The sequence below is a fragment of the Heteronotia binoei genome, chromosome 7 (genome assembly GCF_032191835.1).
Source record: "Heteronotia binoei isolate CCM8104 ecotype False Entrance Well chromosome 7, APGP_CSIRO_Hbin_v1, whole genome shotgun sequence".
Lineage (NCBI taxonomy): Eukaryota > Metazoa > Chordata > Lepidosauria > Squamata > Gekkonidae > Heteronotia > Heteronotia binoei.
Window position 1 is genome coordinate 48,540,748 of NC_083229.1, and position 71,505 is coordinate 48,612,252.

Genomic DNA, 71,505 nt, shown 5'->3' on the forward strand with positions numbered 1-71,505 from the left:
TTAACAAACAATTTTATTGAAAAAATAATAAATATACAAAAACCAAGGTAAAATGGGAGTACAAAATATGTGCAATAACCCAGTAATAATGAGTTTTAATTACTCATAACCAAACCAGACAAGGCAGTCCTAAATAACCTTGGATTAAATGTTGCAGACCTCATGCTGATTTCTTTAGTGCAAGAAGCCCTCACTGATGCAAGATACTCTTCTTGCGCTGTGGAAGGCTCTTTATACCAGAGGACATGGAAATGCGATAATTTAGGTAGATGGGGTTGGATCCCCTGCTACTATTACTGGGTTGGATCTATGGGAACCAACCCCATATATTTAAATATTTTCAGTGGTAGCTCTGTCTTACATGTGATACCAGTAAAACAGGATAGAGTGAAATGCAACTAAAACAGATCCATCCAAAGGAAACTGTATATCTTTTCTAGTATTTTTATTTCTTTGACAATGATATGCTGATGGTGAAAGAGAAATATCCTGTAGATATATTTTGCTGGCGTGCTATTCATATGAACACTTTTTAATGCATATTCTTGTATTAATTTATTTACTTTTTTTTTCTTTTTGGTCTCTTATCACTAAAAACAACACATAACACGATTCCTTGAGTGTACAATCTCATTAATCCAAAAGGTATGTGCAAAACTTCTGGATAATATGACTTTCAGATGAATGGGATTCCCACCCATCCCCCAAATTGGATTGCATTGACATAGAACTTAATGGAAGGCATTTGGGTACATTTGAAAATGGGACAACAAAGGTTTTGACTTTGGGGATTCTGCTGAATTTAAAATGAAGGTCCCATGAGCTGTCTTCAAAATACAGCCTGCCCTAAAGAAAGATACTATACAGAGCTAAAGAACCACATGCTAACATTTGGTGTTCTGGTTCAAAACAAAGCTTCACTTCCCCCTACAAAAAATATTCAAAATTATTGTAAGGAATCCTAAGCATCTCACTATACATGCAATAGCAGATTCAGGGTCATCTTTGATACTTTCTGACAGAAAAGGTTGCTTACCCAGTTCTTTCATATATTCATCAAAATTTTCACTGGAGATGAGTTTCCAGGTTCCTAAGAACTGCTCAGACATTATGTAAGAATGATAAGTAGAAATCCTTAAAGAAAGAAACATGAAAATTGAATTTACTAATGAAATATAGGCCGGGGGGGGGGGGGGCTGCCTCCAAGTTTGAACATGTCAGAAAAGTGCCATACAAACTCATATATCCTGGCTGGAAGTTGTCCCTCCTCTTTGCTGCTTCCTTTCTGAGCCCAATGTGGTGTTGGCAAAAGCAAAAGCAGAGGCTGTTACTGCTACCATTCACCCACTCTTTCTGGGCCCAATGGGATGGCAGCAGATGGTGGCAGCAAGAAGAAGAAGCAAGTTGCTGCTGTCATTCCTACCCCAACCAAATGAGTAAGCAGTGCTGACCATTCATCCTCTATCCCACACCCTTGACAATCCAAGGGCATCATATCCTACAACTCCCCCAGGTACTGACATCACATCTTCCATGACGCTCTAGGAACTTTCCTAGGCTGTCTGGTCTTCACGTACAAGTGTCAGAAGTGACATCATGTCACCTGAAAATCCACCCTCCCCAGACACCACCTCCAAAATCTCCTAACATTTGTTTGTGCAGAGTTGGCAACCCTAATGGCCATTGGGCCACTGTGAACTGGAACACTAGAGCTATATGGTTTTTAGGCTCACACACACTGAGTGTATCCATTATCTGAAAAAGATGCACACACAGATATAACCAAAGGACCCATTCTAAACAGAGTAGGAGGTGGCTAGCACTGGCAAAGAAACCTTCAGTTAGACTACACCAAAGTCCTGTTATGTGTTTCAGTGAACACAAGTACATCCTGTGTGTAAATGTATGCATCTGTTTGTAAGAAACAGCCAACACACTCACATTGCAATTGAAAACAGGGACCAATACCTAGATGAATGTGGGGTTTGTATCAAATATGCAGCTGTATATGCATTGTGTAAGCAAGAAGATTATTTAACACATTTTTTAAAAAATCAAGTATGTAGTGTATACTAGGGTTGCCAATCCCCAGGTGGGGGCAGGGGATCCCCCGGTTTGGAGGCCCTCCCCCCGCTTCAGGGTCGTCAGAAAGCGGGGGGAGGGGAGGGAAAAGTCTGCTGGGAACTGTGTTATTCCCTATGGAGATTTATTCCCATAGAAAATCATGGAGAATTGATCCGCAGGTATCTGGGGCTTTGGAGGGGCTGTTTTTTGGGGTAGAAGCACCAAATTTTCAGTAGAGCATCTAGTGCCTCTCCCCAAAATACCCTCCAAGTTTCAAAAAGATTGGACCAGGGGGTCCAATTCTATGAGCCCCAAAAGAAGGTGCCCCTATCCTTCATGATTTCCTATGGAAGGAAGGAATTGAAAAGGTGTGCCGTCCCTTTAAATGTGATGGCCACTCCCTTGGAGTTCAATTATGCTTGTCACAGCCTTGATCTTGGCTCCACCCCTAATGTCTCCTGGCTCCACCCCCAAAGTCTCCTGGCTCCACCCCAAAGTTCCCAGATATTTCTTGAATTGGACTTGGCAACCCTAGTGTATACTGAACATGGACTAAACATACTGCACATTCAATGTAACTTGTAAACCGTGCTGGTGTCGTACAAGAAACCCACATCACAACATATGACCTTCCTTGGACTCGGCATGGTAAATAATCATTTAATTGGCCCACAGAAATCAGTAGAATTTATAGTAGTTGAGTGAGGTAGGGTTGCCAACCTCTAGGTGAGGCCTGGGGATCTTCCTGCATTGCAACTTGCATCCAGTCTACAGAAACCAGTTACCCAGAAAAAAATGGCTGCTTTGAAGGGTGGATTGTAGGGCATTATGCCCCGCACAGGTCCCTTCCCTCCTCTCTCCAAACCTGCCCCCCCCCCCAAGCTCCAGTTCCAAAATCTCCAGGAATTTCCTAATGTGGAGTTGACAGCCCTTGGAGGGATTACCCAACCTGTATAAAAGGAGTTAATGGGTACTCCGCAGTTCCCATATTAGCAGTGCCCAGTTTGGATCTGGCCTATGGTGCATATGGAGAATTCAGCAATCCCCTCTGCATTATTTTCCCAACTTGAAATAGTTCAGAATAAGGTTGCCAGTCTCCAGGTGGGGCCTGAAGTCCTCACAGAATTATATGTAATCTTCAGATGACTGTGATCAGTTTCCCTGAAGAAAATGGCTGCTTTGGAGGGTAGACTCTATGGCATTGTTGTACCCCAGTGTGTTTCCACCCCCGTCCCTGGCTCCACCTCCAAAATCTCCAGGAATTGGCAACACTAGGGATTGCCTCCATTTTTCAACCAGATATCAATAGGGTCACCAATGAGTCTAAGGAAATATGTCCTAGCCTTTTAATACAGGTTTCATGTATGGAAATGGGCAACAAGTTTTTTATGGCATGCAGATAAATAACATCCTATTAAGCCAGTATTAAAAAGGCAGGAAACCACCAGGTAAATAACATCCCATTCATTAAGCTTCTAATAAAAGGACAGGTCATTTTCCCTCAAGTCAGTTGGCAACCATACAAGAGCTCCCTTGCTTCTAGGTGTTGCATGATGGGCAGTTCTTCAGCAGGTCAGGATTTCCCAACTGCCACATCCTCATAGGAAAAGCACACAGCTTCTTAATTGCTACCTAGCTGTTTAGACAAGCCCAAAGGCATAATTCAGGAAATCATATTCAGGATGTGGATGGAAGCCATTACAATAAAAGCACTAATTTACTGTTCATTTTTGTCTCTTGCATTTCAAAAGGCTAGCTTTTCTTCAATAAGTTGCTCTAAATATCTACCAACTTACCAGCACAGATATTTTACCCTTGGATAAAACCACACAGAAAAGTGTTTCCTGTGTCAAAGGGCAAAAAGGATTTGTGTGTGCTTCCTGGACAGGGTGAACTACCCCCAAGAACTTTATATTAACAGAATAGGGCAAACATGACTACATCTGCAGAAATATAAAAAAGCAGAAATGCACGGGAACACAATTCCTGCTGGCTTGGTGTCAGGGGGTGTGGTCATATGCAAATGACTTCCTGCTGGGCTTTTTCTACAAAAAAAAAAAAGCCCTGAATAAAAGTGTGTGGGATATTCTCATCTCTTATAGAGATGAGATCTCACATTGAGATTTAAATCTGTCTTCAAGGTTTCATTGTTCCATCCACTCCCATGATGATGATACACTCCTTCAACAGAAAGAGTATCTTATGATTTCTTAATTCCTATCATAAATGGGAAGTTCAGCATTTGTCCCACCATATTGTCCCACCTGTGCATCACTATAGACTAGTTCAAATCAGCACGCTCTAAAAATGTGGAGGTCTAATATGGACGATTTATAACAAACCATTCCCATCACTCCTCATGGGGGCATCTTACAACGTCTGTCACTTTTTTATTTAGCCTAGGTTGACAACCACCAGGTGGGGCCTGGGGGTCTCAGAATCACCACTGATCTTCAAACTACAGGAATCAGTTCCCCTGGACACTGTGGCAGATAGGGCTGCCATAGGGGGGGGGGGAATAAAAAATTTCCCAATCCTGTGTTGGTGACCCTAATTTAGCACTATCCATGTCAAAGTAGAATGTGTAAACAAGACCAGATCTACATGTTTTTTGAGGGAGGGGGGATTAAGAAATGATGCCCCCTTACAGGCCCATTCTATCTTATGGGCCCAATTTGGCGCCCCCCCCCCTCTGCCGGCACCTAGGGCAAGCACCTCCTCTGCCCCCCTAGAGATGGCCCTGCATGTAGAACAGGGTTATCAATCAGCAGCTCACAAACAATGGGAATTTTCAGGGGTGGGGACATAGGGGGTGTTATCACATGATGGCATGTCATTTCTGGAAAAATCTGGAAGTAATGCCACTCTAGGAACTGCAGGAATGTCTGTTGTAAAACTGCAGAATTTCTGGTAATTCTTCAAGCAGAGTGACATCAATTCTTAGTTTCCGTTGGCAGTGATGTACTGCATTTCACTGATTTTTTTTTCTTACTCCTGTCGAGGGCTTTTTTTGAGCAGGAATGCATAGGAATGCAGTTCCAGCTGACTTGGCATCAGGGAGTGTGTGGTCTAATATGCAAATAAGTCCTGCTGGACTTTTTCTACAAAAAAGCTCTGTGTGAAAAACCAGTGGTGATAAAGAGTGTGACCTAATATGCAAATGAGCTCCTGCTGGGCTTTTTGCACAAATCAACAATGTTGTTAGGGGTGTGGCCTGATATGCAAATGAGTTCCTGCTGAGCTTTTCCTACAAAATAAGTCCTGCTCCTGTCAGTGGGTAACAGGAGCTGGGAATGGGAGAAAAGCTGTTTGTCATTAAGTTGTTAAAGGAACACAGGGAAACCCAACATACACAGGTGCAGGAAGAAAGTGGAAACCACTTCATGGGTGCGGTCACACTCACCATTAAATCCATCTACAACGCGCCTGTATTATAATCCGCACAACCAATTTTCCAATCAGACAACAGCCAGGCTCCCGTTCTATCCCATGTGGGTCCCGTCGCTGGTTGATCAGATTGCTCTACCGGACCTCGTTTCATGAGACGTCAATCTGCATTAGCGTAGGTGCAGTGATGCCCGCTATCTGCAGCACGTCGCTTTTAAATGGGTCAGATCACTAAAGTTTTGCTAGTCCGTTGGCACTACTTTTCCAGCACGAGCGCTACGCATGCAGAAAAGAACCCAGGAATTCAAATCAGTTCACATCTAGTTCACATCTACTTTCAAAAGTGATTTTTGTTTCCAGACATAAGGGTGGGTAAACAATTTATCGAGCCAACATTCACTCACTCACTGGCGCAGTGATATCACTTGCAGGGGCTTTGGGAGGGAAGCGGTGGTGCGCTTCCAATGAGTCGCCAACGATGGAGCGTTCAAACAGAGAAACTCTGCTCAGGAACCGTCAGAAGGATTTTGTTCCTGATTTAAAGCAGTATCAAATTAGTCCACGCCCCAGTCGTCTCAACACGGGACTCGAACGAGCTAACCACCATTCACAGATGCTGCTCCACTCATGCTCGTAGTGGGATTTTATGAACGTCTGACCTCACCCCATCACATATTTGTATCAACACACATCTCACAAAGGTCTGAGAGGAGCAGAACAGAGCAGAGCAGCTCTCATAGCTGAGACAGCTGGAGAAGTTGCTGAGAATTTCTGAGTTTTGAAAGACTTCATTCTGAGGTTTGTGGGGCTGCCTAAAATTCTGAGGTGTGATAGCTGGGGAACTGCTGTTTGTTTGGTCTTTGTTTGCTCTTTGTTTGGTTGAGTGGGCTAAAGGAGAAAGAGATTGAGAGTGATTGCTGCTGATTGCTGAGGAGTGCCTCTGCTCCACCCTCTTTGCATTGTAAGCTGCGCCTTGCCAAAGGGCGAGAGCTAAAGGGCTCTTGGCCTGTGGTTCTTCGCCTGGGGGCTCCCTAAGGACCAGGAACCCAGATCCCTGATTTCCTTGTTCTACCAATAAGGTAAGTTGACCCTCCAGAAGGGGAGCCACTTAAACAAACAGCATTTAAAGAGGACTGTATATATATATATATATATATATATATATATATATATATATATATATATATATATATATATATATATATATATATATATGTATGTATATGTGTGTGTATATATATATGTATATGTGTGTATATATATATATGTATATATATATATATATATATATATATATGTATGTATGTATATGTGTGTGTATATATATATGTATATGTGTGTATATATATATATGTATATATATATATATATATATATATATATATATGTGTGTGTGTGTATATATATATATATATATATATATATATATATATATATATATATATATATTTTGAAGATAAAATGCCAGCAGGAGGTTGGGGGCTTTGCCCTCCCCCCAAGTCAGAATAAAGAGGCGGACACAATTAAATTGGTGAAACTATGGGCCACTTTATTGAATAACACTGCAATGGCAAGGGCAACCGAACTGCGGCGAGGTCAGGGCCAGGGGTCTCCTCAAACCGCTCCCCTGCCTTTTTCAGCGGGTGAGAGACCCGGCCCCCCGGCTGGAGCTGTGTGTCACAGCTCCCGTCAGGCAGGCCCAGCAGGGAGGCTCGCACCGGAAGGCCCAGACACCAGACGCGAGTCTCAGAGAAAGGCACCCATCCAATCGAGTCTCCAGGACAGTCTGCATTCACACACCTCGGGCCACACCCAAAGGTTGATCCTGCCAGACCCCTAACTCCCCAAACGGGGGAGGCTAACCGGTTCTCCCCAGGCTGCATGGTGCCATAAATCCCGTAAAACCTGCCACAACTAGGACCAAGTCTCTACTTAAGGCTTAGCACCCACCAAAAGGCCCAAAGCCAACATAAACCCTTGCCGCAAATCCCTCAGGAAAAGCATATTACCCTTTTCTGAGAGATGTACCCCATCCCCTCTGTAGAGGTCAGGACATTCCTTAGAAATATCCGGATGGGGCGAATAGTGGCCCAAACCACCCTCCAAAACCTTGCGAATCTCCTTATTCGTTCTGTAACGAGCCCTTTCTAACCCAAGCACTGCGCCACACCAAGCGCGGAATCATGGCCGACCAAACTATAATGGTACTGGGCCATCTGTTCCTTATGTGCTTGAAATCATCTCAGGCCTGCCTTTAATCAGCCCGAGATCATTCCCTCCCAGATGAACAATTAATACCTGCGGAAGAGGGCCCACACACCCATGAAACAAAAGGGGGAGCAAGCCAGGCCACTGAAGACCCCTGCGCCCCCACCATTCTATCGTAACATGTTTGCTGAGCCCCAGCTGAGAGCCAAATAGCCGGGGAGTAAAAAATTCCTACCTGGCTCCTCCTAAAAGAGGCAACCAGCAATAGCCTATTTAACAAACAGGGCGGGCGGGAGGGCCAAGCACCCGACGAGGACTGAGTTCCACAGAGCGGAGGCTTCCAAGCAAGCGTGGAAGCCCCGCCCCCCCAGACGCGCCTGAAAGCGTGCCGAAAAGTCCACTCTCCCTCTGGGGGGGGGCAAAATCTCCCCGGCAGCCGCGCCGCGATGCGGCGAGCTGCTGGAGGCTCCGTTCCAGTGTTTTGCACTGAGTGTCACATGTACGACTATCTGCCCAAAGGACAGAAGTCTTGGGTGTGTGCTTGATGCAAGGAGCTCCTGGTACTCAGGGGACGAGTTTGTACCCTTGAGGCCAAGGTGACTGCCCTGGAGAAGCAGAGACGGTCAGTTAGGCACTTGGGGAAGACTCGCGGGGGCGTATTAGATGAGCCCCACTCTGAACGTAGCAGCCCCGTTGCTGCCAGAGAGCGTGAGGGTTGAGAGGGAACAGGGCACCGTGCTGAGGATAAGGGGAATGCGCCCTCAGAAGGGACTTCTTCTTCGGTTGGTGAGCGGGAATCCTTTCGCACCAAGGAACCATCCCTGGGCAGGGGGAGAGGGGGGGTTGGTAGTTGGTGATTCGATCCTTAGGCAAGTAGACAGCTGGGTGGCGAAACCGTGTACTGACCGTATGGTGACTTGCTTGCCTGGTGCGAAGGTAGCGGACATTACGCGTGTAGTAGATAGGCTGATAGACAGTGCTGGGGAGGAGCCTGTGGTCGTGGTGCATGTTGGCACCAACAATGTGGGGAAATGCAGTCGTGAGGTCCTGAAGGAAAAATTTAGGCTGCTAGGGGGGAGACTTAAGGCCAGGACCTCCAAGGTAGCCTTCTCAGAAGTGCTACCTGTTCCGCGTGCAGGGCAGGAGAGACAGGCACAAATTAGAAGTCTCAATGTGTGGATGAGACAATGGGGTAAGAAGGAAGGATTTAAGTTTGTTAGGCACTGGGATGCTTTCTGGAACAAGGGGGAGCTGTACAAAAGAGACGGTCTCCACTTGTCCCCGAATGGAACCAGGCTGCTGGCGCTTAAAATCAAAAAGGTGGCAGAGCAGTTTTTAAACTAAATCTTGGGGGAAAGCCGACAGGAGATGAAATGTCTCTGATTCGGGAGGACTCATCTCAAAGAGATGAAGGGTTGGCTGCTATTTTTCTACTGGGTAACAGACCAGAGTTGTCCACTGTGATGGTGACAAACAATATGGACTGTCTGCCAGAGTCTCGAGGCGGCAGGAGGAAGGTGGCGGGCCTAGCTTGCCTGGGGAATTGTAGATGTTTGTATGCAAATGCTAGAAGTGTTCGAAGTAAAATTGGTGAATTGGAATGTTTAGTGTTGGGAGAAAACATAGACATTGTGGGAATTTCAGAAACTTGGTGGAATGAGGAGAATCAGTGGGACACGGTGATTCCTGGATATAAGTTACATCGGAAGGATAGGGAGGGAAGGGTTGGAGGTGGGGTAGCTCTGTATGTCAGAGAGGATATACGGTCCAGTAAGACTGAGGTCAGAGAATTAGATTCACTTTTAGAAATGCTTTGGGTTGAAATAGAGGGCCCAAAAGGAAATTTAACTATGGGAGTTTGTTATCGCCCACCAAATTAAAAGAGAGAGGACGATTATAATACGATGGAAGGCTTAAAGATAGCAGCTAAACGTAAAAACTGTGTCGTAATAGGTGATTTTAACTACCCGCAGATTGATTGGGTCAATATATGTTCTGGTCGAGAGAAAGAGATTGAGTTTCTTGACGCTCTCAATGACTGTGCTATGGAGCAGATGGTCTCAGACCCTACCAGGCGTGGGGCGATCCTGGATTTGGTCCTAAGTAATGCCCAAGACTTGGTGAGAGATGTAAAAGTGATTGCACCGCTTGGGAGCAGTGACCATAATGTTATTGATTTCACCGTTTGTATAAATAGGGAGTTGCCCAAAAAGACCGCCACAACCACGTTTAACTTTAAAAGGGGTAAATACACTGAGATGAGGAGGCATGTGAGGAGGAAACTGAAAGGAAAGGTAAATACGGTCAAAACCCTTGGGGAAGCTTGGAGACTATTTAAAACTATAATCCTAGAAGCTCAGATAAAATACATACCACAAGTTAGGAAAGGCACAAACAGGCATAAGAAAAGGCCTGCATGGTTAACAAACAAAGTAATGGAAGCTGTAAAATTTTTTGCCACAGTGTGACACAGAGTGTTGGACTGGATGGGCCATTGGCCTGATCTAACATGGCTTCTCTCATGTTCTTATGTTCTAACAACAACTCAAATCTTCCTTGACCAGAGCCAGTGCAGCAAAGTGTTGAAGAGTTACCAACCTCCAGGTGAAGCCTGGTGTTCTCCAGAAATAACTGATTTTTAGACTATGGAGAGCAATTCTCCTGGAAGAGGGTGCCACCTCCCTGGTAAGCTCCTTCCCCTCTTCAGAAGTCCCTCTTCCAGAAGTACTTTCCTCAAATCTCCAGGACATTCCCAAGCCACAATTGGTGGCTCTATATCAGAACTGAACCAGGGTCTCCAAAGTTCCATTCACCCACTTGCCATAACACTACTGCTGTCCTTAAGCCTACTTCTAGGGTCGCCAACAGACCTGGAGCAAAATGTCATGTCCCTTTAACAGAAGCTTAATGTGTAGAAATAAATAGCTGAAGCTTTTAACTGCATGGAGACAAAGAACTTCCCATTATGCTTCTATTAAAGGTATAGAATCTCCCCCTTCCAGGCAGCTAGAAACCCTACATACCACATAGGGTTGTTATGAGGATAAAATGAAGGAAAGATGATCCATATATGCAGCCCAGAGTTCTTTTGAAGAATAATTAGATAATTACTGAATTGAAGTACAGTTGAAGTACAGTTGATCTGCATAGCCCAGGTAAGGTTGCCAAGTCTGTGTTGGAAAATACCTGGAGACTTTGGGGGTGGATCTAGGAGAGGGTGGGTTTTGGGGAGGGGAAGGGCCTCAGCATGGTAAAATGCCATAGAGTCCACCTTTCAAAGCAGCCAGGGGAGTTGATCTCTGCTGTAACATACTGAGACAGGAGATGTTGGTAGGGCAACATGCTTTAATGGAGGCACGTTACAAGAGAGAGAACACGCGGCCCGGGTCCCGCTTATGTACAACTCCGGGAACCTCCCTCCAGACAGGCCAGTCCAATCCTGGCCTGTTGAACTTCCCGCCACAGCTGGTGATTGGCTGGGAGTTCGTGCCCTGCGCTGAGCGGCCCGGGGACAGCCCGGTCGCTCCGCGCAGGGTCGCGCTGGCTGGTTTATGTTATTGTGTTATTGCGTTGTATCCATATCTGGATACACTACATCTGTCAGCTGGAGATCAGTTGTAAAAGCAGGAAATCTCCAGGTCCCACCTGGAGGCTGGCAACCCTAAGCCCAGGCTAGTCTGATTTTATCAGATCTCAGAAGCTAACCAGAGTCAGCCCTGGTCAGTTTTTGAATGGGAGACAACCAAAGAAGTCTACTGTCACTACACAGAGGCAGGCATTGGCAAACCACCTCTGAACATCTCTTGCCTTGAAAACCCCAAGGGGCTGCCATAAGTCACCTGTGATTGGATGGCAAAACAAACAAACAAGCCATTCCAGGGTGACAAAGTAGTTTGCTGAATACTGAATGGTAAATGTTATAACAACACTATCCCCGTCCCACCCCGAAATTTTTATGTTCCACAGTCAGCCTCCAGCAACATTTTGCTATTTCAATGAACATCTATCTATTAACTATAGCGTGATAATATTTTGTGTTTTGGCTTGGGAAGAGCACATGGTCATAGAATTCAGCATTTTGCATTGTACTGCTCAGAAGGAAGCCTGAAACAATGTTACTTTGCCTAATTGCTTTTAATTAAACAACGGAATATCAGGTCTGAAGCAGCTGCAGTTCAAGATCTTCAGGGCCCGGAAGACTGCCGATTGTGTGATTTGCAGTCATTTTAGAGCTGGCATCTCAAATATAAACAAAAACAGTGGTGTTTACTTGGACTTGCATGCTGTTATATCCACTTTTCCAAGGCCAAGGCCAAACATGATGAGGTAAGTTCCATTTTCAAAGAAGGAGGATGCTGTGGCTGCTTCATGATATCTTGATGCAGAATAACACTTTATTATTTCTAGGGGAATGTTCAACAGAGGAAAGCTAAACAGGTGTGCTAGTCACAACTAGCGATTGCTAATAGGTTTGCCAGGTCTCTCCTGGCAACCAGTGGGGGGTGGGGAAGGGATTTACTGGGAGCAGCAGGGAAGCCCATCCAACTACAGCAATTTGTCTGCAATTGCCCATGTGACCCAAAAACAATGCTACGACTTCCAGGATGCTGAGAGTGATGCTCTGGTATTGGGCAAAAACTCTATGGCAAATTTGGTTTCTAAAAAAAGAAAAGAAAAGGTAGTCAGTCCCCTGTGCAAGCACCAGTTGTTTTTGACTCTGGGGTGATGTCGCATCACATTTTAATGGCGGACTTTTTACGGGGTGGTTTGCCATTGCCTTCCCCAGTCATTTACACTTTCCCCCCCAGCAAGCTACCATATGGTTTCTACCATAGCGCTTTTGCCCAAATTGGTATCTGGTGTCATCTCGATGTCCCAGAAGTGATGCTATCACTTCTGGGACATGTGTGTATTGCATGTGAGAGGATTTTCCCTGTTTTTCTGGGTATGTTTCTCCCGCCAACCAGCTGATCAGCAGGGGGGAGGTGGGATCTGGCAACAGGGGCTTCCCATCTCCACTGGGGGGGGGGTCTGAAGACCCTACTTGCCAGTGCCAGGGGGAGGGTCCTGTTCCGTTAATATGGGCTGAATGAGATGTTATTTACCAAATGATATTTACCTTCATGCTATGAAAAGCTTCAACTGCCCATTTCTACATACTAAGCCTCTGTTAAAGGAGTAGGGGTCCCTCCCCCCCCGCAGGCCTGTTGGCAACCCTGTCTACTGTAAGGGTAGGTCCTTCCTCCCAGAAAATCTGCTTCTGCTTGCCATTTCAAGTGGCAGGCAAGGGTCCAGCTCAGCCACGGGATTTCAGTTTAAAAGTGGAAATTGTTCCTTGGCCAATGGCCTCTCAGATGGCACATTGTAGCCATACCCAGAACATGCTAAGAGAGACATGTGCACCTGCCATCCTTGGTCACTTCGACTCCTCACTCATGGATTAGTGGTCAGCAATGGCCCCCTCCATTTTTTTTCTCATGGACTCCAATTTCCTCCTTGTTTTCTCAGCTGCAGCCCACTATAGTTTACTCACCCCTGACCCAGGGGGACAATAGTTTGTACAAGCCATAGTTTGTCTGCAACTCAGAATAGAAACAGCCATCTGATTATAAATCTTGAGTTCTGTTATACAAACTGCAGTTTGTGTGACAAGGTAGAGTTTGAACATAATGCTAGGCATAAAAAGAGGAAACATGGGAGGGGGAGAATGATCCCCTAGCTGAGTTATTGACATCGATAGCTGGAAAATATAGTGTGCTGATATCATTCAATGCATCTCTTCTAGTAAAAGTTGCCAGTTGTGCCAACACATCACATTGCCACTTCATTGGAGGCAGAAATCCCATAGGTTAAAGCTCTAACTCTGTGAGGAAAATTTCTCCCTTTCATGAAATGGTTAAACTCATAGGCGCTCTGCCAGAAAAAAGTGGAACCATACTCCAGCCCAGGCTGTCCCCGGGGGTCTCTTTAACCTTTGTTTGTTCCAAAGAATAATAGGCATCATTTCCCCCTCAAGAAGCACAGTGATTAAAAAACTGAAATCTCATTTCCCCTCTAACTAAATTATAAGGTGGGGGGAGGGACAGCAAGAGAGGCAAAAGCCAGAAAAGTTCAGATGGACCTTCTCCTTTCTAAAATGAGCAAGAGGTTCAAGTGATGTACCAGCATTCCAACTGAATATCACCTGTGTGCAAACTGACATTTAATTATGAATGGTAAGCAGCACTCTCACAATATTTTTTAAGAAACCCTAGCTTTTTATTGAGCAGTAGTTTTGGACTAATATCTGGGAGACCCAGGTTCAAATCTCTCGTACCATGGAAGTTCAATGGGTACCCTTGGGTCAGTCATATTCTCTCAGCCCACTACACAGGGTGTTTCAAGGACCAAATGGAGGAAGGGGAATACAAACTGTTTTGGGCCCCCATTAGGGAGAAAAGGGGGACATAAATGAACAAAATAAAATAATAAATGGTATTTCAAATGTTTTGCACATGCATGTTCCCACACTGTTTCCCCATTGCCTTTTGACATCTGTTGTCAGCCTTAAAAAAACAACTAAACCCACTGACATATCTAAAAGATGCTTTTGGGGTTGCCAGCAAGCCTGGAGAAAAATGTTTTGTCCCTTTAATAGAGGCACAATGTGTGGAAATGGACAGCTGAAAAATTTCATAGCATGGGGGTACATAACATCACCTGGTAAATAACATCCTCTAATCTGCTTAGATCTCCCTCAGTCTGACCCTGATATTCAGGGGTATAACTAAAGTTAACATAATTGCATGAGAAAAATCTTTATCTAGGTCTTTTAAATAAATATAAAAACATACTGTGAGTTTATTTGATTTATTACTTATTTATTCCATCTTTATCCCAGCTTCCTTCCAAGAAACTTAGGGCTAGGCTTGGCAACTTTTAAACTGGTCCTTCTCACTATCTGAACTGTCAGCAGTTACCAGGTGATGGTATTTTAAATGCCCATTTTCTGCTCATTAAACTATTAAAGGAATAGGGCAGGATTTTTTCTGTTGGCAACTGTTGGGTCAATCGGCTCAAAATTGTCACTCTGAAGCTGTCTACTAATAAGTATGCCTACAGACTGTAATAGTCCAAACTCAGGAATTGCTAATTTCAGAGTTGATTACAGTCATTTAATTCTCAGGACTACTGTGGTTTACAGGGTACACCTATGGCACTTAAATAATTTTGCAATCCATGAGAACACCTGTTCTCCCTATAGTAATCATTCATGATTCATGGTCCACACCTTGGCAGCTCTGAAGTTTTAATTCACAGTCTTTAATCCATATACTCTGGAGTAGCTCACTGACTCTACTATGAGTAGTTGACTGCTGCTTCTTGCTTGCTTCAAGAATCTGTTGTTTAGGCCTGTACGTTTATTATTGTTTAAGGATTTATATGTATACTACTAAGAAAGTATTTTGTCTGCAGGCTTCTAGCTGCTAGTTGACAGAAGATCCATTTTTAGGGGCTTCATTGTTTCCTATTAAAAGGCATGTCCAGGATCTTTTTAATTTTAGTAAGCATTTGTAATAACATACTTGCTTAGAGTTAGCACAGGCTAGAATCTGACAGGATTTAAGAGTTCTGCTGAAACAGGCCAATGGCCGATTGAATCCAGCATCCTGTTTTCCACACTGCACAGCCAGATGATCTGGAAAACCCACAAGTGGGACATCAGAGTTCAAAGTCTCCCCCTGCTTTTAGCCTCTCACAACTAGTATTCCAAGGCATACTGCTCCTGCACATGGATGTTCTACTGAACTGCCCAGGACAGCAACCAGTTATAAGAATTTCAAAAGAGTAATGTGGCATAGCAAAAATCAACATGAATGTAATGTTACCTGGAAGATTTTGTTTCAGCATAAGCTTTTATGGGCTAGATCCCATGTGAGATACAATGAAGTGCAATTTATATGAAGGGGGGGCATGGAATAATGAACTATGACATACAGGAAATAAAGTGAGATGTAATTGTGTAACAAAAAAAATCAGAGATTGTTCATAATATTGCCTCCATAAATCTAAAAGCTATATAAGGTTGTGGTGATCAATAGATACTGTGGCAGTGAATTACATACATTAAGTATACATTGGGTGATCAATTACAAACTTTTGGTCTGTTGTCCTGAATCTATTACCTGCAAGTTTCAGTATTTTAGGAGAGAACGTAAAAGTCACTTGTTGTTACTTAAGTAATTGTGCTTATATACCTTTACAAGTGACTGCTGTTGATGCTTAATTGACTTTCGCGATTGTTCCATTGTTATCTCAAGGGTATATACTCAAGCTCACTGAATACCCAATACTGTCTTATTAGCCACATTTAGATTAATCATAAGACAGGTAAAGAGAAGTGGGGATAACTGTTTCAGTGAATATATATACCCAAAAAATTCTGATCATTTTAGTCAGTGTAAACATGCAATCATGGATGGGATCAGACCTTGCTGGTCAATGAATGCAGACTTCAAAAGATGTATGATCTTGTGTGTGGTAAAGGATCATGATCAAAGATATTTCTTTCCAGCCAGATAACACATTTGATAAATGTAACATAATTGCCATAGCAAATCTGTAAGTGCTGACAATACAGTACTCTACTGTGCCAACAAATGCAAAAGGCTAATCGCACTATGACCTACTGAGGAACAAGGAAAAACTGGTAATTGGAGTCCCAGATAGCCTCTGTTGCTATTGGCTAATCCTAGAGCATCACATGGCAAGGCTTCTTTTTAAAGTCATCCTTAGTGAGTGAGAAGAGTGGTGGTGTTCCTCTGGAGTGTTTAGGAAAGGTGCTTAGTTAATAAGCTACAATGTGTGAGCAGTTTTTGGGAACATGGAAGCTGGTTTCTAGTGAGAACTTTGATGATTACATGAAAGAGCTTGGTAAGTAATGTTGTTCGTGGCTTTATTTGATTAGATAATGGTGATCTTTCACTTTATTTTAGTCTTTTCCCCCTTTTAGAGAACTGGGGTTTTGCTATTTCACTACCAAAACAAGTTTTTTGTATTCTTAAATTCTTCACTTTCTATGACAAATGTAGCTGCTGCATAATTCCACAGCTGTTTACCTTGACTAGAAAAGAATTTTGTTTGTTTTTGTAGTGAATTAGAAGAAGTAGAATGTTGCTGTTTAGTTATCCTAGGGAAAAAATCCTGGGGATTGTATCTGTGGGGGGCTGAATTTAGGGAGAGAGTTGAGCCGTTTTCTCCAGAAAAAAAGATCTCTGCAGCCTTGGATCATTTGTAATCCTGAGACAATTCCAGCCCTTCCTGGAGACTGGCCCTAATTTCTTGTTAGACTTGTTGCTAATTCTGTACATGCTTCTTAATTATGTTAAATTTTTAGGTTTCTACATTTGAATAACCACATATGTGCTTACTAGGGATTATGCTTCCTCTATAGAACTTGAATTGTATAACAGCATGCTTAACTTTACTGATTAATGTCAATGTGATATTGAATTGTATAACAGCATGCTTAACTTTACAGATTAATGTCAATGTAATATGTCCTGTCAAAATTCACTTATTTAAAAATGCTTCAGTGAATCTTTCCTTGCTCAGAAATGCCAAACAAGAGAGTGCTGAGAACGCAATAACATGTGTGGCCAGCGGCTGTTCAAACTATATTGGTATTACTGTGCAGAATAATTACCAAGTTTAAGTCCTTCAAGAATGTGAGGCGGAGTCCCTCACAACTTTCTTCAATTTGGAGTGTTTACTTGAGGAATGTGGGTGGCTTTAGCTGTTAAGGGGAAGCTGGTATCTTAATGAATTACCTATTGCAGTATAGAGGCCTGAATTCAGAGTTCTGAATTCTTTTGGACAGTACTCATTTTATGTTAATGATCTGAAGGGCTGTTCAGTTTCACCCTGCACATGTGTGTTACATCCCACTGTGGTACAAAGAGAGCTTTTAAGGTAGCATTGCACATCATCTTATCCCTGAGTTTTTCTAGCTTTACATTAATAAAAATAATTAAAACTGCATACTAGGACAAGGTTGGCTGTTTTTGCATAAAAGCATTCTAAATCTTTCTCACTCCTTCCAAGTCTGCAACTTGTTTCTTCAATGTTGGCAGAAGCTAAGTTACTCCGCTGGTTTAATTGCGCCCTTCCCACCTCAAGCAATTACTTTATTGCCTGGAATCAGGTGCTGTTTCAAGTACCTTAAAGTGGCTCTTCAGATGAATGAACGTTGTTTTTTCTGGCTACTGCCAGGGTGACCCCATTGATTTTTACAGATAGCTGCACAATATTTGCCCTCAGAATGATGTCCTTCATTAATTAAATCAGTCATTTACATGTATATTATCTGGTTTACCATATATTTGTCATGAGGTACAGCAAAGGTGGAATGAAAACTCAAAAAGGTGCTAATGTCAAGAAGAAACGTACCTGATCTAGCCAAAGTAGGAGTATTTGAAATATGCGGGATTGAGATATGGCACATTCTACTCCTCACGTTTCCTTTTAAAAATATCTCCTCTCCAGCTACTTGTTCTGGTGGGACTTCATCCTCACTGGGAGAAACAGTTGACTAACAGCTTGTTCTCCATGTTCTTCTGCATTCAGTGTTGGGCTTTAAATCTCTTTGCTACTTCTACACTGCTGTTGGATTTTTCATGGCAAAGATGAAGCTGTGCTTACAGTATGATGAGCTGTGTCATTACTGATATAGCAAGAGAGGAGATGATGAGGCAAGTGTGAGAATCTAATGATGATCTTTGTTTCTAGGTGTGGGGTTTGCTAATAGGAAGATGGCTGGTGTTGCCAAGCCCAATGTCATTATCAGTTGCAATGGGGATGTTATGACCATCAGAACAGAGAGCACTTTCAAGAACACGGAGATTAGCTTCAAAGTGGGAGAAGAGTTTGATGAGACAACAGCAGATGATAGGAAAGTAAAGGTTAGTCCTGTACTGTGTCTTAAAGCTATTACCGTGGCGGTTTGTGTGTTTGTACTTCAAGAGGGACTAGCGCTAAATACTAGTGTAACTTAAAGGTGCCTGGAGGTATGCTAAACTTGAGCGGAAGATCCAGGTGAAGATTTTAGTCACCTTAACCAAGTGTGTACCAGATCTTTGCTCTGGCAGGCCTTGGAAATCTGATAAGAAGTTGCTGGGCCTCATGATGGCCTGCATGTCCAGTCTTTTAATCTGGTATCTTAAATTAGTGACTATACAGAGTGATAATCCATATGAATCTAAAGCAAGGGCAATATGCTGTTCCAGCAATTACGCCTGGTTTAAATCCTGCCCATGGGTCAAATGTTGATTTACAGGTCCAGTGTCTTACTAAGCAACTGACCAAAGGACAGTCAACAGATCTACATAGCTAAATAATTCTGCCTAGGCTTTTAGCCACCGCTCCCTCACGCCACCACCACCTCCAATCTGCTCTCCTCTTTGTAATTTTGATCAGCATTCCTTCTGCCTAGTATTCACCTTCATTTTTACCAGGCAGTAGTAGGTTTATATCCTTCTTATATCCCTCCTAGCATATCCTTTGCTTGTGGGATAGGGTGGGGTATAAATTGAAAAATTAAATTCTTCTGGAGTCTCTTCATGCATTACCCAAACCTGCAACAGGCCAATCAGAAGTCAGCTTTTGTCTAGTGTGTGGCATTTGTTTCCCCACCACCGCATGATGGAATGGTAGCTGGAGTTATGGCTTGTCAGTTTAGATAACTCTTGCTTTTTCAGGGTATATTTCAATCATATTTTGGTGTATTTGGTAGGTGGGTGTCCTAACCAAGCATGGTCCCCTGATGAAAGAATAATTGGTCTCTTCTCTTAACAGAGTCTTGTGACGCTAGACAATGGATCTCTCAATCAGTTGCAGAAATGGGATGGGAAACAGACCACAATTAACAGAAAGATAGCTGATGGAAAGCTGATTGTGGTGAGTTCACTTTGTTTTTCAGGAGCTCTGTGGACTAATGTCAAAATTCCGAACTAATACAAGAAGGGGTGAAAATGGAAGCAAATGTACAGTGCAGTCAAGCTGACTTTATGGTATACACTAGACAAGTACTTATATCCAACGCACTGAAAGGTTCTTTAAAGCACTTGAATATGCACCATTTTCAGGGCTTTTTTGAGCAGGAATGCCATTCTGGCTGGCTTAGTGTCAGGGGGTGTGGCCCAATATGCAAATAAGTTCCTGCAAAGCCCTGTCTAAAACAATGGTGATGTCAGGGGTGTGGCTTAATATGCAAATGAGTTCCTTCTGGGCTTTTTCTACACACAAAAAGCCCTGACCATTTTTGTCCTAAAGGAAACATGGAACACTACATTGTAATGTGCATCTTCCACAGATGTAGTGCTCCTTTGCATTTGAAGCAAAAAAGCAGTAGTAGATTTATGCAGAAGTAGATTTATGCATGAACTGCATAAGAAGCAAGTTGGGAGTCTATTTTTTTTTTAAAAAAAATAATACTGAATTAACTAATTTGTTTTGGTAATGCCATGGGCTCTGTTAATTTGACATCACTTTGGACCTCAGCATGTCTTAATTGGACCTGGCAGAAAAGGCCATGTCATGATGGTGGGGATGATGGCCATGGTGCAGCTTGGCTTGGTCTGTCTTCCTCCATTTGGCTTGCTTGTGTGTGTGAACTAGCCCCAGGTTTCTTAGCCAGAGATGTTAGTTACTAGATGCAACCAAATTTCCTGCAGAACAAAGTACATGTCCATGCTTGCAAAGGATCCACCTTGGGCACAGTTTACCAAATAAGGGTGGATCCAGCAACTTGATAAGATGATACTGTATACTGGCAAGACTCGGATTAAGGAAAGCCTGAATACCAGGTTCTTCTGTGCTCAGCTTATTCCATTTATTTGTGTATGTGCTAAGTGCTGTTGTCACATCATTATACAGCCATTCAGCGTGACTACTACAGCCCTGTGAGATTGGAGTACTGATGCCCTTATTGCCTCACAATGCAGTTGTGAAAGTTCTTAGTTTCCAACCAAGAAAACAGGGTGTATAATTCAAGCTGGCCCTTTTGAAAATAGCATTAAGTTTCAACTGCAATGCTTTCATATGTACAACTGAAATCCAGAGCTGTTTTCTTTTGAAGAGTTCTGTTGCTGACTCCAAACTCTCTTGTACTGATACTCCTGTTCTTGTGGGTTTTTCCCTTTTAGGAGTGTACTATGAACAATGTTGTCTCCACCAGGGTCTATGAAAAAGCATGAAGGCTCTTGCCACCTGATGACTAGGACCTTGAAGTGGAAGATAAAGCTCAGTTCACAGAGTGAGAACCCTGCAAGGCTAATTGCTTCCGAGAACTGACTTGATTACTAGCCAACTCTAACACAGTTGGTGCATCATCTGAAGTATTGTGGTTATTCAATAAAATGTTCACCTTTGGGGAAAAGCTGAGCTTGGTCTCACTTTATACTTTATGAAAGATGCAGAAAGGATGCTCAAGGAAGAATTTCAGGTTCTCTTTGTGGGATCTGACAAGTTTTGCTAACCTGCTCTCTAACAGCAAAGTGAAAACCTAATGTAATTGCTCTAGTTGTACTTCTCTGTTCCACAAACTTGAAAGATCTTCAAGACTGTACAGCTTAGTATTTTTAGGCATATCAAAATGATCCAGCTAAAAATGGCAGAATGACCTTATTAGAGCTAAAGTAGAAATTTGCTTATTTCTTCTCTTTCCACAAGCTAGTAGTATCCTTTGCTTTGCATTTATGCTATAAAGAAAACTGGGTGTTCCCACATAGGTCTCTTTTTGTCTTGTCTTCCATACTGAAGTGTGTTTTTTTTCCTGGTTATGCAGGATGTTCTATACTCATCCGGTTTCCAGGTTTTCTCTGTCCTCAATATGACCTTGCTGTTCTCACCACTGGGGACCCAAAGTAGCTTATGACAAAATACAATTTGAATTTTTAAAAGATGCAGAATTTCCTCAAGGAAAGAAGCATGTTATATTTTGAAGCCATTTCTTATGGGATGAATTCTGGAAGACTATCCATACTTGACAGTTAATATCTCTTTGGACAAGTTCAGCTTTTAAGACTCTCGGTCAGCTTGGCTGGGTGTTTCAGACCCAGTTCTCTGATCTTTACTCAGATCTTTTTATGTGTCGGTCGGGGAGAACATAGTTCAAACACATTAGCATGCCTTCTGGAAGGGATGTGTACATTTTACTGCCCTACACTGCTGCTGTCTTCACTCACCCCCATGTGGAGACCATAGTTCTAGTATCTTTTTTTCCTGCTGTACCCTTGGATAACAATTTTAATCTTGTTTAATTACAATATATCTTGCCTCTTTGCCCTCACAAGGGCCACCAAGGTGGCTAACACATTAAAACATAATAAAGCACATTTTAAAAAGAAACCAAACAATAGCAACATATTATTAAAGCAATAAAAACCAGAGCTACAAACTTGCAAAGGCATAAAGTAACAATGAAAATATTGGGCGGGAATCAGAGCTTTGGTTTATCAAGGTCCATCTCACCTACTCTGACAAGCAGTGGCTTGTCAAGGTCTTAAGTCAAGTTCTTTTGCATCTGATCCTCTTCACTAGAGATGCCAAGGACTGGACTGCACATCTTTTAACACTGGGCCATGGCCTTTCCCCTGATGTAGCAGATGATAAACAAGAATTCTCTTTCAGTATGGGGCAGTGGTGGACTGGGCAGGGAGTCAGCTTGCCTGATGGCAAGTGGGGGCCCTTAAACAATATGTTCTAAATGATCATGACCTTTAGTAGCTTGAAATTATCATAATAAAAGTTCCAATATAATAGAAGTTCTTTATCTCCTGGCAACCAGTAGTTTTAGACCCAGTCCGCCACTGGTATGGCGTAGTGGTCAGAATGCCAGACAATGACTTGAGATACTTGGGTCTCAAAACCAGCTCTGCATATAAGCTCACGGGGTCAACTTGGACCAGTCACACACTCTCAGCTTTACCTTGAGCAGTGACTCATGAAAGTTCATACCCTATCACAAATTTTGTTAGTCTTTCAGATGCTACTGGATTCTTTGTTTTCTGCTACTACAGACAGACTAGCTTGGCTACCCATCTTGATCTACCTTACGGGTTAAAATGGAGGCAAAGAGAATGATGCAAGCCACTTTGGTCCCCATTTGGGAGAAAGGTGGAGTATAGATGAAATAATGGCACTTGGTCCTGCCATTTTACCTTCATAAGCATCCTATAAGCTAGGTATAGCATGCTGGCACAATGTCAGTGTCATAGCATTGGTCTGACTAGCAATGTCCAATCTGCTTGGCATAGCTCATGCCAACTATAAAGTATCAAACTCTGTCAGGGGAGTGAGCAAGCCCTGCAGTTCCTATGATACATGTTTGGCTTAATCTCCTCTGCCTAAACTGATCTATACAATGCAATGAAGAGCTGGTCTCACCTGTTGTCTGGCCAGGCTCTCTTAAGTTGTTTATGCATCCTGCTACTAGCTTTATTATCTGAAGAACATAAGCATGGCGGTTGCTCATCGCTAACTGAATTACTTTCATGTCTTGAGTAACTCAAATTGAGCAGTCAGCAGCCTTTTGCAATTAATTGGCAGACATCAAAATTCAAAGCTCGAGATTGTCTCAGGTAATTTTCACTGACTTAGCTGCTGCTCTGATTCTCATTAAAATATTTTATGGGACAAGAGCTTTGAAAGTATGAGATGATGCTCATGTTTTACTTAAGGGGCTGCCTAGATTTCTTGGTTATGGATTTTCTTTAAAAGGCAGTGTGACAGATTGTCAGGGGTTAATGCCTAACAAAGTCTGAGAACCTTTGAATGGCAGGCTGTTCAAATGGAATTCTGTGAAGAGCATCAGTTAAGAAATGACAGTTGGGAACTGACAGTTGAAGAAGAGAGTACTGACTGTGGACTGGGAAGGAGGCAAAAGGAATGAGAGGATTCCCATTAAAGCCAAAAAGGGAAATTCCTTATAGTAAAGCGAAGTAATCCCTGCCCAGTGAAGAGGGAGATAGCTCTTTTAAGAAGAGTGATCCCTAGTCTGTGTACATAGAAAGATTTCAGGAACTTGCCTTTCTAGACTTCAAGAGTCAGTGAAACTCAGAAACCTATGCCTGAGTGTGTAAGCAGAAACTAAAAGAAAGCCTCTCTCCTCAAAGTTTTAAAAGACCTTTTTGAATACCAGAAACACTTACTTGTTGGCAACAAATTATCTGGAGTTAGTGTGATTACAACATTACCTCAGTTTTATTATCAGTTCACCTCATACATCCTACCCTTGATTCCACCTGACCTTTTCTCTTCTAAATTAAACATTTTGTTTATTTTGAACTTTCAAAAGCTTCTCGTGTCATTTCAGAAGTCAAATATAACAAGGCGGTTTTGTCTCTTCTCCCAGTTCTCTGGGCTGGGCCAGCATCCAAATATATGTATTAAAGCAACTGGATGGGACAGCTATAGACAAATAAGAAAAAAATAGATATAGGCGCTTTTCAGCAAAAAAGTAAGGAGAAATGGGAGAGAGGGAAGAGGCAAGATCATCATATGCAGTTTATGGCTAGATCCATTTATCTCCTCCAAATCTAACTATTTGTGACATTCAGAGCACCAGTGTAAGCCAAAATGCCCTCAAAACGAGGATGGGGAATTGTCAGGTGGGCACCTGGCTCACTCAGGATCTTTTACCTGTATATACAGGATTCCACGTCCAGAAAGTTATGCTTAAAAATATTAGGGACTCTTAATTAAGTAAAACACATTAAAATTTATTAAGAAAAATATATGCTTCCATACAAGATAAAATACTCATAAAATCATACACACAGTCCTAAGAAAAATAGATAAAGAGATAGGGAAACACATTGGTAGACAAACAGGGCGATATTTACCGATCGTAGTCTTCAAGAAAGGCTCCAATGGTGATAAGCGAGGAAGTGGGAGAAGGGACCCGAAACTGATCAGGAATCAGGGATGGATCTATGCAGCGGAATTGGGATACTGATAGAAGCACACCTGTGGGTAGCTAGTCCACAGATTATAAGGACTCCCTTGAGCCCTTAGAGGATGGGAGGTACGAGGGAGGAGGAAGGTGGTCAGCTGATGCATGACCTTCCAAAAAGGGGAGGTTTCGCAGTGACCATAAGAGCTGGACTACTGCGACAACCAATAGAAAGTTCATTGGTGGCACCTAATTGGATGCTTGCTCTTGACCAATGGACTTGCTTCGATCCTGGATACCTGAGTTAACTTGCTTCGATCCTGGATACCTGAGTTAACTTTTAGGTTGAAATGGACCAAGGGAAGGCTCCAAAATGACAGTTGGGAAGAAGAATAGAGAGATTACTTGGGTGGGGAGATACTTAGGACTATTAGACTTATCTAAAAGGGTGACAATAGAGAGTCAAATCATGGCCTAAGTAATACCCAGTTTGTACAAAGGAACTTGGCTCTGGCTGAAGATGGTCTTCCTCTTCTTCTGTCTTTTCCTTGGCACTAGTCTTTGTCTTGAGTTCCGTCAAACAAAGAAAGTGGCGGTTGGACGATTAACCACTCCTGGAGTGGGTAGGTTGCTTGCAGGCACAGGTGACATCTGGCGAGTACGTGAGCCATCCGCTTCGCAGGAATGGAGTCAGGCCTGGTAGGAAGATGGCTGCGTGTGGTGTTAGCCCTCCACAGTGGATTCTATGGTCAGTGCTTCAAAACCATTCGCCTGTATAGCTCCTGGCGGCACAGTCTCTTCTGCTCCCTGGCTGAGATGGATGTCATACAGAACGATGGGAAGTCTTCCGTACTTCTGGTGGGCACTCTTGTACTGGTCTAGAGTGCCTTAGTAGCGTTATGGCTGCTAGTACTGCATAAGTCCCTTTTGCCCCTGGATAGGCCACACTCTCTGGCCAGACATGTGTGAGTCACTTCTCCAGGTGCTCTGGCAACCAAGCTGGTGATTACGAGGTTCTGTAAGGGGGGTTTTCCTCACAGCAGTGCATCTCTTAACATCACAAACTGTTAAAATGGGTACAGATTTGTCTGCAGCTTTTACTCCAAAATGCCCAAGAACCAAATTATCAAATTTCCCGTTTGGGAGGAACATTTTAATAACCTATTTAATGACCTTTTGGTCAGTTCCCCCTCTATGAATCTGGCTTTCTTTGGCAACCTGTAACTATGGATGAGATAATCCTATGAATAAATTGCCTAAAGGCTGGCAAGGCTCCTGGACCAGATTACATCCTTCCTGAGTTGCTTAAAGATGACTCTTCCTGGTGGGGCTCAATGCCTGCTAAACTATTCATGGAGATAGATGTATCTGGGAATATACCTTTACTAATGAAGGCAGGGTACTGTTACACCAATCCACAAGAAAGGGTATACCTGCAAATTACTGTCCAATTACTCTTATCTGTGTTAGGCAAATTATATGCTGTTCATCTACTAAAAATGGAAAGATGGGCTAAAGACTCTTCTGTCTTGGGTCCTGAAGAGACTGACTTTAGAAAGGGAAAATCTGACCATGCCCATTTCTTGCATCATCGGGCTGCAAAGCACACTTCTCAAAATAAGGGAATGCTTTATACAACATTTATTGATCTGCAAGTGGTATTTGAGAGCCAACATGGTATTATGGTTAAGAGCAATGGTCTCTAGTCTGGAGAACCAGGTTTTATTCCCCACTCTTCAACATGAAGAGAGCACCATGGCACAGAGTGTTAAAGCTGCAGTACTGCAGTCCTAAATGCCATTCATGACCTAAGTTTGATCACCGGCGGTAGCTGGGTTTTCAGGTAGCCGGCTTGAGGTTGACTCAGCCTTCCATCCTTCTGAGGTCGGTAAAATGAGTACCCAGCTTGTTGGGGGGAAAGTGTAGATGTCTGGAGAAGGCAATGGCAAACCACCCTGTAAAAAGTCTGCCACGAAAACGTGAAAGCAATGTCACCCCAGAGTCGGAAATGACTTGTGCTTGCACAGGGGACCTTTCCTTTCTTTCAACACGAAATCTGCTGGGTGCCCTTAGGCTAGTCATTATTCTCTCAGAACTCTCTTAATCCCACCTGCCCACAAGGTGCCTGTTGTGGGGAGTGAAAGGGAATGTGATTGTAAGCCACTTTAAGACTTCTTAAATTAGAGGAAAACAGGGTATAAAAGCTCTTCTTCAATCTCCAGCAGATGACTTTGGAAGGGAGTGGAAGCCACCTCAATATCATCCCTAGGCTTTTACTCCTTTCTATACACACCACAAAACTATAAAGGCAACAGCAAAATTTTTTTACCTGTGTGTATCTTACTCTCACAGATCTGCCCCACTTTTCGGAGCACAAACTAGCAACTCTGCACATGCCAGTTTGTGTCCTTGGGCAGACAGGTGCAGGCTGGAAGTGACTTGGTGCTTTTATCCATACAAACAGAGCAATTTGACCTCTTTGGGTGTTTTCGCACTCACGTTCAGCTGGCGCAACCCCCCTCTTCACCACACAGGATCTGCGCGGATTTCGCACTAAATGCCGCGGAGCAGCCGGAAGAGCCGGAAACTCCCGGCGCAAAAGCCGCTCAAACGTAAACCGCCAAAAAGCAGTTTCCGTTTGCGCGGCTTTTGCGACGGGAGTTTCCGGCTCTTCCGGCTGCTCCGCGGCATTTAGTGCGAAATCCGCGCAGATCCTGCGTGGTGAAGAGGGGGGTCACGCCGGCTGAACGTGAGTGCGAAAACGCCCTTTGTCATCTCAAAAAACAAAAAAACAAAAACCCCATACTGGTGATATACAGGGATATTTGGAGGTGTATTGCATTTTTATCTTTTAAATTTGAATTTATAAACAGCCTTGAGCCATGGGTGGAGGCAAGGTACAAGTTTTTAAATGTTACTTTTTAAATTTTACCTTTCCTCCAAAGGGCTCCTGGCAGCTTACTTGGTTCTTTTCCCTTTTCTTCTCACAACAATACTTGGAGAGAGGTTCAGCTGAGGGACAGTGACTGCCCAAGGTCAAACAGTGCACTTCTGAGCAGAGATACAAATGTTAGCCCCCCATATTTTTGTCCCAAATCCTCACCACTATACTACATTGCTTCTTAGGGAGTTAGGTAGCAAGCTTTTTCCAGAAATACACACAAAGCAAAATTTAATCATTGTCCAAAACCTTTATCCTATTGAATCATTTAAAAATCATGTGATTTTAGGAAGCTAATGGTAATCTTGGCAAGTATATTGCTCTCATTTGGCCTTTTCCCTGCATTACTCAGAGAAGAGAATGACTGTGGATACACTGGAGCTCTCTTTTGTTTGAGCTGTGATACTGATCTTCTGCTCAGTGAAACAATATTCTATTAAAAACAAATAAACAAACAACTTGTAATTTAAGTTTTTGTGCTTACAACCTCTGGTTCTATATCAAAAAAGAAACTTTGGGTTGGATTCTATCAACATTTCCACTTGATCTCTTCCATTTCCCCTCTTCACTGTAGCCCTGCGCATTTTTTGTTCACATGGGATCCATGCTACCATAGCTTTACTGATTATCAGAAAGGTCCTGCTCCTGCCTTTTTCACTAGAGGGAAAACTGGTAGGATCCGTAAGAAGACACCATAGGAAGTGCCACAGAACAGCTCCACTGACCTATGAATGCCACTCTGTTCACCCTCTGAGGCAAGACTGTCTCAGGTCTGGGTCCAGCAATAGACCACAATCCTAGCTCACCCAATCCTCAGAGGGTCTTCTCTCTTGCTTCTTTTTTGGTATGCTGCCACCAATTGGCTATTTTAGGAATTATCCACCAAGGTGGGCAGTACTTGTGCCTTTATTTATTTACTTGATTTATATCCTATCTTTCTCCCCAAAGGGGACTCAAAGCAGATCTTCTCCATTTTATTCTCACAACAACCCTGTGAGGTAGGTTTCGCTGAGAATGTGTAATGGGCCAGAACTCACCCAACAAGCTCCCATGGCAGTGGTGATTCAAACCTGGGTTTCCCAGATACTACTCTGACATGTTAAACCCTACCTTGCCTTCTGCATTGCTATTCTACGGTTCTGCCTAGCGCCTGCATCTCTAACTACCTGAGATCTAGTTACCACAGTGATGCCTTGCTGAACTTGTGACTCCCAGGGGAACAGCTGTTTAGCAACTGGCTGCCTCTCTTCCCCAGTGCCCATTTTAAGTAACATGTTTGAATGATGCAGGTCTAAGTGGTATTGAAGAAGAAGATATTGGATTTATATCCCGCCCTCCACTCTGAAGAGTCTCAGAGTGGCTCACAATCTCCTTTACCTTCCTCCCCCACAACAGACACTCTGTGAGGTGGGTGGGGCTGGAGAGGGCTCTCACAGCAGCTGCCCTTTCAAGGACAACCTCTGCCAGAGCTATGGCTGACCCAAGGCCATGCTAGCAGGTGCAAGTGGAGGAGTGGGGAATCAAACCCGGTTCTCCCAGATAAGAGTCCGCACACTTAACCACTACACCAAACTGGCTCTCCACTGGTATGGAGAACAACCATCACATTTAAAATTGTAATGAATTTATTTAAAGTAAAAAGTCCACACACATATTCACTGTACAGCAGCAAATGTACAAGAAATACAAAGGAAAGATCCTTTGTCTCTCAGCCCTGTCCATGGGGTGACCAATGATAGCTCTCCAGATGTTTTTGCCTACAACTCCCATCATCCCTGGGGCTGATGGGAGTTGTAGGCAAAAAACATCTGGAGAGCTACTGTTGGCCACCCCTGCCCTATCTGGTCTTGTCCTCTTTGATTTAGAAGTTACAGTGTTCTAAAAGCTTGCCATTATCTTGGAGTCTTTGTCCAGGCAGTCAGCCCTTTGCTCTCCATGCCCATGGATGTTCTCAAGATGGAACGCAGGTGTTAGAGCTCCACCCTTGAGACAGAATCAGCCAAACTGGATCTCTCTCTGTCTAGGCCAAGGTATTTTATCTCCCCTGCTTTCTCACCCCTTTGTGAGTCCAAACTCCTTCCCTGCAATCTCCAAGAAGATACAATTGAGCCCCTTATGTCAATGCAAAATGAGCCCAGGCCCAGTACAAATGACCTGAAAGGATGATAAGACCTCTGCCCTAATCCACTCTGACCCGGTAGGGCTTTTCCTCAAAGGTGAGGGAGACATAGAGAGAGTCAGGCAGTAAGTTCCTGAATACAGAAGTCATATTTATTAAACTCACATCAAGGACACTCCAAAGCTTCTCTTGTATTGTACTCATAAACCGGTATGGATATACCTAGGCTGGCTTTATATGCAGCTGATTAATTAACAGGTGGTCAAGGAGATTCTGGCCTTCCTTGCCTTTTGCTAGGTGTTTTACTTCTTTGTGTATCAGGACCTGTGTGGTTTGTGCCCTTCTCCTTTCTAGAAATGGGGAGGGAATCAGCCAGGCCCCGGCAGGTGGTGCCACAGCTTTCTTGGGAGAATGGTCTTCTTTTTGGGACAAGCTAGTGAAAACTTCTCCTTTCCCTCTTATCTGCCTCCTTTTCCTGTTGCCATGGCTGCTACTTCTTAAAAGTGGAGATTGTGGGATTGGGATTCCAAAATGAAAGTATGTATACAGCAATAACTTTTAAAAACAAAATTAACACATTATCTGCAATTCAGTTTTACTGAACAAGCAGAGAACAGGGATATTAAAGTGGATGGGTTAGAAAGATTCCTGTTAAGTTGCCTCCAAGTCAAGTTGTAGGAAAGGACAGAAAGATGTGAAAGTGTCTTCCTATATGTTAGCTAGAGGAAGTGTGATATTTGAAGCTGCAAAAGTATAATCTGGTCATGCACTTGATGATGATTGTTGTAGGACAATTAAAGCTCTTTAAAATGCACATACAATTTTTGGTCTTAAATGCATGGCAGTTGACAGACAAGACAATAGAAGTACCTACAGCATGGGAGAGCCAGTCTGGTTTCATGGTTAACATTTCAGGCTGGGACTTGAGAGATCTTGGTTCAAATTTGCCATTCAGACACACAGTTTATTGGGAGATTTTGCACCACTTCTTCTCTTTCAACCTAACTTACCCAATAGTATTGTTGTGAAGATGAAATGGAGGGACAAAGAACCATGTACTCCTTGGGGAAAGTGTGAAGTGAAAATCTGATGAGTGAGCATAGTTGATAAAAAAAAAAATCCACCTGCTGCAATCCCAGATGGCAATAGAAAGGGACCCTTGGCCAATTCAAGTTACATTTTTGAAAATCCAGTCTTGCCACTAATTAAACACCACAATATTTTATGCTATCATTTTTTTCACCTTATTTCTTCTGTCATTTCCTGTGGGCAATACAATATTTCTTTGCATTCTGAACACAGGCAAGGCCTTTACATGCAAATACATAATAGCGCTAAGGACAAAAACTTGTTTTAAGGAGGCACCACGATAGCATTGTGTGTCAGATAATTTTTCTGGCATGCTAGCAGAAAATACATATCCTGGTACCCATAACACCCTCTGGTCTGTTCTGCCTTATTTCATAGCAGAGGCGGCAGTGGCAGGCTCAATGCTGCTAGCCTTGAGACTGGCATGAATGGCTCGGGAGTTGAGACAAGGTGCTCATTGTTGGCCTCTGACGTTGTCCCATTGCATTGGCCGGCTCTAAGCAACAAATGTCTGGGACATCTTTTTAAAAGACACCACTAAGATGAGAGCGGCTCACATAATCTTCCTGCATCTGACCCCATCACTGCTCTTCTCCAGCGAGGGTGCTGCTTAGCCAAACCTGCAAAATGTGCAACAAATTTGTGGGGTCCTGGAAACTGGTCTCTAGTGAAAACTTTGATGATTACATGAAAGAACTGGGTGAGACATTTTTTACTTGAAGGCTGCTATTTCCACCATCCTTTTCTCTCATATGCTGTGGCTTCTCAGTCAGTTTGCTTTTAATGTAAGAATACTAAAATGTTGGGGGAGGTCAGAGAAGTTTTTATTTCTGATGTAACAGTGCTCCAGGCCTTTGCTTTCTTTTAACTATGGATGAGAAATAAATATTTGTTTTCTTGTTTAATGGGAAATTTTACCTACTAGTAATAGCACAATTTACCAGCCCCATGGCGCGGAGTGGTAAAAGCTGCAGTACTGCAGTCGGAGCCCTCTGCTCATGACCTGAGTTCGATCCCAGCGGAAGCTGGTTCAGATAGCCGGCTCCAGGTTGACTCAGTCTTCCATCCTTCCGAAGTCGGTAAAGTGAGTACCAGCTTGTGGGGGGAAAGTGTAGATGACTGGGGAAGGCAATGGCAAACGATCCCGTAAAAAGTCTGCTGTGAAAATGTTGTGAAAGCAACGTCACCCCAGAGTCGAAAATGACTGGTGCTTGCACAGGGGACTACCTTTACCTTTTTTAACAGTACAATGGTCACAATTTTGCTGATCTGTTAATTAATTAATTTGTTTTCTTCCTCAAAAACTGGACAGACACAATATTAGGCGGACACATTAGGCAAAGCGTTGTTTGCAGTTTTGTTTCTTTAACACAGCTGAGCAAACCTATTGTGATTATGCTAACAGCATTTGTTTTCAACATTGCACTTATTGTAAGGAATTATTCCTGTAAGTGCTATTTTCTTCTGGGCCTTAACATGGTCCTTGAACCCCTTTAACTGATAAATGCTTGAAATACAAAGCTGAATAGTAGTTTTACCAAAGAAATACAATTTGAAAAATTATTGGAATAGATTGAAGATTAGCATTGCCAAAGGTATTTATTTTCCTACATGTTGCAGATTTCCTCAGATACTTTAAAAAGATAATAGGCTGGATCCAGGGATTCTGTGAATGAAGTGAGTTAAAAGAAGTGGGTTTTGTCAATTCACCGTCTGCTGAAGGACCATAAAAGCGGCTACTGAAGATATAACACACTATATAGGAGGCAGCAGCAAAAACAGGGAAATTGGCTGCGATCATCCCCACAGTCTCCACTTGCTCTGTTTGCAGAAAAGTTAGGGGAGCAATTTTGGTGCATTTCCAAATCTTGTTCCCCCACATGTCACCTGGTATAATCTGAAAGTCCCTCCCCACCCCCCACCTTCTTAGCAGTGTCGTGGTGAACATTAAAGAAAGATGGAAACATTCCCTTCCATGAATTCACTCTGTTTACTGAAGCCTTGGAGTAAATCCATTTAAAATGTAGTAGTTTATGCGGCAATAAAACTTTTGTTTGTCTTCAAATTGTCACTAGACTCCTGTTTAATTTTGCTGCATCACATTAACACATCCAGAATTACTCTCTGGAATTATTTTAACATGACATACTGTCTGAAATAGTTGAAAGAAAAGTAATTCCTGTCACTTATTGGCCTTGCTGATAAACCTAATTTCACATTATGTTTTAAATGCATGCCCTCAAAAGTTACAGTGATGCACATAGATTCAGGCAAAGATAATGCAACTAAAATAACTCTATGTAGGAGAAAATATGAACACCATCACATATGAAGTAGGTTGCAACACTTGTGTTTTTTAAAAAGAAATCAGAGTTCAAATTAGAAATGTGCAGTTCACATGCATTTACATTCAGATCAGTTTATTCACAAGCAAAGGAATTCTTATGCTTTACTTCATGTACAAGGGGGCATGTGCTTATTCCCAAATGGAGGTTATTGAAGGAGGTGAGTCACAATGAATGGCAACATTAAATTTATCATTTGTATGTGTGAATGAGACATCACAGATTGATAATCACAAATTGAAATTACTCCAGGGTGTTGGGTGTCCCCTCTCCTGGGCAGACTTGGAGGCACTTCTCAAAGGAGGAGGAGCCTCAGCCCATATCAAGTGGAATGATTTTCAATACAATCAATTCAGACATACAGCAGTGAATCACCAAGTTCTGAATATTCAAGGATGGGAAATCAAATAATCAAAGTGCACTCCTAAACCTAGGTACATCCTTTGTTCTAAGTCAATCGAAGTCAGCAGGCTTCAAAGGGTATAACTCTGCAGAGGATGGCACTATAAGTAAAATGCATACATGTATGAATTAGACTTAAGTTCTAGGAAAAAATGCCATATATGAAATGTCTCAAATTTGTTTCCACTGACTTCAGTGATACACTGATTTTCTGGGACTGCATTTGCTTGTCTTTTTAACCACCAGTGCAGCTCAGAGAACTGCAGCTTTGTTATTTAAGAAATAACATGAGAAGCCCTAATAAGTTGTCTATTAAACTGTATGTCTGTGCAAGACATTTGTAACTAATTGCTATATCTCCTCTAATTTTCAGATATATTCCTAATCCCATGAGCTTTGTAATGTGTACAATGCAGTCAAGATTTTTTTGTCCTATAGCAGGGGTGGCCAAACTTGCTTAACATAAGAGCCACATAGAATAAATGTCAGATGTCCGAGAGCCACAAGACATAAATGTCAGATGTTTGAGGGCAGGCAGGCAGGAAGGAAAAAATAGATGGGGAGAGAAGAGGGAGAGGTGGAAAGAAAGCAACTTTAACTTTAAATGTATTCTCCAAGCCATCAGCTGGCCTGGCTTAGAGAGTGATTTAAAGAGATTTTAAATGCCTTCTCTGAGTTGGCGGACAGGTTGGTGGGGACTTCAAGAGCCACACAAAATGTCTGAAAGAGCCACATGCGACTCCAGAGCCGCAGTTTGGCCACCCCTGCCCTCTAGTATCTAGCAATGGTTTTTTGTGTCTAATTGTAGGTGTGGGGCTGGCTACTCGGAAACTTGGCAGCCTGGCAAGGCCTAAGGTCATAATCAGCATGAAGGGTGATGTGGTAACCATCCGAACAGAAAGCGCCTTCAAAAACACAGAGATCACTTTTAAGTTGGGCCAGGAATTTGAAGAAACCACTGCTGATAACAGGAAAACCAAGGTGAGGGCTAGTCTTTTCTAATTTTTTGTAGCTTGGCCAGATGGTCTAAGTGAGAAGCATTCTCTTTCTTTGAAGAGTACCATCATACCTCAGATCAGCAAAGCACATGGCCTGCTCCAAACTGGAATCACGTGATATAGCATTCGGAAAGGCAATAAACCTTGTGAAACTTGCCGGAAAAGTGATGGTGGTGGTGGCTGAGAAAGAGATTCTCTGCAAGATAAATTACAAAAACATTATGTATCATAAGAGCATTTGTTGTGATTACCTTGTAATATTTTCACAGCCGTGTCATCCATACTAATCAAAGAGCCGTCCTCTTCTTTATCAAAGGAATTTGTGCCTTTGGAGTATATATCTATTAGTCTATTGGCCTTTTTAATAGTTCATAACTGTCTGTCATACATCAAAATGTTTGCATTTCCCCCAAATGAATAACAGACAGGGATGTCAATTTTTTAGGAAACTTTCCAGTGAGTAGAGGCCTGTGGAAATCAAGAGAATTTTGAAACACAGGGGAATGTAAACAACCCTACTCCCTCATTTAAACAGCTTCCCTGGCTCTGGCTTTTAATATATCAAAGGTCAAGTGATGACAATCAGATATTGATTTATTATTTGGGTCTCTGCAGACAATCATAACCTTAGACAAAGGTTCATTGGTTCAAGTACAGAAGTGGAATGGCAAGGAGTCAACCATAAGAAGAAAACTAGTTGATGGGAAAATGGTGGTGGTAAGTCAACATCTTTTAGTGACATTGGAAATGTACCATTTTCCCAACTTTTCCCTGTTTAGAAAAATACATGTACTGATGGGCTGCCTATAACTTTGCACAAGGGGGCAAATAGTGGTTCCCCAGGGCTGATTCAGATCAGAACAAGGTAATGGGAGGAGGCTTCAGGGCTTTTTTGGTAGAAAAAGTCCAGCAGGAATTCATTTGCATATTAGGCCACACCCCCTGATGTCAGCATTGTTTCACAGAGGGCTTTTTCTACAAAAAATCCCAGCAGGAATTTATTTGCATATTAAGCCACACCCCCTGGTGCCAAGCCAGCCGGGACTGCGTTCCTGCACGTTCCTGCTCAAAAAAAAAAAAAGCTTTGGGAGGCTTGATCACAGTTTTCCGCCACACTTTGTGGCACTGGTTCAAATTGGAGCCATGTGTGGCTGAAAATTAAGCTTCCAGCACTGAACTTATGCAGCTCAAGGGTGAAAGTGAAGAAAACATAACATATAGTTAGGTTCTAACTCATCTATTGCAATTCATGAGATTTAAATGACTGTGTTCAACATTTTTAACAGTATTGTGCACTCTAATCATAGTCATACATTTCAGAAGAAGCAAACATTCATTATTAAACATCCAAAATTAAACAATGCTAATGACATTCAATTAAAGATGGATCAAGATAGGCTACTTTTAAATGTCTGTCTTTAGGATACATGCCCTCTTTCATACAAATCCTGACTAGGAGTAGCGTTAGTTGTCGCCCCAAAAAAGTCTGTGCTTGTGACTTTGGGTGGGATCAAAATACTAACCTTTCTACTAAAGGCTGATCTGAGGATTTAGATATGCTAGCAGATGCTACATAAATGCTTAGTTTCACCAAACTGGCTATCTGTTGAAAAGGGAGCCAAAAGCTAGCAATTGTGTCCTATCAGCTCCCAAAAGAAATAATTATGACTGCTTCACATGTTAGGGTTAGGACTACTCTCCATTCATCCTGTTTACTTTGGGCAACCAGTTCACCACATTTCCAGATCTCACTGACTGAAAGTGATAGGTGCTTCATGGCTGAGCAGGAACTTGAGCCCTGGTTTTCCAGGCTGTAGTTCAACACTGTATTCCCCACACCACATTGAGGTTTCTAACCACCTGGTTTAACATCAAATCTGAGACACTAATTAAAAGTATTTCAGGGATAAAAATGTAAAAATAAATAAATACCAATCTGGAAACCCAAATGCAACAACTAGCTGCAACACACAATATAAGGCAGTATCAGGCTTGACAATGGTCTCTTGTACTACTTGCAGATGGACTGTGTTCTCTTTACAGACTAAAAACAAATATTTTTTTAGGATAATGGATCTAGTACATCTTTCTTTAGTAGGCATTAGATAAAACTAATTCAGATATCCCAAATTATCTTTTTCTATGCTTTAGGAATGCATCATGAAAGGAGTCACCTGCAGACGAGTCTATGAGAGAATGTGAGGAATCTCCCTGTGTCCAGTAGATTAAATTTAGGTCCTCAGAACCATATTATTTCTGTGGAGAAAATAAGATCATCCATTCTTTTGTCTCTCTTACCTTGTTTTACTAAGAGGCATCTATGCTATAAACATGTATTTCAAAACTCACTGTACAAGTAGTGTGAGAGTATTTGTGATTCACTAAATGCTTACCAATGTAAGAATCAGAGGTATGTTATTTCACAGTGTGGCAATGTTTTAGAACTGATCCTTCAATATTTTCCGTGGTAAAACTGCATTGTCTCAAGACAGAGGTTCAGTCCATCAACAGCTATGACTAAGGTTGCCAGCCTCCAGGTTAAGGATATAAGTTAAGGAGATAAGACTACTCCTGGATTTATAAATCAACTTTATTTTGAATTGGGATTATACAAGCACTCTGTTCTATTAAAGAGATAGAACAGGAAGAACAGAAGGTGGGCCTACGTTTAACTGGACTGAATTATAATGAATGGATATGGACTTTGTATTATGGATTGGATATGTACTGATCTGTATTATGTATGAGTGACCATTTCTATCTATACTTATATTGCACTAAAATAGAATTTTCATAATTTGTTAAAATATTCATGGTGTCCTATGTTAGTTAATTTTCACATCTTTTTTTTATATACTCTTCTTTCCATGATTCTCTTTGGTTTGCTGCCTCCAGGTAGTAGCTGGAGATCTTTCAGAATTACAACTGATCTCCACACAATAGATATCAGTTCCCTTGGAGAAAATGGCTGCTTTGGAAGGTGGACTCTATGCATTATACCCTGCTGAGTTCCCTTCCCTCCCCAAACTCTGACCTCCACAAGCTCAGCCCCCAAATCTCCAGGTACTTCTCAACCTAGAGGTGGTAACCCTAGCTATGATGGCTAAATGGAGGCATGCTCAGAGGGCATGGTACGTTTATGGAATATTCTCAGAAGTAGTGTTCTTCTGAGTGCCAGTTTCTGTGGACCATATATAGTGAAAACTTTGCTATCTGTGTTCTGCTTTTAGGCCTTTCAGGATATCTGGTTGACCACTGTGGGAAACAGAACACAGGAGGACTAGATGGACCATTATTCTGATCCAGCGGGGTGAGGCGGGAGAAGGAATGTATTATTTATGACCTACATTCAGTTACAAAGAAGAGAGCCATACTATGCCTTCTTAAAGCAGGGGCCAAACGACGGGTGTTTTTACACTGGCAGTTTGCGACTCTCTATCACTGCATTGGAAACTCACCTTTTACATTACCTAATGTTTTCATAACATTTTTGAATCATTGCTGTCCGAAGCATCTACATTTGTTTCAGTGAGATGAGTTTTGGAGCTGCTCCTGCAACGTTTTTCTCCACACTAGTTTTGGTTTGGTCTTTTCTCTACAGGCATTTCAAACTTGTATTGTAGAAGTTTTCATGCGTTTTAAAAAAGACTCCTCCAAAAGCCACCACAAGGTGCAGTAATTTGCATGAGAACTGACAGCACTTGAAATTTTTACATAGCATTGCTTGCCTCATCTAGTAATTTAAATTTGTATTGTCTTTGCAGTGTTGACACGATTTCCAAGCAATCGTATACATTTAACTAGGAATTGGTATTCCAGCTGCCCTCTGATCAGAGACACACACTCCCCCCCCCCCCCAAATTGAAACGCTTAAATGTAAAAAGGAAAATAATTAAAGCAGAACAGTGGCAGGTGATTTTAAGACTAAAACTCTGGATCAAACTGAATGTAAAAATACCCTACATCTCCTTTCCAAACAGAATTCATTTCAAGAAAGGAGCATCATCCACCAGGATGGGGGAGAGAGAGGGGGGTTTGTTCTGGAATAGAAATATCCACAGTCTAGAGTTTGTTTAAATAGTCAAAGCCACCTGAGTTTCTGAGGAGGCATTTTTGGTTAATTTTTTCCCATGTGTAAATAATCAAATTTATGAGACTCTGTTTTACTAAATTGTCTATACTCAATCACTTAAATGTTTTTCTTGTTTATATTCATTTCTGGACTCTTTTAAAGTGTTTTACAATGTCCTGGAGGCAAGAAAAATAGCTCCCCTCTTACAGATTGGTCTGGCATGATCTATATAGAAAAACAATCATTAGAAAGGGTACCATGGAATCTGGGAGGGTTTTTTTTTTCCAGAACAGGAAAAATGCAGTTGAGCTGATAGCACAAATGACAAAAACAGATGAGGTTTGTGGTGTATCACATTAATGCCTAAGCAGCATTTATTTGAACTTTAAACCTCTCATCTTGACTAACGTTAAGAGAACTGAGGAAGAGGTGGTTCTGAAATCTCATTTCCTAAAAAGGCCTTTTGGCTGTCCTGTGCTTCAACAGAATGGGATTTATGCATGTCTAATGTAACAAAGGCATGTTACTGCTCTGGTGTTCCGCTCACAACTTTCCCCCCTCTCTCAGGGTTTCCCAGTGTGGTGCCTGTGGGTACCATGGTGCATGTCAGCACCTTTCTTGAGACTCACCAAGTATTTTTAGAAAGTGGGAAGGGTCAAGTGGCACTCTTTCCCAGCAACACTTCTGATTGGTCTGATTGGAGATCTGATTAAAATAACACTTTTAGGAGCAGCTATCACCACAGTGCTGATTTTATTATCCTTCATTCCTCTTTCACAATGTATTTTTAAAAATCACTCCTCCTCCCCTGCTTCCTTTGCACATATGACTCTACCCCTGCAGCAGCCATTTTGTGGTTGTATCCACTGCCCTGAGTCAGAATTCCAAAGTTGCCCACAGGCTCAAAACCATTGGGGACCCCTGCTCTAATGGGTCAACAGCTCTTTAATAGGGCAGAGCACAGTTTTGTAACTTGCCAAACTAAGATCTTTAATGATTTCTTCAGTTTAACATAATCACAGTTTTATCATATCAAGCCACCTTGAGTCTGTATGGAATGGGTGGGATATAAATAAAATGTAAATAAATAAATAAATCTTATTTTAGACTTCCCTCATAGGGCCAATGGTACATATAATCATATAACTTGCTTAGATGACAAGAAAACATAGTTCTGTCCCTTTAATGGAGGCTTAATGAGCAGAAATGGACAGCTGAATTTTTTGATGGCATGAATAATATTACCTGATAATTGAGTACAGACTGATATCTGATAGACTGATACCGACTAATATCAAACTGATATTAAACAGACAGCAGGAAGGACCAGTTTAAAAATTAGCAACCCTGGAACATTATAGGCTTGCCACTTCCCATGATGGTTCTGCAGGCTCTTCCCCACCACCAACCAGCTGGCTGGTGGGAGGAAGCCCCACCCCAACAGTCAAGATGTGCCTTTAGATCTCAGGCAAGGTTAGAAGCTTGCAAACTGCTTCTGTTTTGGAAGGTGTGTGCCTTTAAATCACAGAATAAAGCTGCAGGGAGCAGGGCAAGGAGGCAGAGCTGCATGTGTGAGAGAGTAAGCCAGAGAGCCCAGTCCCTTTTGCATTGTTTTCAGAAGCTGTTTGGGATAGTAAGAGATAGTAAAAAAAAAAGGGGGGGAGGGATAGTAAACATTAACTAAAACTTGATTATGAGATAGAGGAAAACTCCACCCCCTATACCCCTCTCTCCTTAAGTTGTTTGAAATACAGCAGATTGTTACAGTCAGCAGCTCAGGTGAGTACAGCTATCTACAGTGTTTATTGCAGAATGAAGAAAAAACCCTACAGAAGCTTATTTGCATACTAGGCCTTTCTTTCTTTCTTTCTTTCTTTCTTTCTTTCTTTCTTTCTTTCTTTCTTTCTTTCTTTCTTTCTTTCTTTCTTTCTTTCTTTCTTTCTTTCTTTCTTTCTTTCTGATGGGGAAGTCTCCTGGCTCTATCCCCATACCCCAGATATTTTCTGAGTTGGCCCTGGCAACCTTAGAACATGATCAGATTGCAAATGTAAAAAATATATAATTTGTCAATTCTCTGTAAAATACCTGAAGAAGAACAAAACAAAACACCAAATTGCATATCTGCTAAAAAACAAGGACATAGACATTTTCTAAATAGTCCCAATTTAAAACAACACATCATTTCACAATCAAACTCAGTTCATCAACCAAAAAGCCTTTCTAGAAAATTAAAAATAAGTCAACTGATGAAAAGTACAAAGTTTACTTCTTTGGACAGTGAATTCCTCACAGTTGGTAAAGCCTCATAGTTATAAAGTCAGCCTCATAGTTATAAAGTAGCTGCTATCTGGACCAATCTCCAGTGGAGCCTGGGCTTCTCCCAGACTACAGAGATCAGCTCCCCTGAAGCAGTGGTTCCCAAACCTTTTCAGATAACTGTCCCCTTGGGTCCAGAAACTTAACCTGAGTGACCCTACCTTAAAAATTGTTATTCAGAAAAGCGATTTGAATAACCTTCTAAGGAAGATAATAAAATTCAACACAGTAACAACTAATTTCACTTTTATTCAAATTTCCTTCAGTATTTATATTTATTTATGTAATTTTCTTCTCACCAGAATTTTTATATTCTAAAATTCCCCTCATTTACTTAATGTTTTTCTTCTACCCCCTATTTTGTCCTTTTAAAATCCTTTTGTTCTTTTTGAAAAAATATTGAGAAATTTAAAAATTCTTCTTTAACTTAGAAATATTAATAGGCTGCAACAAAACTGACATATATATAGCTTAAAAGTGCACTTCATAATCAACAGGTTCAGTAACCAAAAGCACAGGAAAACAAATATCACACTTAATACTATTACATTAAAGACTACCAGAAAAAAGTGAAAAATGACAGACAAAAACACACATGGTGATGCCAGTTTTTCAAAATATGGTATACTGGTCTGACTAGAGCTGTGATGATGTTTTAACTAAAAATTCTGATACCACACTTCAGCCATATCTATGAAATCTAAATGTTGTGACATCTCCTACTCTCCATTTTAGGAAACAGCTACAGATATCAGAATGATATCTCATGGCTCAGCAGTGCTGTTGTTATTAGATCTGTCAGCTGCTTTTGATACGGTTGACTATCAGCTACTGACTAGCCGCCTTGCCGATGTGGGGATTCAGGGGTCCACCTTACAGTGGTTGACCTCCTTTCTCCAAGATCAGGGACAAAGGGTGGTGATAGGGGAGGAAGCATCCCAGAGGCACTCTCTCAGTTGTGGGGTGCCACAGGGAGCAGTCCTATCCCCGATGCTATTTAATACCTAAGTGCGCCCCCTTGCCCAGATTGTCAGGAGGTATGGACTGGGTTGTCATCAATATGCAGATGACACCCAGCTCTATCTATTGATGGGCAGCCAGTCCAAATGTACCCCGAAAAATCTAGACCTGGCCCTTCAAGCCGTGGCTTTGTGGCTCAGGTTGAGCCGACAGAAATTGAATCTGACGAAGACGGAGGTTCTCTATCTGAGCCGGGGTGGTCCGGAGGGAGGGGTTCATCTGCCGGCTCTTGATGGGATGCCATTAATACCGGCCCCTAAAGTCAGGATCTTGGGCATCTCCTTCAGTCCTCCCTTACAATGGAGGCCCAGGTAGAGGCCACAGTTAGATCTGCCTTTTTCCACCTTCGGCGGGCACGGCAGCTGGCCCCATTCCTGGAGCACAACTTAGCAATGGTAATCCATGCTATGGTCACCGCAAGAATAGATCACTGTAACGCTCTCTACATGGGGCTACAGCTAGTGCAGAACGCTCGATGGGAGCACATTCAGCCGGTGCTGAAAGAGCTGCACTGGCTTCCTGTTGTGTTCTGAGTTTGTTTCAAGGTGTTGGTGTTGACCTTTAAAGCCCTTTATGGTCAGGGACCTGTCTATCTGCGGGACTGCCTTTCTCCGCATATTCCCCAGAGAGCACTGCGTTCAGGGACGAAAAATCTGTTGTCCATCCCTGGACCAAAAGAAGCCAGGTTGCGTACGACACGAGCCAGGGCCTTCTCGGTGGCAGCACCAGAACTCTGGAACGCTCTCCCGGAGGCCATAAGGGCCCTGCGGGATTTGTTTACATTCTGCAGGGCCTGTAAGACCGAATTGTTCCGACAGGCCTTCGACATTTAACCGAGAGAGAGCTGCCACTGGACATCATATAGAGCACCATGCAGAGTACTGATGGTCACTATCAAACTTTCAAATCACTATACTGTACTGTATTAACACAGCACCATGAAATGTTGTAAATAATTTAAATATGTAATTATGTTTTATATGTTTTATTGGTTTTTAATGGAAGTAATGTGATGTTGTGAGCCACCCTGAGTCTGCTTGCGGAGAGGGCGGGATATAAGCGTAAATAAATAAATAAATAAATAAATAAAAACCTGCAATAACGCAGTCATCCTAATTAACATCCTTTAAGCATCCTTTTTACCAACGGTCCCCAACCTTTTTGGCACCAGGGACCGGTTTTGTAGAAGACAATTTTTCAGGGACCGGGGGTGGGGTGTGCGATGGTTTGGGGATGATACAATTGTGCACTTTATTTCTCTTAGTTTGGCATGTTGGTTAAGTGTGCAGATTCTTATCTGGGAGAACCGGGTTTGATTCCCCACTCCTCCACTTGCAGCTGCTGGAATGGCCTTGGGTCAGCCATAGCTCTGGCAGAGGTTGTCCTTGCAAGGGCAGCTTCTGGGAGAGCTCTCTCAGCTCCACCCACCTCACAGGGTGTCTGTTGTGGGAGAGGAAGGTAAAGGAGATTGTGAGCTGCTCTGAGACGCTGAAATTTAGAGTGGAGGGCAGGATATAAACTACTACATTGTAATATATAATGAAATAATTATACAACTTGTGGCCCGGTTGCTAACAGACCACGGACTGGGACCGGTCAATGGCCCAGGTATTGGGGACCCCTGCTTTTTACCCCCTCTTCAACCCCCATGCTCTTGGTATTTAGCATCCAGCCTCATCGAGAGTTCTAGGAAATCAAAATGTTTGCACTCAATATTTTGTGATATTTGTGTTGATCCTAATATAAACATATTACACTAGAATTTTGTGCTTCCCTCTGATGGATCAACCTGGCTTTCTATAATGTTTCTCCTAAGTAGTTGATTGTTTGAAAAACTGGACAAAAATAGTACCATTCATAACCCCATTACAACTTAGGGAGATAAACAAGCCTATCGAAGAACCTATTGTTGCAGATCTTGCATTTCAGTGAGCAGCTCTGGGAAATGGACCATTGTACCAAAGAGGACGAAAGAGTAGACTGATGAATAATGATTATACAAGAGACCAAAGAACAAAGCTGCATTAGTTAGTAATTGACAGCACTATCCTATACAGAATTACTCCAATTTAAGTCCACTGAAGTCAATACATTTACAATGGAGTAAGTCTGCATTAGAAAAAATAAGGGAGCAGCTTTTCACAAAATTATTTTTATCAAGCTGGAATTCAGGAAGTGGTGTGCTCCCAGTCTTGCAACTAGCTTCCCATGTGTTGTTTATGTTTAACAATATCCAGTATTTTATTTAAGGAAGGGAAAGTCTCAAAAGGCTCTGTACTGGAATGACCAAGCTTTATTTTCTGTTTGGATCAGGACCAAGCAAGTCTTACCATATGTGCACAATGTCAGGCAAACAGCTTCTTTCTTTCTTTCTTTCTTTCTTTCTTTCTTTCTTTCTTTCTTTCTTTCTTTCTTTCTTTCTTTCTTTCTTTCTTTCTTTCTTTCTTTCTTTCTTTCTTTCTTTCTTTCTTTCAAAAAAGGGTTTCAGCTAGGGTTACCAACTCCAGGTTGGGAAATTCCAGAAATTTTGTGGTTTAGGAAAGGGATAGACCTCAGCAGAGCACTATACAATCCAATACCCAAAATCTTTTCTCATTGTATACAAAGTCCACAATCCTATACTTAAAGTTTTCACAGGGTATACAATTTTCAATAGAAAACTTGCATGAAAGAGAGAATTTATTAACCTTCTCTTTATGCCGCTTTCTCCCTGAGCTAAAACTTGAAAGTAAGGTAAGGTAAAGGTAAGTTTTATTCTTATATCCCGCCCTCCCCCGCCAAAGGCCAAAGTATCCCTCTACCAGCAGCTTTTTTCTTTTTTTTTTAATTTGGACAAATGCACATATAAGTTGCAGATTCCGATACTGTTGAATGACAAACACACCAAGCCTGCTTGCCTGGGAAGGGCTGGCTCCACCAAAACATGAGAATCTTCACTGTGTGACTGAAGCTAAGCTGTGGCAGCCATTTTATGGCTGGCTCTGCCCCCTGTAGCAACCATTTTGTGGCTGTTCCCACCATGTTGTGCCAGAATTTCAATGGTTCCTGCAGGGTCAAACAAGGCTGGGGACACCTGGATTAGACTAAGAATTATTGATTTAAGGACAACCTATGAACTTCATTGTGTAGCAGGAAAATAACGGAGCCGCACACTTCTGATATGAAATGATTTTACTCTGACACCAAAGCAGAACTTAGCAAGGCATTAGCCTTCAAAATGACTAAGTAACATTGAGATCATTCCGCCCACTCCGCTCCTACTGCCATTCTCCCCCTTCATCGGTGTACACATTCCATTTCCCCCTTGTTTTTAAAATTTTGATTTTTTTTTGACAAGCAGCATGAGACTGCTAGTCTCAGATTGCTGAATAAAAAGTAATTAAAAGATGGAGGAAAATTTAAACAGAGTTGTGCAAGGTTTTATTCCCTGCTGGTATTGACTTGAAAGGGGATTGATGAGGAGACAAACAGCCGCATCCCCAGTGCAAAAACAACAACAACAGGAATTCAGTGCTCCATGCAAACAAAACAAAGGTGGAGATCCTCAGCACTTGTCAGGTCAAGAAAAACTTTGGTCAGTTTCAACAGTGGTTTTCACCCCCCCCCCCCGCTCCTTGCCTTCCTTCTTGTCTGTTTTCTTTCGTTTGAGGAACTAACAATAAAATGAAGGCACAAAACCTGAGCCACAAAGATATAAATGGAAAACACTTGCTGGATGCTACTGTGCAGCTGCAATAGGGCAATTGCATATATATTTTTAAAAAACTTTGGATGGCACCCTCCCCCCCCCCCATACATCACAAATGACATTCCATTCCAATTTAGAAAAGTGTGGCTGTTTAAAAATTGTAGCTGCAGATTAAATACACTGAATGAAAAAGAATGGTGTGAAAGGGGGGACACAGAATCCGAAGTCAAGCTGAAAGGTTTATTGCTCAGAAAATCTGCAGTAAGATGTGTGTGCATAATGCATCTTGGTCTATGGATGTTTACTGCACTTGGCAGTTCTCTAAGATGATATATTTTACAGATAACTATGGAGGTACTGGAAGAGAATTTTAAGCTAGAAGTTGAACAAGATAAGATTTAAACACTACAGCAAATTTCCATTCAAAGTTAAAGAGCTATATAGGAATGGTTAATTCTGGGTTCATAAAGCTGCAGCCATATTTTTCTCATAAAAATGACTAAACAGATCGTACCAAACTTTTCCAGTCTTAAACAGTTCCAAGGGTTCAGCTGGACTTTTGGAGAATACCAGTGTATCCCAGGGAATGCTGCACATTAAAAGACACCCCGGGACAATTTCAGTCACTTTTCCATGTGTACTATGGTCCTGATGTTAACTGAGCACCACACATGTGAGAACTGAGGAGAACTCACATCATGTGTGATTGTGTTATGTCTGTCACAGCTGGGGACCCCAGGCCAAACTTGTGCACTCCATAATGTGTGAAGAGAATTAGCTTGCCCATTGCTTCCTCCCCCAAAGTGGCAACAGTGCAGGAGGTGACAACTGCTGAGCTGGCACCAACTGCTATTGTTGATGAAGGGTTTGAGGCAATCAGCCCCTAAGATATCAACAGAATTGCTAGGAGTTGGCTTGGCTTGCTCCTGGCAACCAATGGCTCATTGGGAAATTTCACTGTAAGTGAAATAGTCAGTCTGCCCCTAGCCATTCCTAAATTTCACCATGCAGAAAGTTGGGCCAGTGGGAACCACAGTGCCCCAAAAAGTGAATTTTAGCCCAATTAGCTGGACAGCTACATTCCAACGTCTTTAAGATTCCTTGTCCTGCCATTCTGAATGAGGTGACCTCTTTTCCCAGAGTTCTTTATGGTACCAGGAATTTGACTGAGCTGTGATGAAGTTCTATCAGCAATGCTGTGTGGCCTTGTGCAAGCCAAGTTCATGGGTCATGTCAACCCTCTGGGATCCAGGGCTAAAGGCTACCACCCTGTGCAAACACACAAAAAGGCGCCTCAATAAGATGCTCCTTCTCACAAAACAAAACTCAAAAATAAACTAGTGTGATCTGATCTAGATGCCTCTCAATTAAAATTACCTCTTCCAATCAACTAAACTTTTCACTTAGTGAGAAATGAAACCAATAAAATCTTGCCCTATTGTCTGGTGGATTGCTACAATAAACATGGTTCCAAAGCAAACCACTCAGGACACTGGAACAAAAATAAGACACAAGAGTTTTTAAAAGTACACTTACACCTCAAATGTGCTCTGAAGAGCACTAAGATCAAGCTCACAACACCTACTAACAATACCTGGCCTGGAGGATGTCTGACTTGCCTCGACCAGGGCCAGGGCCTTTTCAGCCTTGGCCCCAGCCTGGTGGAATCAGCTTCCTGTAGAAATTTGGGCCCTCACTGAATTACTACCTCTTCACAGGACCTGCCAAATGGAGCTATTCTGCCAGGCCTTCGGTTGAGGCAGCAGACGTCCTACCACATCGACTGGCCTCTAAGCTATGAAACCATCTCTGCTGCATTACTGTCAACTATAGTCACAGACCTTAGCATGCTGCAAATGTATTAGCTATGCCACCATCTACAACTTGGTTTACAATGGCCCTTTTCACACTTACCAGTGGAAACCGGAAGGGAGTCTGTATTGTGCCGCTTGCAGTAATCCGAGACAGGAATGGGAGTTTTCAGACACATGTTTTTTTTTTCGGTAGGGTTCCGTGATTGAAGCGAGCCATTTCACACTGTTCCGCTCTTATCTCGCTTCCACCAGCGCCAGCCATTTTTGCCTGCCGGCTCGCGATCTCCAGCTTATTTTTTTTTTTTGGAACGTCGGGCAAAGATCGCTATAGCGCTATAGCGTTGTATCACAACAGCACCACCATAGAGATGGCTAGGCTCTATTGAGATAAGTTCCCAGGTTTCAGTGGTGGCGATATCTGGCATCTTAATGGAGCCCAGGCATCCCTATGGTGATGCTATTGTGATACGTCGCTATAGCGCTATAGCAATCTTAGCCTGACGTTCCAAAAAACAAAAAAGCCGGAGATCACGCGCGCCGGCGGGCGAAAAAGGGCACGAAAACTGCTCCCGGGTTAGATACTGGACATTTCACACAGCACCCCATAGCGATTTCAACCCGGAAGGAGGGGTTGAAAAGTGAAAGAAGCTGCTCTTTGTAACGACTCAGGCACGCCTCACTACCGGGACAGCCGTGGGAGTGGGTGAAAAGGTGAGAGTATTCCGGTAGCAGCCAGTTACTGAATCGGGTCTGTCTGAAATGCCAGCAGAAACCCGTTACTGTTCAGTAACTGACCAGCTTCCATACCGGAATACATAGACTGTGTGAAAAAGCCCAATGTGTATTGCTTGATATACTGCTATGTTATTTGTTTTTAACTGTATAATTTAAATTGTTATTTTAAAATGATGTTATCTCCCCTGAACCCATTCTTGGGAAAGGGTGGAATACAAATAGACTTAAATAAATAAATAGAATTATTTTCTACATTTTGAAACTCAACAGCAAATTTTTTAACCAGTGAGGTTTTGCTTGAACTTACATCACTGAAGGAAACAGAAACAGGCAGAGAAAAGTAGACTAGAGGAAGAGGAGCAGATCACAACGCCATCATCTATGCAAGATAATTATATGAATTATAATTATATGAATATGCTATTAGCCGCCCTGAGCCCGCTTCGGCGGGGAGGGTGGGATATAAATAAAATTTTATTATTATTATTATTATTAAGATCTGTATACACAACCAGGGCTTGTTTTTGTTTTGTATTTTGAGCAGGAACGCATAGGGACGCAGTTCTGGCTGGCTTGGTGTCAGGGGTCATGGCCTAATACGCAAATGTGTTCCTGCTGGTCTTTTTCCACAAAAAATCCTGTGGAAACAATGGTGATGTCAAGAGTGTGGCCTAATTTGCAAATGATTTCCTCTTGGGCTTTGTCTACAAAAAAGCCCTGTACACCATTATGACTTATTAAGTTCCCCTGGAACAAGAAAGGGTTAGACATATTTAGAAATCCTGTCAAGTAGGAGTTCCGAGCATGTCTTGTTCCTTAGAACCCTAAGCCAGCAAATATCTTTTTAAGCTTTGAAAATAAGATTGCCCATATCAAGTATACATAAAGCTTGACCTTGGATTTTAGGACTGCAGCCATAGGATGTTGTTGTTGTTGTTGTTGTGTTATTGAATCACCCCATCCCTGACATAGCAGGGTTCTGGGTGATGTACATTAACTGCCCCCCCACCAGCCACCCAGCACATAGTTTGCATTTTATCATTTTCACTTCTATGGAATTTTGGAGCCTGTTTTACTGTCAAAAACAGACCTTTCCTCTAGACAATAACAGATAAAAACCAAGAGAATGTATCATAAAACTATAGATGGATTTGTCTGTGGTGCAGGATGGAAACTGGGGAGATCTCCACCCAAACTCAAACTCCAAACAGAACAACTCAACATCCGGACAGACATTTTCTATTTAAGGGGCTTTTCCTGCCCAAGTCTGAATTAACTTCCTCAACGGCTGTGGTCTTTGGCTCTTAAACTCTTGATCCTTTGATTGCTAACCAACACTGGTTCTCAAAATAATACTAGGGATGAGATTCAGAAAGAACACGAGTTCCTTTACAATTGTATGTTACTTGCAGTTAACTCTTTCTTAGAAATTGAACTCAATTTTATTAAATATTTTCCTGATAATCGACAAGCAGCACTCATTGACTACAAGCCAGTTACCTGCTAAAAGGGAAAGGAAGATATGCCTTTTAATCTCAGCAGGGGGAGGGGTATCAATGGTAGTGCACTTGCTCTGCGTGTATCTAGTCCATCATGTAATCACAGGCAGGCTTAGCCTACATAGCCCAGGCTAGCTTGATCTTATCAGTTCTAAAAAGCTAAGCAGAGTAAGACTTTGGTAGTATTTGGATGGGAGAACACCAAGGAACTCCAAGGCTGTTATGCAGAAGCAGGCAATGGCAAACCATCTCTCAAGATCTTATGCCTTGAAAACGCTAAGGAGGTTGCCATATATCAGCTGTGATTTGACAGTTTTTTTAAAAAGCACCTTGTTAAGCTTCCTGTCCTCTTAGGCTAGATACTGTTTGCCTAGATTGGCCAGCTATTTGGATAAATATAAAGCAGCTGACTTTTTCAAGAGGGGTTCAAATTGTATATCACACAGTGCCCTAACAGTTTCTCATAGTAGTAGGGCTGCCAAGCCCCCGGTCCAAGTGGGGTTGCCCCCAGTCCGGGCAGGGTTTCCCCCGCCCAGGAGGTTCCCAACCTGCTGGCCCACGTTGGACCGGCAGGAGGAACCTCCCCTGATGTCACTGGCGTGGTGACATCAACCAGAAGTGACATTATGTGGTGACCATGCTAGGTGATTCTGGGAAAACTCTATGGCTTCCCCAGAAGCTCTAGCCATTTGGGAGGGGGAAAGCTCTATGGTACCTAATCACTAAGAAATAATGTACCGTAGAGTTTTCCCTCCCAAATGGCTAGAGTGTTTGGAAAAAACATAAAGTTTTCCTGGAATTGCCTAGAGTAGTCATTGTGTGATGTCACCAGCGTGATGATGTCACTTCCGGGTGATGTCATCGCGCTGCACACATTGGGACACACAAGGAGAGTCCTCCGCTGGGGGCTTCAAGGTACTTGGCAACCCTACATAGTAGCTAACACAGGATTGTGTATTAAAGTGATGAACAATATTCATTACACTTTTGTAATGTTCAGTACACCATTTCATGTTTTATATTACAAAGAGTTGTATAGCAATAAATGTTGTTAGTCTTTAAGGTTTTGCTACAACAGATCAGCATGGCTACCCCCTTGCAGTTATCAGGATATGGCTACACGGCTTTATTTGTTTGGTTTACTTGAAGAAGCAATTGCAACATGAGAAATAATTATTGACATGAAAACAGGACTTTTATTCTACAAAAAGAGGTGCTGGAACTCTCAAGAGGGAAAATAAGAAGAAACACACAGGTGCCCCTCATGAACTTTTGAACTTTTTTTTTTTAGAATTTTGTTTCCACTAAGAGTTTTTGGAACTCCGTTCCGCCAAGTTCCTCCAGGAAAAAAAAATTCTGATGGAAACTATGCATTTGGAAATAAAATATTGCTCTACAGAGACATTCAGAAATTCCTACTGCAAATGTTACCCAGGTAACTAAAACAAGCCTGACCTCAATATGAGCCCAGCAACATATTTGAATCACCTCTTTAGTGCAGCTAGCCAACAAATCTTTAATTCTAATTTTCAGAGTGGATCATGAGTGACACCGTGTTCTGTGACAGAGTTGCAGTGTTGACCAGCTGCTCTTGCAAGTCATTGTGAGAGCTTCTGATGGAAAGATGCATAAGGAGGATCTGATGCTGGATAGTTTGGGGATTAATGGTTCAAGCTTTTGCTGCCACTGTGGGCTGCAGCATATTTAGCATACCGACTATGTGACAGAGATCATGAGACCGTCTGCTTTGTTTCTTTTGTTCTTTCATTTTTTTCAAATGACCTCAGCATAGGACCTATATGTACTGCCTCATTGTCCATCTAGGGATTTTGAGATCACGCCAGAGCATATCTTAACATTGTGAAATCACTAAGAAATAATTCACTGGTAAGCAGATTCTGAATGCAGTAAATTAAAAAAAAACTTGTGTAAGAGCTTGGGTAATCTTTGTTCAAGCATATTTCTCTACATGTCTCTTTTTTCTTTCCTTGGTAAGATTCCCAAATATGTGGCAATTGGTGAAGATGATGTTGCTTACATATAACGCTGAGATCATTAACCAAAGCAATACTTGTTTTTAGTTCAAAAGAGAAAGAAAGAGGTGATGCCATTGTCCATAACATAATTTTAATCCATCCATTTAAAAGATGTATATCCTACCTCTCAAACTCAGTTACTTCCAAGACAATCTGCAGTATTAATTTAAAACATATCAAGTTATCAACACAATATGGTAATTATTGCAACACAAGTTAGCACAATATGGTAATTATAAAGATAAAACAGTTAATTAAAAAAATAATTAAACTCACCCAAAACAACAGAAGCAGGAATAAAATGCCATAAAATATACCAATGGGTACATACTTACATAAAAGTTGTCAAGTCAAACCAATTTATGGTGACACCAGCAGGATATGGCAAGTGAAAAGCAGAGGTTGTTTGCCATTGTCGTCCTCTGCAGTCTTCCTTGGTGGTCACAGCTAACAAGGGGGCGAAACTGAATTACTCTTGTGCCATGTGGAACCTCCATTACAAGTGCAAATTTATTAACATTCATAATTAGTAACATGACCACCATGAAAAAAGCTCCTTGGGTGAAATCAGCTGTGGAGAGGTAATTTCTCAGTTACTATGCTGTTAGAGAAAAGACTGTGTATCTGCTCGTCACCCGCCTTCCTCCAGAAGATAAAGTCTTCTGAAATAAAATTGGCCATCTGAAGGGAGCACTCACTGGAGAAGATCCTGATGCTGGGAAAGACAGAAGGCAAAAGAAGAAGGGGACAGCAAAAGATGAGATGGCTGGACAGAGTTACTGATGTAACAAACACTAATTTGAGCAGGCTTTGGAGGATGGTGGAGGACAGGTGGGCCTGGTGTGAGTTTGTCCATGGGGTCACAAACAGTCATACTCGACTGTGCGACTGAACAACAACAACAAAAATCTTTTAAGTACTCTGTAAGTATTCCAGTCACCAACAGCTTGAGGCTTTAAAGGTGATAAGCAGCATTTGGTATTGTGCCCAAAAATGAAAAGGCAGTGAGCACAGTTACTTTAAGAGTTGGGGTATTCCTGATAACCAAGTCTGCAATCTGAAGGATGCTTTCCTGGGAATAATTATTGAGTAATATGAGACTTGCTAGTGAGTAGACCGTCATAAAACTGCTCCCTAAAGCAAAGCAGTCATCTTCTTGTAGCGAAGCTTCTGTGCACTGAAATTGTGTGGGTGTTATTAAGCATATGGATAATAACTATGGCCAGATCATGCTTTTCCAGGCTTTTGACAACTAGTCACAGAGAGTACACATTGCCCTTGTGTTCACCTACAGCAGTGCAGCAAGCCATCCCCTTATAGATGGCTGTCAATAATATCTTTCATCCTGTCATCTAAAAAATGGGCAATAGAAAATGAATTGCCTGGTTTTGTTCACCTGAAATCCTTTTCAGAAATCAAAATTAAAATAAATCAAGACAAAAACAAACAAACAAGCAGCCTTGTTTGCTTCACATTAGGATTAACTCTCAACACGAATGGAAATTGTCGCAGCTACCAACAAACAAACCTTAGCATGGTACAATCAGTGAAGCCCAAACAGTAGTTGTAACAAATTTCTCTTAATGAAAATTTCATCATAAAAAGGATGCAAAAATAAATAATTACATATAATCATGGAAACTGACAACTATTCAAAATGATTTAATTATATTTGGCATTCCTGTTATGACTATGTGCTTGCTGCTGCCTGTTATGTTCTTGCAGTGATGAAATTATGGGAAAGGGCAGCTTTCCTCAGCTGGATTTCTTAACATTACAGGAATTTGTAGTCTTGTAAATCATGTGTTTGTGACTAAGAGAATGCTGGGTACATTTCAGTCTTCTAATTTCAATTCTCCCTGGAGTTCACCTCTGCCTTAGTTTCACAAAATATAACCAAAGTGGCAGTAACATTGAGAACAATGGTCATACTTAGGCATTTTTCAGACTGCAGCTGCCTTTCGTGTTTCCATGTGAGTTGTGCTGCTTCTGATCAGGACCGGATCTACATGTTTTTTGAGGGGGGGGGGCAAAATTAAAAAATGGCACCCACTTATGGGCCATTCTATCTTATGGTACCATAGAATACAATGGACTCCATACCCAATTTGGTGCCCCTCCCTCCATCAGCGCCCAGGGCAAGCACCCCTCTTTGCACCCCCCCCCCCAGATGTGGCCCTGCTTCTGATGATTGGAGGGATCAGTTCATGGGTTCCATCTGTTCAAGGGTTGTTGTTGTTGTGCTTTTGGGGGGGGGGTTGCACATGCACTGAAGCATTTGAGCATTTTAACACCATGTTTACTCTGCCAGTCTTCCTTACATGCGAGTAGCCCATTTACTCTTGTGTATAGCACAGGAGACTCTCAATCAGCAACTCTGAAGCACAAAAGATAATTTATTTGCTCAATCACATGGTCCTTGACATTTTAAAATTGAAAACATTACAAATATGTTAACAGAAAGAAGAAGGGTTTTCCCTACTGTGGAGAAAGATGCAAACAGTCAAGAGATTATCTAGTGGATTTACATAAGAATAGCACCATTTTCTTCCTTATGTCTATTCTCATGTAAAGCAGAGGGGAGGGACGGTGGCTCAGTGATAGAGCATCTGCTTGGTAAGCAGAAGGTCCCAGGTTCAATCCCTGGCATCTCCAAAAAGGGTCCAGGCAAGTAGGCATGAAAATCCTCAGCTTGAGACCCTGGAGAGCCGCTGCCAGTCTGAGAAAACAATACTGACTTTGATGGACCAAGGGTCTGATTCAGTATAAGGCAGCTTCATATGTTCAGGCCAGAGAGAGAGGCAGAGAGAGGAGACCAGACCACAAATATGCCCACACATTCACAAGGCAGAGGAAAGAGTGGGCTCTGAGTCACAAAGCTAATGCCATAATATATTTGTTATTCTTAAGCAGGGCTTTTTTTTTAGCAGGAACACACAGGAATGCAGTCCCAGCTGGCTTGGTGCTGGGGTGTGTGGCATAATATGCAAATGAATTCCTACTAGGCTTTTTCTAAAAAAAAAAAAAAAAGCCCTGTTCTTAAGGTACAAGAAACACTACTGTTTTAGCGAAATCAGATTAACATGGCTGCCCCTCTGGTAACAGGGTTCAAGGGCTCCAAGGATTCAGATTTTGCTTGCTCAGCACACATTATTTCAGCCTTCTGCCAATTCTAACTTTTCAGGTGAATGTAGAAGTGAAAAACTATAGCTACAAAGTTGACTAGACTATCAGAATTCTTTCCTTCTAGAGTCCGTCTTTTTTCAGCAATTGGGAATCCGACATTCTTAGCAGTTCATGGTATGATGCATGAGCAATTTCTGCTAATTCCCCTTTCCTACTGCAGATCCCTACTAGGCTGTTTCTCACCCCTGGAACAAATGTCTCAATGGGGTGCACAAAGATGGGAGAAATCAGCAGAAATCACTGCTCCCTCTTAAGGAAATTTGGAGATATTTAGGTTTTCTTAACAGCATGGCTGTTACACTGGCTTGGTTATTTTAAGTATTTGTACCCTGCTTTTGCCCCTGAAGGACCCAAAGCAGCAGAAGTATCCTGCATCTCAGGGTGGTCCTGGACTCATTGGTTTTCTTGTCTGAAGATACAGACTAGGGATGTGCATTCGGTTCGGCCAAACCGAATATACAGCCGAATCAACACTGATTCGGCTGTATTCGGAATCGGCTGTAGACGATTCCCATTGCCGCCTATTATGCGGCAGCCGAATACGGCTCGCCATATGCTTCCGAATAGCTATTCGGAAGTATACGGCTGTCAAAGCAAAAGGCGGGAATGGCTTCTGCAGCCTCAAAGGAGCTGCTTTCCCGCCTTTAGTGGCCTCTTCCCGCCTCTCCCATAGCCTCCCTGGGATCAGGGAGGGGGGGAGGGGGAAGAGGAGCCCCAGCAGCCAATCCAAAGCATGCATTTGCAAAATGCATTGCAAATGCATGCTTTGCAGGGCTGTTGTGTAGCTGATGGCCCAGCCATCAGCTACATTGTTGTTATTTTTGATCTTTTGCTTACTTGGGTATCCAAGTAAGCACTGTTGTCTGGCCAATCAGAGAGCAGTGCTATTTTTTGAAATTGCTCTCTGTAGGGCCAGAGAACCTTTTTAAGGAGTCTTCCTGCTGGACTCCTCCATTGCTGTGTAGGTGTGTGGCTTGGTGTGTGTGAGAGAGATTGTGCTGCTGGTGGTGGCTGCTGGCCCTTGGCTTCAGCTGCTGCTGCCTGCTGCTCTTTCACTCAGCCTTACTTCCCTGGACTCAGAGAAGACAAGGTAAGACAGTTTTGGGGTTCTTGTTTTAGTTTTTGTTGGTAAAAGGACTAGAGTCCCTTTACTTGTCCAGATTTGGGTGGGTGAGTACTGGGTGGGTAGGGTAGCCTATTTGGGGTTGGGGTTAGGTTCTGCTGGGGGTGGGGGCCTGGGGTGGGGGGTTTTTGCTAATTTGCCCATATCTTAATTTAGTGAGAGGACTTTTTAAAGTGCAGTGTCCTTTTACTTCTCCTGATTTGGGTGGCTTGGATTTCTTGGGGTTAGGGTGAAGGGGGGGAGGGGTTTGGGGGGGAGTTCCTGTATTATTAAAAGTTGAGTTTTTTACTGTTTCATTGTTTGATTTGTTGCTGCTGTGTTGTGTTGCTGCTGTGTTACTTTTATCTTCAGGTTATTGGGGGGGTGCTGTTTGGCCTAATTTTCATTGTTTAAAAAGCCACTTTTGTCCCCCTTTTCCTTCTGGTTTTAGGGGTGGGGGTGTTGTTGTTGACTGATTTGGCCTGAGTTTTCTTATTGGTGAAAGGCCACTTTTTAAAAACTTGAGTTGCTTTGCTTGGCCTTTTTTTCCTGTTGTCACTTTTCTTGGTTTGGGGGTGTGGGGGGTGTTGTTGACTGATTTGGCTTAATTTTTCTTATTGGTGAAAGGCCACTTTTTAAAATCTTGAGTTGCTTTGCTTGGCCTTTTTTTCCTGTTGTCACTTTTCCTGGTTTGGGGGTGGGGGGGTGTTGTTGACTGATTTGGCTTAATTTTTCTTATTGGTGAAAGGCCACTTTTAAAACACTTGAGTTGGTTTGCTTGGCCTTTTGTGATTCTGCTGGTTTTGTTTTGGTTTTTTAAAATTACCTCTGGTTGGTGTGGGGGTTGGCGAGGGTGTGTGTGGGCTGGGTCACTTTCTTGTTGTTATAGAGTGATTTTTGGAATCTGAGTGTGCTCTCGGTTTGGCTAGGGCCACTAAATAGGCTGCCCCACTAATAAGGGTGTTTTTAGGGATCGTGTTTTTTTTGAAATTTAAAACAAAATTAATCCAGTTTAGGGCTTTATCTCCTTTCACAATTCAAGTAGGCCAGATAGGGGTGCTTTAAAAAGTCTTTAGGTTTCTCATAAAAGGCAGCGTGACTAATAGGCCACATCAGGCTCCCTTTTAAAGAGACTAGGGTTGCAGTGCATCTTGCTTTCAGCCACTGAAAGCCGGTGCATCCTTAGATTTCCATAGGGTAAACCACAGCTTCTCTCTATTTATAGGGGACACCTGATTTCTAGTTTGCAAGGAAATCAGGTTTGTCCCAGGATCTAGTTAGGAGAAGTTTAACTAGGAGGATATAACTAGGATTGCCTTCATCTCAAGGTAGCCTTTTAAAAACTGCAGCCAGGTAGAGGCAGGATCACCTAGTCTCCTAAACTTTACCAGACTACTACCCCAACCCAAAGAAGGACAGGTTAGGGACCAAAAAACAAATAAACAAGCTTTGGTGGGAGGGTTTTTAAAAAGAAGTCAGGGCACCTGTTGGTTCAGGGTACAGTGCAGTGAGTTAGGTTTCTAAAAAAAACCCACTCTCAGTTCAGGTTCTGTGAAACTGGCCAAGGGTGACATGAGTGACAGGCAGCAGAAGAGGGGCCCTGGGGGCAAGGCCAAGGAGATGACTAGAGGGGTGGAGGGGGAGGACCCAGGTCTCCCCCCCACCTGTGCGTGGGGCCACTCCACAGCTGCTTTCCAGCACTCCGACCTCTGGCCGGAGTGTGATGAAGAAGAAGGCCCACCTTGGGCCCTTCATCGAGGCTGCTGCTGGGGCGCCCCCAGCAAAGGTGCCATTAGGTGCTGGCACTGCGCAGGGGTCTGCTGCTCGGGCAGTCACTCCTCCAGCTGATGTCGCTCGGCCTCAGCAGCCAGAGGAGGGGCAGCAAGAGCAGCCCTCCTTGGAGATGAGCTTTGGGGACAGTTTTCTGTCCAAAACGATCACCCCAAGGAGGGTGGAGAGTGTCGTTCAGGAGCTGGAGGAGAAGCTGGTTGAGGAGGACCAGCCCCCTTCTTCGGTTCCTTCGGGCACCAGCAGACCTTCAGGGGATGGCCAGGAGGGGAGGCCGCATGGGGTGGAGGGAGAAGAGATGGAAATACATGAGGTGCCTCCATCTCCGCCCACTTCCCCCCGGCGGCCAGCCCCTCCTGCCACCCCGAGGCACGATGTGTCTCCCCCGGGCACCTCAAAGGAGGTGGCTCCGAACACCCAACCTGCCAGTCAGTTTGGGTATCCGTTCACCTCTGAAGTATGGAAGCATTTCCAACTTATGGAGGATCCATGTTATGCGCAGTGCAAGCTATGCAGGGCCCAGATCAGTAGTGGGCGGGACCCTGCCCACCTGACTCCGGGGGGGATGCGGAATCACCACCTGGGGGTGCTTCTTAAGGGAGAGAAGCAGGCTGGTGCTGTGTTGTCCAAGCGGACAACAACACCACCCAGCCAGGGGGTCCGTCCCATCGCGACTACCCCCGCTCTCCAGGAGCGTTCCGTGGGAGAACAGGGACGCCAGGCATCTCTGCCTGAGATGTTTGGTGGGGCACCTCTGTGCCAAGAGGGGGAATCAGGCACGGCAGGAGGGTGATCGCCTGGCACCTTGCCAGGTCGGTCGCCCATGGGCTTCCGTTTTCAGTTGTCGAGAATCCTGGGGTGCGGGGGTTGCTGGAGTACCTGGCGCCCTGGTACAAAATTCCTGCTAGAACCACCCTTAGCAGGACCATTGTGCCAGCTCTTTTCAGGGCGACCAGATCTGTGGTGAAGGAGCATTTGTCCCGTGCTGCCGGGGGGACTGTTCATTTCACCTCAGATATCTGGACCTCCAAACATGCGTTCGAGGGGTATCTCTCCCTGACTGCGCATTGGTGGCAACCCAGTGAGGTGCGGGGTGGGGGTGGCAGTAGTGACAGGCAGGGTCAGGGCCACCAGAACGGCTATCGCTGTGCCTTGCTGCACGCTGAAGCAGTCGACGCGCCGCACACGGTGGACACTCTCAGAGCCATCCTCTCACAGCAGTTAGAGGGCTGGGTAGGCAGTGGGGACGTCGCCAAGGGCTTCGTGGTGACTGATGGTGGCTCAAACATCAAGGTGGCTGTCCAGCGTGAGGGCCTAAAACGCCTTCCTTGCGTGGCCCACCTTCTCCACCTCGTGGTCAAGGACGCATTGGGACAGACGAAAAACCAAGATCGTCTGTATCAAGCCGCGACCCATGAGTACCGACTTCTGCTCCAGAAATGTCGGTACATCACGGGTCACTTCTCACGCAGCAATACGGACTCATATCGGCTGCGTGAGAAACAGACACTGACAGGCGTGCCATGGCACCGCCTGCTCGGTGACGTCAGCACACGCTGGAACTCCACCTGCGCCATGCTGGAGCGCATGGTGGAGCAGAGAGCAGCCCTGGATGCCTTTGTCTCTGAGACGAGGGTCTTTCGGGATGAGAACCGTCTCACCCAAGAGGATTGGGTGGTCATTTCTCAGACTGTGGAGGTTCTTGGGCCCTTCAAGACCTACACAGAAATGCTCTTGTCTGACACGGCGAGCATCGCACTGGTCGTCCCCATGGTCCAGATGGCCCGTGAGGACCTGGCCTTGTTTCTAGTGCCAGCTCAAGGCCGTGCAGACGTTCTTCCAGTGGTGCGCGCCCTGGTTGTTAGGCTGCAGGTTGGGCTAGAGGCCCGCTTTCAGACTTTCACCCAGGATAAGGTCTACATGATGGAGACCATGTTAGACCCGCGCCTTAAGGGCACAGTCGCCGAGCGGGCCAACGAGCTCGATCGCTGGCGAGACGAGCTCTCCCAGAAGGTCAAGCGTTCCAGACTCAGGGGGGGCCCAGTGCTGATAGTTGAGGAGGAGGGGGGTGGAAGCAGCTCATCTGCGACTTCCGCTGCTGTTGTTCATCCCCAGCCTCCCCAGCTAGGCAGTGTTTCCCACCAGACTCACGCCATGAGGAGTGCTGAGGTGACATTCATCGGACAGGTTGTTGGCCCCTCTAGGAGTGGTAGGGCACCGAGAGCGGAGACGGGTGCTGCGATGGTGAAGGACTATCTTTTTGAGCCCCTCGAGCCGCAGGAAGCATCTCCTTTGGACTACTGGGTCACGAAGGAGGGGGTCTGGCCGGCCCTCTCCTCCGTGGCCAAGGCGTTCCTCTCCTGCCCACCGACGAGCGTGCAGAGCGAGCGCGTCTTTTCACATATGGGCGACATTGTCTGCCCACATCGCAATCACCTGCAACCCTGGACAGTTCAGCAGTTGATCTTCCTTAAGGTCAACTTGCCAATGTTCGGCTCCCTGAGCATGGACTTTGAGACTGAATGAAGTGAGCACCTACTTGTGCCTGCATCCTCTCTTGGCCCGCGCTTGGAAGATGGTTGTAAAACGCTCCTCCAATAAAAACTGACTAGAGTCCAAAGACAGTCCAAAAACTCACTCACAAATTGATTGGCAGTGCATCCCCCACCCCCCTCATCCCTCCCCAAACCAAAAGTGAATGCTGGTTTAAAAACTGCAAAGCGATCCAAATTTCTCCAGTCCTCCATCCACACATGCCATTGCAGCCCCCCAACTGTAACCGACAGCACACACAGGCCCAGCCAGGATAACCCACCCAGTTTTTTTTCAGGGGCAGGAGGAAGAAAGAGGGAGGTGCCAGTGATGATGACAGGCAGCCAGCAGCCATATCAATGCTGAGGTCCCTCTAATGGGACAGTGATGCTGGTGTGTTACTGCTGAGCTGAGAGAGAAGGAATGGTTGCCTTCCTCTCACATAATCTGAGGCCCTCCCAGTGATCTTCCTCATTTGGGGTGCAATTCTGGCTCGCCTCCTCGTAGTGCACCCTGGGTAACGCGAAAGAGCCGGAACCAGCCAACCACCCATCACTCAAGGTAAGTCAAAACGCTTCTTGCTTTGTGTTACAGAATGATGTAGAGCTAGGTGTGGTGGTCCACCACTTCTCTTGTTTGAGACTAGAGTTGTGTTGTTTGGGGCAGGGAAGCTGGCACCTGGGTGACAGACCAAGAGGCAGCATGCTTGTTGTGGTTGGCCAGCTCTCCCCGTGTTGTTTGGGGCAGGGCTGGAGAGCTGGCACCTGTAGATTGTGTGTTCTGTGGCAGGGAAGCTGGCACCTGGGTGCGAGATCCAGAAACAGCATGCTTGTTGTGGTTGGCCAGCTCTCCCCATGTTGTTTGGGGCAGGGCTGGAGAGCTGGCATCTGTAGATTGTGTGTTCTGTGGCAGGGAAGCTAGCACCTGGGTGAGAGACCCAGAAACAGCAGGCTTTTTGTTGTTGGCCAGCTCTCCCCGTGTTGTTTGGGGCAGGGCTGGAGAGCTGGCATCTGTAGATTGTGTGTTCTGTGGCAGGGAAGCTGGCACCTGGGTGAGAGACCCAGAAACAGCAGGCTTTTTGTTGTTGGCCAGCTCTCCCCGTGTTGTTTGGGGCAGGGCTGGAGAGCTGGCATCTGTAGATTGTGTGTTCTGTGGCAGGGAAGCTAGCACCTGGGTGAGAGACCCAGAAACAGCAGGCTTTTTGTTGTTGGCCAGCTCTCCCCGTGTTGTTTGGGGCAGGGCTGGAGAGCTGGCATCTGGGTTTGCTGCAGCCAGGTCTGCAGAGCAGACCTTGAGCAGATTGTGTTTTGTGTGGCAGTGACTTTGGCAACTGGGTTTACATCGGTTCCAGGCCTGCGGGGTTCATAGAGTAGATAGAGGGATGTAGTGCATTTGGGTCCTATAGAGATTCTCTGGTGTGAAGTTAGGTTTGGCTTTGGGTGCCCCAGGAATTGGACCCCCTGGTCCAATTTTTTTTTTGGCCTTGTGGGTTTTGTGTGGGACAGTGCCCTGAAGCTGCACAGCAGTTTGGGGGGCTCTCCTCAAAACCTCCTGCTCCCCGGAGCCACTTTTCCCACGACAATTGCAGTGAGGAAGTGGCTCTAATTGGTTTTTTCTCACCATTGGGAGCAGTGTTCCTTTTGGGGTGCCCACAGATGGGTGCCGTCTTTTGAGGCCAGGGGGGTTGCATGCTGGGGAGTCCCCTGCAGGTCCCCTGCAAATTTGGGGGCTCTCCCTCAAACCCCCTCCCCTCCAGGCGGCTTCAAATATACCCTATTTGCCATTGATTTCAATGGCCCATAGGGTATAATGATGGAATAGGGGCACCCTCTTTGGGTGCCCCTGGAATGGTATCCCCTGGCCCAATCCTTTTGGGACTTGGGGGGGTTGGAGGGGAGAGTCCCCTGCAGGTCCCCTGCAAATTTGGGGGCTCTCCCTCAAACCCCCTCCCCTCCAGGCGGCTTCAATTATACCCTATTTGCCATTGATTTCAATGGCCCATAGGGTATAATGATGGAATAGGGGCACCCTCTTTGGGTGCCCCTGGAATGGGATCCCCTGGCCCAATCTTTTTGAGACTTGGGGTGGTTGGAGGGGAGAGTCCCCTGCAGGTCCCCTGCAAATTTGGGGGCTCTCCCTCAAACCCCCCCCTCCAGGCGGCTTCAAATATACCCTATTTGCCATTGATTTCAATGGCCCATAGGGTATAATAGGGCCGTATATTCGGAAATAGCCGCGCATTATCGGATATGCGGCTATTCCGAATACGGTATTCAGTAGTATACAGGGAATCCGAATTTTTTCCCCCGTATACTTCCGAATCCGTGTAATTCCGAATTTTTTTTTTTGCACATCCCTAATACAGACCTTTGGTCATGTCAGGCCTTAAAAGGTGAAGCACAGTCCTCAGCAAAGATGTGTGAGATGCTCCTGGGTGGAGCCTGGTGATGAGACAATAAACAGGCGTTGGGTTGCCAGCATTTTCTGACCTTGCTTATGTTTGCATCTGCTGCTCTGTAGCCTTCTATGCAAACTTATGTTTTAAGCATTGCTATTGTTTATGACCAGTGAATAGTGTTTTACTGAGCAGTACAAGCAAAAGACTGCTACGCACCTAAATTTAAAGTTTAGTCTGAATGTTCACTCTGAATTACAGTCTAATTGTGATGCTCCTTTTTATGCTATAACACTCATTTTTATGGCATAGAAAGGCACAGTTATTCTTTTGTTAAACAGGATGTACTTCCATGTAGGAAGTACTTTCACCTGGAGATTGTCTCATGTGAGAACCACCCTTAATCTTATTTCCTGGTACACATTTTTTTTTTGTACAAATTGATGGGAATTCCGCCTGTTGTGGCTTCAAACACACAGCAAACGATAACACATAGCAATCAACAAATTATTTCCTAAAGAACAATCCTTCCCACGTAGAAAAGTATAGTGGAGCAGAACTTCTTTAGTCGGAGGAGAAACAAATACTATAATGACTTTTCTTTCAAACTGCTGCTGAACAGAAGTGAACACAGGGGATAAAAGAATTATTGTCTGTTTCTGAAGAGTGCATGGTAAAAACTGGGCACTTCCCAAAGATTGTTGCTCTGGCTTTAATCCTGTACCTACTGTGAGAATTAATCTCTATAGTTTACTAATCAGAAGGAATATAAAAGTATCAATTAAAACAGCACATATTCACCTAGAACTACAGACTCTAAAGCTTTTATATTCAATTAAACAAGAATTTTTAATAACCATAAAAAATGGTCTTGAGATGCTTCCTGCAGCTCGGCAAGCCTGCTATGGTTTTGGAAGTTTAATTAGATGATTCCAGTGATCCCTGAAGCATCTAAAAAAAGATTGAAATTCCATGTCATTACATGATGTTGCAAGCAAGGTTAGCAGACTTCTCTCTTTATTTGCCTATTCTCCCATTTATGAATAAACTTTGAATATGGTTATAGCAGAGGAAAACACTATTTTCATCTTCTGCATTATCCAGATTTTAATTGGTTGTTAGAAGGATGAAGATAATTAAATTCTTCTTTCTGAAAAATGCATATGTTCATTAATCAGTGCAGGAAACCATAGAATCATAGAGTTGGAAGGGATCTTCAGGGTCATCATCAACCCACTGCACAATGCAGGAAATTCACAAACACTTCCTCCCACACCCTTAGTGACACGTACTCCATGCCCAGAAGATGGCAAAAAAACCCCAACCCTCCAGGTTTTTAACCTGTTGGTTCTAGTCTGACCTGGGGCAGCAAAAAACAACTCCACACCATCCTCTATATGACAGACCTTCATACTTGAAGATGGTGATCATATCTCCTTTCAGTCATCTTCTCTCCAGGCTAAACATACCCAGCTTCTTCAACCTTTCCTCATAGGATTTGGCCTCCAGACCCCTTACCATCTTCATTGCACTTCTCTGAACACATTCAAGCTTGTCTATATCCTTCTTAAATTGTGGTGCCCAAAACTGAACACAATATTCCAGGTGAGTTCTTACCAAAGCAGAGTAAAGTGATACCATCACTTTGCATGGTCTGGATACTACACTTCTGTTGATACAATCCAAAATCATATTTGCTTTTTAAGCTACCATATCACACTCCTGACTCAGTTCCACTAAGACCCGCAGATCCTTTTCCCACATACTAATACCAAGACAAGTTTTCCCCATCTTATAATGATGCATTTATTTTTTTCCTACCTAAATGCAGTACTTTACATTTATCCCTGTTAAAATTCATTTTATGTGGGCCCCTCTATGTGGGGGGGGGGGGAGCACGAGCGCTTCACACGTTCCAAGCATGACAACCCATCCGTTCCTTACATGTGCGATCTACAAAGCCTTACATAACAGTTTTAAAAAATGAACTCGCAAAGAACAAGAAAAAAAAATGCTTTGCAAAGAAAACCGCTCCGAAGCGCCACTCTGCAAAGGGGACGCCCGAAAAGGCAGCTCGACCTGAAGCCCACCTTCTTCGCAAGCAAGCCCTCTGCCGTACCAGGGCAGCGTGCGCAGGATCCCAGCCTCCCTTGGCTGCCGCCTTCCCGGCTTCATTCCCCCAGAGGCGCGCCCGAGAGAGCCCATCCGTCCCGGGGACCTACCGGATCACCAAGCGCTGCAGCAGGAGGAAGTCACTGGTGGCGCCTGCCGGGGTCCCCCTCGGGCTGCAGGGAGCCAGCCATGTGCCTTCCCCGGCTCCAGACGGCCGCCGCTCCCCCTACAACTTGCCAAGGGCTTGCATTCGCTTCCAGCCCATTGTTCGGGACCCCCCTTGGCAATGCGGGGGGCCCCCAGACCTGGGGCGACCCGCCCGCCCCCCCCTCCCTACACCACTGGCTGGCTCTTAGTATTCACAACCATCTTTTCTAAATGTTCAAGGACTGACTGTTTCATGATTTGTTCTAAACCTTTTCCAGGTATAGTCATCAATCTGACAGATCAGTAGTTGCCTGGATCCTCCTTATTCCCCTTCTTGAAGATGAATCACTAAACCCACACTTATTCTGTCAACCCCAAGAACAGCCTTCAAGGATCAGGCCTATTTACATCACTTCTCTTGACACTTGCAATGGAAAGCAGGAGGGGCATGGCCCTTAATTAGCAAAAGGCCCCAGAATTGCTATATGGACATGAAGCAACTACTTAATCTCACACTGCTTCCACCCCGTCTGTTGGCTAGGATGCCTATCAAACCAGTGGCTAATAGGGTTGCCAGTCTCCAGATCAGCCTGGAGATCTCCCAGAATTACAACTGATCTCCAGGCTACAGAGATCAGTTCCTTTAGAGAAATGGCTGGACTCCATGGCATTATATGAACATATGAAGCTGTCTTATACTGAATCAGACTATCAGTCATCATAATCAGTATTATCTATTCAGCTGCTCTCCAGCGTCTCAGGCTGAGGTCTTTCACATCACCTCCTACTTAATCCTTTCAGCTGAAGAAGCTAGGGATTGAACCTGGGACCATCAAATGCTTTACCACTGAGCCACTGCTTCTCCCTCTCCTCTCCGGATCTCTCCAACCTCTGGCTCCAGATCTCCAGGAATTTCCCATCAAAAAGTTGGCAAACCTAGTATCTCTCTCTTTGTAAAGGGTCTGGGAAGCAAAATATTGGCTCCTTTCCAAAGCGCAGGACTCCTCTTGAAGTAGATAGTGTTCCAAGCTGGCAGATATGTACAACTTTCAAGATAACACTGCTATGATTTTCCAAGATGATATTCCTAGAAATTTAAACCATAGGGAATTGAAGCTGAGCTTCAATCCAGTGCCAATAATCTTTTCAATAAGGATCTTCCAGAATACTAACAAACTAAGAACTGCCATTATGTTCTCATACAACTTTAAATATTGTCTGAGTGATATATTATGATAATCTGAGTTGCAATTAAGAAACAACTGGGAATGCCAACCACCAGGTAGGACCTGGGGATCCCCTGGAATTACACCTCATCTCCAGACTAGCGATCAGTTCCCCCTGGAGAAAATGGTTGCTTTGGAGAGTTGAATCTATGGCAGGGGTGGCCAATGGTAGCTCTCCAGATGTTTTTTGCCTACAATTCCCATCAGCCCCAGCCAGCATGGCCAATGGCTGGGGCTGATGGGAGTTGTAGGCAAAAAACATCTGGAGAGCTACCATTGGCCAGCCCTGGTCTATGGCATTGTATGCCACTGAGGTCCCTGTTCTTCCCAGGCTCCATCCCCAAATCTCTAGGAGTTCCTCAACCATGAACTGGCAACCCTCCTGGTGACCCGGGGAGACCAAACAATTTGCCTACAGATTCTCATCTTTCTACATATGGATGGGGTTATGATTTTCCCAAAAAAGTCATCTTTTTTTGCAATTATGCATTATGACTGTATGTTCCAATTTAATGTGGCCTGTTGTCATTTAAGAAACCTGGAACAAGGGAAGCTAGGGATAATAATTTATGCTCTGAAACCCAAAGCAGCACACAACTGTGCATTGATGCAAATTCCATGATCCTTCCAAAGTTAAATACTTTGAAATCTCACTGATTACAGTGGAGGAACAGTTAAACACATGGGATTTACTCTACTGAAACCAATGGCACCTTGGCTAAACCATTTTCTAACACTGTCTCATGATAGGTTTTTATATGTATGCAAGCATCTGTGAGAGGGGTATTTTCAAACATAAAAACAAATAATTGCATGCCTAGTACCCATCTGATGAAATCAGGAAACAGATTAACAAAGCCAGAATGATACCCAGAGAAAACCTGTTACAAGACAAACCCAAAAAGACAATAACAGAACACCACTAGTGGTCACACACAATTCTCAACTGAAAACAGTTCAACGTATCATCAACAACTTACAACCTCTATTGAATAGTGACAGCTCTCTTTCAAAAGTACTGGGGGGTAAACCTTTTCTTGCACACAGACAGCCCCATAATCTCAAACAACTCCTCACCCACAACAATACAACATCTCATCTGAGTATGGACACTGGTACCAGAGCTTGCAATAAACCCAAGTGCCAACTTTGCTGCCACATAAACCCAGTCAACACAATCACTGGACCTAACACCATTAACTACACCATCTCAGGCTCATTCACTTGCTCATCTTCCAACATTATATATGCCATTAAATGCCAACAATGCCCTTCAGTTCTCTACATAGGGCAAACAGGACAAACGCTCCGCCAAAGGATAAATGGACACAAATCTGACATCAGGAATTACAGAACTGAGAAACCTGTGGGGGAACACTTTAACCTTCCAAAGCATTCAATGGGTGACCTCAAAGTAGCTGTTTTACTGCAAAGGAACTTCAAGAACAGAATGGAGAGAGAAATTGCTGAATTACAAATTATTATGAAACTTGGAACAAACACCTCCCCAGGACTAAACAGGGATATTGTTTTTTTTATCTCATTACAGATACTAAACCCACTCTCAGAACTTCAAGAACAGAATGGAGAGGGGAATTGCTGAATTGCAAACTTTATGCAACTTGGAACAAACACCTCCCCAGGATTGAAAAGAGATGTTGTTTTGTTTTTTTATCTCTTTACATATGCTAAACCCACTTTCACCAAGTAGGGTGATATATCCACAGTATTCCAATGTATTTCTCTTTTAGGATAGTGTATCAGAATAATGCTTTCGTATTGACATACTCAAACAAGGGATATTGGCTGTTCATTTTATTACATATATTAAACCCATCTTTCGCTGTACTTTAATGTATTTTTTTCCTAATGGCAAACTAGAATGATGTATATATTTATGCTACATGTTAAAAGGTAAATTAGCTGGACAGGAAAAACTTCTGGGGAAGAAATGCCTTCTTTTTGACCCAGGTTTATTAGCAATAGAATAATTAACAGGCATTCTCACATTCTGACATGTCACTATTTTATGGTTTCCACACTAATTCAACCCAGATCAAAGGTTTTCTGAATTCGTTAATTTTACTATTCTGCTATTGGTTTTTAACTTTGTACCACTTGGCATTCCAAACCCCACCAGCTATATGTTGCTCTGCTTACTGTACCGCATTCCTCGTCTGAAGAAGTGTGCATGCACACGAAAGCTTACGTTCTGATTAAAACTAAGTTGGTCTTAAAGCTGCGATTGACTCCTATTTTGTTCAATTGCATGCCTGTTGTAGTTTAATAAATACAGGGGTTTTTTTAAAGGCAGACTTTCTTTCTTTCTTACAGTTTCAGCTCCAAGATTAAACAATTTACCTCTTCTGCAGTTTTGATATTCAGGCATTTTAAAATGGCACCACTTATTTGGCTTACTTTAAGTAGTGTTTGTTTCCTACATTTCCCAGAAATGTGGGAGAAATATGCAGCAGACAATGAACAGTTGCAGGCTTTGTGGCTTAGATTAAAGAGTAGTTTGGGACTGCAGTGTTCTGACTGATCACATCTTGCTGCGTAGGCATGCTTGTCTCTTGCTGGGAAGCTTTTGTTTCTCACAGATTATCTCTCAGCCTTCCCATTGGCTTGTGTTTGAATACTACAGCATTAACAAGCATCTTGACCCACAGAATGAGCCTGTTGGGCTTAAACTACTCCATTCACAATCTCAGTCAGTACTCCATTTCCAGCCCTTCATGGTCAACAACCCTTAGCATGCACTAATCATCCATGTATACAAGGGAGGGGGGGGGGGAAATCTATGAAACATAAGCTTAAGTAGCCATGCTTCTCAGGTCAATTAAGTCTCTAGTGCAAGTGTGGGGGAGAGATACCTGCATGGATGCACAAACAGCAGTACATAGAACAAACTCATCATGGACTCGCCAAACTGGAAGCAGGCTAGAAGGGCATCTCCCAGAAATTGTCTCTTGTAAAGAAAGACTTGAACTGTTAAATCTTTTTTAAAAGAGGGAGCAGTGTGGTTTTTGAAAACAATTACTTTTGAAATACCAAAGTTCTCATGTACACACCTTTCCTTGAGGCAAGAATTAAAATTTTCCATAGAGGAGCACATGGTGCTTATCTAGTATTCATTGGCCCAGGCTAGGCAGTAAATGTTTTTGTTCTGGTCTGATAAAATGTAGGAGAGAACAGAGAAGTGGATTGACCCTTGCAGGTATTTTTTGCTCTGAGGTTGGTGGAACATTTAACTGAATTTATTCCTCTGTACATCCAGTTCTTCTTTATATTATACATGGACATTATACTTTATATTATACATGGACATACTTTTTGTGCTTTTCTTTCATTCTCATTCTCATTCTCACATTCTCATTTTTCAAAAATTGTCTATGCAAGTGGGTACAAGTGCAAGGAAGAATATTTGTATCAACATTTTCACATTGTGGTGTGGATTTTATTTTATTTTGCATGAATACTCCTGTGCATAGTCATTCGCCATTTCCCAAATCCTCTTCTTCCACTGCCAAAATGACACTGTACACTCCTGTCAGATTCTCCAAATTCCTGACTGAGTGCATGCCACACTAGGAAACATGACAATCTGAATGTACAGTGCAATTCGAAAGAGAGCCAGTTTGGTGTAGTGGTTAAGTGTGCGGACTCTTATCTGGGAGAACCAGGTTTGATTCCCCACTCCTCCACTTGCACTGCTGGAATGGCCTTGGGTCAGCCATAGCTCTGGCAGAGGTTGTCCTTGAAAGAGCAGCTGCTGTGAGAGCCCCCTCAGCCCCACCCACCTCACAGTGTGTCTGTTGTGGGGAGAGAAGATACAGGAGATTGTAAGCTGCTCTGAGTCTCTGATTCAGGGAGAAGGGCGAGGTATAAATCTGCAATTCTTCTTCTAAACAGAGTTGAACCTTTCTTAACCCATTGACTTCAATAGACTTTGAAGAGTATAATAATGCAAGGGATTGCACTCTTATGGACCAAATGTGGATGATGTCATCATGCTGGTTACAAAAGTCTCTTTGTAAGGGCCCAACTAGATGATACATGTGGTCAGGATCTCCTGACCTGACTTATAGTTGCACATGACATTGGAAAACTCAGGTTCCCAAATGCTCTGAGGATGAAATAGGCTTGAGAGCATGGCACTGGGGGGGGGGGGGGGGTGTCTCCCTCCCAAACTGTTTTCCCAGGACAAAATAGCTGTGGGGAACCTTGCTTTCTCCAGTGTGGAGTTCCACATGCACTGACTGCTACACATGGGGCTCTACAGTGGGACAAACAGTTCCCTCATAGCCATTTTGGTTCAAGAAAGCAAAAGAGATGTCAAATCCATTAACTCCCTAAGCTACACTTCTGAGCCAATGTGAGCTCTTGAACACTTGGGAACATTAGCTCCCCAAAGTTATATGTGACCACCTCTCAGGACCTCTGACCCAACATTTGACACATATGTTGTTTAGCTTGGCTCTGCATGTATGACTCTGAATATTTCCCACCTAACACAAGTTTCTGATAAGAACAGTAAATGAAAACAGTTGGGTGTGATAAAAATCAACCAGGTTTCCTCAGAGGGATTCCAGATCTGATGGTGGCAGGTCCTGGGAGGGGATTGCTGGTCATCTTATTGCACCTCTGGCATAATGTTTTTATAGATTGCATATTCTCTATATATAGTTTTTGCAGGTGAATCTGGCTGCTTTAAACTTATAGGAAAAGCAGCATCACATACAGAGACACATATAAATGACATAAAGCGTAGCCACAGCAAAGCTTGTGCAGAATCTCTGGCTGATAATCCAATTTCTCGTATGAACATTTCACTCCTGTCTCCTTTTGGCTTTGGAAATTATAAACAAGCAGCAGCAGAGAAGATGTGACTTACACTTTTGTTTTATACACTTCTGGTGATTTGTACAAAATGAGAACTCATATCTGGAAGTGCTGTTTGCAACAAGTATAATTACAAATATTGCAGATGACTGACAAGTTTTTGGACATAAAAATTAACTAATGATGTATGTTTTGTTTTCTATTGCAAGATGAGTGATGTGTGGGTAGGGTGTGCAAAGAAATCACTTGTTCATTGGTACAACACAATACGTCTGTAGATCTTATGTGGCTGTTTCATCTGATCAGGAGAAAATTAGATAACGAATGTTGCTATTGGATGGACATGTGCCTATGTTGTCCCAATGAGATCCAAACCTGAGCCTAGGAGGAGATGTAAACATACAAAGACAGATAGAACACTACTAGCTTTCCCCTGTCTTCCTACTTCAACATACAAGGCTTTTTTGTTAACAAAGCCCAGCAGGAATTTATTTGCATATTAAGCCACACAT

The 71,505-nt window shown here is 43.3% G+C and overlaps 3 protein-coding genes across 4 annotated transcripts in view; 2 read left to right on the forward strand and 1 right to left on the reverse strand.

Annotated features, from left to right (window-relative positions):
* LOC132575112 (myelin P2 protein-like) overlaps window positions 1–3,919 on the reverse strand; it is a 5,626-nt gene extending 1,707 nt beyond the window's left edge. Inside the window, exons 1-2 of the mRNA XM_060243581.1 lie at window positions 3,861–3,919; window positions 1,037–1,134 (exon numbers count right to left, since the gene is read on the reverse strand). Coding sequence (XP_060099564.1) covers window positions 1,037–1,109 — 73 coding nt within the window. The 5' untranslated portion in view covers window positions 1,110–1,134; window positions 3,861–3,919. The remainder of the gene's footprint in view (window positions 1–1,036; window positions 1,135–3,860) is intronic.
* Window positions 3,920–15,990: 12,071 nt separating this feature from the next.
* Window positions 15,991–21,073, forward strand: LOC132575113 (fatty acid-binding protein, adipocyte-like). The gene is made up of 4 exons (XM_060243582.1): window positions 15,991–16,572; window positions 18,427–18,599; window positions 19,492–19,593; window positions 20,841–21,073. Exons 1-4 carry the CDS (start codon window positions 16,500–16,502, stop codon window positions 20,889–20,891), a joined length of 399 nt encoding a protein of 132 aa, XP_060099565.1. The 5' UTR covers window positions 15,991–16,499; the 3' UTR covers window positions 20,892–21,073.
* Window positions 21,074–31,191: 10,118 nt separating this feature from the next.
* On the forward strand, window positions 31,192–36,887 carry LOC132574714 (myelin P2 protein-like). 2 transcript variants are annotated; one of them, XM_060242949.1, is made up of 4 exons: window positions 31,262–31,438; window positions 34,294–34,466; window positions 35,099–35,200; window positions 36,635–36,887. In XM_060242949.1, the coding sequence occupies exons 1-4, from the start codon at window positions 31,366–31,368 to the stop codon at window positions 36,683–36,685; spliced, it is 399 nt and encodes a 132-aa protein (XP_060098932.1). In that variant the 5' UTR covers window positions 31,262–31,365; the 3' UTR covers window positions 36,686–36,887. The 2 variants fall into 2 exon arrangements, with proteins under 2 accessions (XP_060098933.1, XP_060098932.1); XM_060242950.1 differs by lacking the exon at window positions 35,099–35,200 and having other exon boundaries at window positions 31,192–31,438.
* Window positions 36,888–71,505: the final 34,618 nt, after the last annotated feature.

What these genes read in the sequence shown, in the direction of transcription:
- LOC132574714 (XM_060242949.1), top strand. Translation starts at nt 31,366, where the DNA reads ATGTGCAACAAATTTGTGGGGTCCTGGAAACTGGTCTCTAGTGAAAAC. An exon ending in CTGATAACAGGAAAACCAAG is followed by an intron (nt 34,467 to 35,098) that starts GTGAGGGCTAGT and finishes GGGTCTCTGCAG; the next exon opens with ACAATCATAACCTTAGACAA. An exon ending in TTGATGGGAAAATGGTGGTG is followed by an intron (nt 35,201 to 36,634) that starts GTAAGTCAACAT and finishes TCTATGCTTTAG; the next exon opens with GAATGCATCATGAAAGGAGT.
- LOC132575113 (XM_060243582.1), top strand. Translation starts at nt 16,500, where the DNA reads ATGTGTGAGCAGTTTTTGGGAACATGGAAGCTGGTTTCTAGTGAGAAC. An exon ending in TGATTACATGAAAGAGCTTG is followed by an intron (nt 16,573 to 18,426) that starts GTAAGTAATGTT and finishes CTTTGTTTCTAG; the next exon opens with GTGTGGGGTTTGCTAATAGG. An exon ending in CAGATGATAGGAAAGTAAAG is followed by an intron (nt 18,600 to 19,491) that starts GTTAGTCCTGTA and finishes TTCTCTTAACAG; the next exon opens with AGTCTTGTGACGCTAGACAA.